At 50.5% G+C, this 64,178-nt stretch overlaps 5 protein-coding genes across 15 annotated transcripts in view; all 5 read right to left on the bottom strand.

Moving 5' to 3' along the window:
* Positions 1-4,035: 4,035 nt before the first annotated feature.
* On the bottom strand, positions 4,036-27,625 carry DDI2 (DNA damage inducible 1 homolog 2). Of its 8 annotated transcripts, none has more exons than XM_057433002.1 (11): positions 27,452-27,625; positions 22,924-23,053; positions 21,696-21,932; positions 19,361-19,487; positions 17,222-17,349; positions 16,528-16,656; positions 15,722-15,825; positions 14,678-14,867; positions 6,743-10,261; positions 5,529-5,619; positions 4,036-4,642 (listed from the first exon to the last, which is right to left on the bottom strand). In XM_057433002.1, exons 1-9 carry the CDS (start codon positions 27,587-27,589, stop codon positions 8,382-8,384), a joined length of 3,063 nt encoding a protein of 1,020 aa, XP_057288985.1. In that variant the 5' UTR covers positions 27,590-27,625; the 3' UTR covers positions 4,036-4,642; positions 5,529-5,619; positions 6,743-8,381. The 8 variants fall into 8 exon arrangements, with proteins under 8 accessions (XP_057288985.1, XP_057288986.1, XP_057288984.1 ...); XM_057433003.1 differs by having other exon boundaries at positions 7,211-10,261; XM_057433001.1 differs by having other exon boundaries at positions 4,036-5,619; positions 6,743-7,499; positions 8,371-10,261.
* Positions 27,626-28,487: 862 nt separating this feature from the next.
* On the bottom strand, positions 28,488-32,803 carry DDOST (dolichyl-diphosphooligosaccharide--protein glycosyltransferase non-catalytic subunit; the record flags this gene model as incomplete). Its single annotated transcript, XM_057433008.1, has 10 exons — positions 28,488-28,801; positions 28,884-28,990; positions 29,097-29,217; positions 29,319-29,466; positions 30,439-30,587; positions 30,992-31,085; positions 31,435-31,529; positions 31,872-31,975; positions 32,347-32,433; positions 32,677-32,803. Coding segments are annotated over 10 exons (1,182 nt in total), but the record flags the coding sequence as incomplete, so codon positions are not given.
* A 293-nt stretch (positions 32,804-33,096) lies between these two features.
* Positions 33,097-51,964, bottom strand: KIF17 (kinesin family member 17). Its single transcript, XM_057433026.1, has 15 exons — positions 51,739-51,964; positions 50,324-50,470; positions 49,828-49,929; positions 46,485-46,674; positions 43,646-43,819; positions 43,367-43,546; positions 42,195-42,292; positions 41,077-41,224; positions 39,952-40,040; positions 39,713-39,837; positions 35,602-35,833; positions 33,880-34,138; positions 33,631-33,698; positions 33,392-33,512; positions 33,097-33,242 (listed from the first exon to the last, which is right to left on the bottom strand). The coding sequence occupies exons 1-15, from the start codon at positions 51,925-51,927 to the stop codon at positions 33,097-33,099; spliced, it is 2,268 nt and encodes a 755-aa protein (XP_057289009.1). The 5' UTR covers positions 51,928-51,964.
* Positions 51,965-53,792: 1,828 nt separating this feature from the next.
* On the bottom strand, positions 53,793-58,987 carry SH2D5 (SH2 domain containing 5). Its single transcript, XM_057433021.1, has 9 exons — positions 58,107-58,987; positions 57,861-57,941; positions 57,671-57,745; positions 57,228-57,371; positions 56,934-57,134; positions 55,373-55,529; positions 55,171-55,273; positions 54,925-55,084; positions 53,793-54,118 (listed from the first exon to the last, which is right to left on the bottom strand). Exons 1-9 carry the CDS (start codon positions 58,188-58,190, stop codon positions 53,918-53,920), a joined length of 1,206 nt encoding a protein of 401 aa, XP_057289004.1. The 5' UTR covers positions 58,191-58,987; the 3' UTR covers positions 53,793-53,917.
* A 2,718-nt stretch (positions 58,988-61,705) lies between these two features.
* HP1BP3 (heterochromatin protein 1 binding protein 3) overlaps positions 61,706-64,178 on the bottom strand; it is a 21,351-nt gene continuing 18,878 nt past the window's right edge. For all 4 annotated transcript variants that reach the window (XM_057433011.1, XM_057433012.1, XM_057433009.1 and 1 more), the window contains 2 exons: positions 63,658-63,795; positions 61,706-62,927 (listed from right to left, as the gene is read on the bottom strand). In XM_057433011.1, the coding sequence (XP_057288994.1) occupies positions 62,642-62,927; positions 63,658-63,795 (424 nt within the window). In that variant the 3' untranslated portion in view covers positions 61,706-62,641. The remainder of the gene's footprint in view (positions 62,928-63,657; positions 63,796-64,178) is intronic.

Below are 64,178 nucleotides of genomic sequence, written 5' to 3'. Positions count from 1 at the left end.
ACGGGTTCAAACTGAAACAGGGGAAGTTTAGATTGGATATAAGGAAGAAGTTCTTTACTTTTAGGGTGCTGAGGCACTGGAATGGGTTGCCCAGGGAGGTTGTGAATGCTCCATCCCTGGCAGTGTTCAAGGCCAGGTTAGATGAAGCCTTGGGTGATATAGTTTACTGTGAGGTGTCCCTGCCCATTGCAGGGGGGTTGGAGCTGGATGATCCTAAGGTCCTTTCCAACACAAACCATTCTATGATTCTATGTACTTGGTGGGACAGCACCTTGGAGCCAGCAATGGGGTAGGTAAGTGTGGCTCAAGCCCAAACCGCCAACGGTGGGAAAAGGTCCTTAAAACCCCACTGAGCATCACCAGGCAGGAGGTGGTGCAGAGACTTAATGGAGGTGTTTTAGGAACTAAAATAAACTCACCTCCTCGCCCAATGTGAAATCCCCCAGTGGGGACTTGGGGCTGCAACTGACAATGGAACTGAAAGTAAAAGCAATTCAAACAGGAAGAGCTGTCAGGAATGTTCCCTGTGCCATTCCTCTGTAACTAACCTGTTGGAAGGGAAGGGCTGAGCAAGGACCTGGATGGAGAAAACACACCAGACCAAGCCTGCTCTCACCCTGCAGCTGCAGGAATGGCCCAGCCAGTTCAACAGCTTTGGAAAGCCTGGTTGGAACTCCCAGGGAAGGGATGAGCGCAGCTCCTTGGTGCCTGGGTTAAAACTGAACCAAACCATGCAAATCCTCTTTGCTCCTGTCCTCAGCAGCAGCTGGAGAAGTAGGAGCGTTGTGCTGAGCTGCCAGCAAGCATCAGGGCTTGTCTGGGCACCAAGGCAAGAAGGTAAAACTGCTGCTGAGCTGGGGGGGCAGGAAACATCCCCACTACATGAAACATTCAAGCCTCATCCCCAACAAGTTATTGGAGAGAAAAAGTCAGCCCCTTTTAGAGAAGCCCATCAGATCCAATGCATTGGTTTATTCTCCACTGGTGACTTTTAGGATTTAAAGCATGCTCAGGATATAAAGAAAAGCTGCACAGCACCAGCCAGCAGGTCGGTGCATCTGTTTGCATTCCCCATTGCTATGGAGGCACCAGATGCAGGGTATCCACCTCCATAATCCCAGACTTCCTGGTCTCCTACAGTTTTCCTGGATGTTTTGAATGCCCCAAGTAAAACAAGTTGTTTGCGATCCCTTAAAGCACCCACCACACAATTACAGATCGACATGGAAAATTCCCTGCTCCCAGCCTCCCTGGATAAGCACAGGAGGCACCATTCCACCCCCACCACGTGCTACTGCTTCCTATCTTCATCCCAAGAGATGTCTAAGTCTTCGCTCAGTATTTACAACTCAAAGTCAGCATGGAAGGTGACCCACAAAGAGAGGAGCCATCAAGGCACGAATGGATAGCAATGGACTCGGAGTCACTGGGGTGGATCTCATCCGCTGCAGCACTGTGTTACGTGCAAGATCCCATCCTCGTGAGATCCACACTTGACTGCGCAGTGCAGTGGTGCTGTCAGTGATCCAGAAGGAAATTAAAGAGGCACAAGGAACATTCTGGGAGGTAGCAGCACAGGTGTAGGCAGGAAAAATGAATAGCATTAGGAAAAAGCAAGGAAGAAACCATAGCCTTATCAGGCTAAGAAAGCAAAGGGACTGAGAACAGATTCCTTTGGCAGTTGCTGTTGTGAGGGATTTCAGCCACCAACCCCTTACCTTGTCTGCATGACTCAGTGCTTGTGTGGGCAACCATGACAGCACCCTGTAATTAGTAAACTTGGTTGTTAAAGGCACTTAGGTCATAGCGATTACTCCTCTGAGGGGCTCCTTCACCCCCAGAGAAAGAAGAGGCAGAGCAGATAATCGACGTAAGGCCAAGAGGGAACCAAAAGCCAGGCTGGCCAGGATTTTCCGAATCCCATTCTAGCGACAAACCTGCCCCCAAAAGTGGTTCATTTGGCAAAGCAGCACCAGGCACATGCTATGAACAAGAGAAGCAAGTGAGTGGCACTGAGGAATGTGTGAGTGATGGCTCAGTCACGTTTCTCCTGTTGACCATTCTCTCTCTGAAATACTCAGGTGCAGGAAGTCAAATGATACAACACTCACCTCTCTGCATCCGGCTCCTGCTCTTAACGCACCCTCTGTGCTCACCTGACTAACCAAAATCCTGTGTTTGTCATCACAGAATCACAGGATAGTTTGGGTTGGAAGGGACCTCAAAGCTCCTCCAGCTCCAACCCCTGCCACAGGCAGGGACCCCTTCCACTAGAGCAGCTTGCTCCAAGCCCCTGTGTCCAACCTGGCCTTGAACACTGCCAGGGATGGGGCAGCCACAGCTTCTCTGGGCACCCTGTGCCAGCACCTCAGCACCCTCACAGGGAAGAGCTTCTGCCTAAGAGCTCATCTCAGTCTCCCCTCTGGCAGGTTAAAGCCATTCCCCTTGGCCTGTCCCTACAGGCCCTTGTCCCAAGCCCCTCTCCAGCTTTCCTGCAGCCCCTTCAGGCACTGGAGCTGCTCTCAGGTCTCCCCTTCAGGAGCCTTCTCTTCTCCAGGCTGCCCCAGCCCAGCTCTCTCAGCCTGGCTCCAGAGCAGAGCTGCTCCAGCCCTCGCAGCATCTCCGTGGCCTCCTCTGGCCTCATTCCAAAAGCTCCATGTTCCTCTTGTGCTGGGGACTCTGGGGGTAGTCCCTTGCCCTACTCCTAAAGTGCCTACGAAAGACAACCAAGGGAAGCACAGCACCTTTCAGTAAACTTTACATTTATTACATAGGGGCTGAACCTCTCTTGGCCATGTGAGGGGCATTAAAAAAGTGCCAATGCCTCAATTCAGCCAGGCTGGAACAATCCCAAACGGGAACAGAACTGTGACAGTGGTTAATCTGCACTTACACACAGCACCAGAAGAAAACCGTCTTCACAGAATCATAGAACAGCTGGGGTTGGAAAGGACCTTAAGATCATCCAGTTCCAATTCCCCTGTCATGGGAAGGGACACCTCACACTAAACCATGTCATCCAGGGCTCCAAAGCAGAATGGACAAGGCCCAAGTGCTCCAAATAGTTTTTAAGGGGAAGCATGCAGTCCTTAGATCATTTCCCAGCAGAAGAAACCATCACCAACGTTTTGGACAACATATGAACAGGCTTGTAGCAGCACACACATTAAAGCCTTCCCTTTTCCCACCCCAAGACCAGAATCAAAACGTAGTTTTGCCCTCATAATTAATATCTGCCTTAATGACATAACTTAGCTGACACCAGCATCACGTGTAGAGCTCTGAGCACGTGAGGAGGAAGCCACTGTCCAAGAAGTGCTTTGTCACAGCGACTGATTCACAACCCCTCCCGTTTCTGAGGCTCTGCTCACACGGTACGAACACCAACTGCTCTTTGGACAGCAGAGATTTCAATATGGTTAAAACCTCAGTGCTTGCCTCGAGGAAAAATGCACGCTTTTCAAGAGCTGAGAAAGGAATTACTGCTCCATGAGACAAAGCCTGACTGCACACAAGTGACACAGGAAGATGCTCCCCTCTTCCAAAAGCTGTTCTATTACATGACACTTAAGAGAAAGGGACTTTAGAAGCAGTTATTTCTAACTGAAACTGGCACGAGCCTCTCAGACATATAAATGCCTTTTTTCTTTCTTCTTTGATGTCCCAAGAGCTTCCAGCTCCAGAAGAATTAACCCATCTCCTAATCTGGCTGGAAATGGGGTGTTTTGATAGGAAACACGAGGACTGCCTCGCTCATTCTTCCAGCAGACAAGGCTCTGGCCAAGTGCTGGTTTATGTTGTACTCCAATGCTTTTCCAAGTCCTGTCTGAAGGATTCAATTCAGCAGCCCATCCCCGCCAATGGGGAATACAGGAATTTCCCAGGCCTGGTCTCAGGCCCTGATTTCTACTCATTCTGTTCAAAATGGCAACATTTATGTTAAGGAACTTCTACTGGATTTGGAAAAGAAGCCAGAGAGGGATGGAAGCGCAGAGCTGCTGACCTCAGGAATACAGACAGACCGATCAAGCAACGTTATGATAAAGTGTTTATTCTTTTTTTTTAAATATCAAATGTTTTTACACATCCATTTTGTTGATAAACAGTCCCCCAATATTAAAAAAAAATAATCAAAATCAAAAAGAGAATCAAGTGTGTATTACTTTGGGCAGAACCACATCCCATTCTCTGCTGCCACAACCACTCCTCCTGCCAGCCTCCTGGGAGGACTGCTGCAGTGGTCAGCCCAGAAGAGTAAATGACACAAATGCAACCAGCTTTAGGATTCCTGAGTATTGATTCCCTCAAGCTCCTTAAGTGAGTCTGTAAAACTCTTAAGCTAAAAAGCATCAAAGAGTAACCCAAACTGCTACACATTTGGATCACGGACTAAGCCTTGTCTACACAGTGCAGGAAGAAATCTCTCGAATGCTTCAGAAGGGAATGATGTACCCCAAACCAACCCCACTTCCCAAGCTGACTTCTGAGAAAGGCAGGGATATACCTCTGGATTTCCCCTCTTTAAATTCATGTTAGAGTTCTGGGGAGCCATCCAGCAAGAAGTCCAAGTCTGGTGAAGAAACCTCTAGGATCTGTTCCTCCTCTAATTTGTAAATGGCATAGTGTGTTAAAGAAAACTTGCCTGGAAGTTAAGCATTCAGCAAGTACACTTAAATATTGCTACTTCTGAGGAAAGGGAATGCCAAGAGGGGAGACAGGAAGAAGGGAACATACTGAGGAGGTACAAGGTTAACAGTCCTGGAGACCAAGTGTCTACATAGGAAGTTTAACATACATAACAAGAAGGCAGAGATTGTCACAATAATGCAGCTCAGCTCTGTCCAGCAGCAGGTAAAACCATCACCAGGAAACATTTCCTCCCCTTGTCACCATTATCTGTGCCCAGAAACTTTCAGATGTGGGTGTTTCACTGAACATCACCTCTCAGCTCACCTAGAGCCTCAAGTACAGAAACACATTTAGCAAGAGGCTGAGCAAATTCCTTTGGCATCCTCAAGAACACATCCCAGAAACCCACAGCAAGAGACACGACCACAGTGGCTCCAGCAAACACCCAGAAACAAGCTCTGCAGACCCACTGGGGCATGCCACAGGCGCTGGCATCTTTAGGAAGCAGCCGCTTGAGTCTTGCTTTACTCTCTATAGATGGACTTGTAAATAGTTTTGCTAAGCTGATGTGACATTAATACATTGGAGCAGTGATTAATGAGGAGGGGGAAGAGGGGGAAGAGAGTGAAGAGAGGCCAGGATACATGGCTCATTGGAAACCTGAACAGCTTTTGGTGTTGCCTTGATCCCCTGCTCTAGCCAACAAGCTGTAGCAGCCTACATAGAGCTATTCCCACTTTGTGGGCCAGGGATCACTTGAGAGATTGCTAAAGGCTGAGCAAAAGATGTGTGCGTACAGCAGAGAGGACACACATGCACGTTAAAACAGAAGACAACTTTTAGACAATGTTCACTAAATACAAGTTCTATTACATTTTATTCTAACCTTAAATACTCACCACGGCCCCAATTTTCTCCAACGTAAATCTTGCTCCTAAAAACCTGATTCTCTAATTTAGCAGCACGTAGCCATTCACCCAAAGCAAGGCTCTGAAATGAAGAGATTTAAATCACCAGGCTTGGACTAACTTGATCAGAAGAGGTTTTACAAGTATTTCTCAGTTGGGGTCAGGCTGTTTCCAGCAGTCCAGAGAAAGCTACCCAGGAAATTCTAGCACTATTGATAAACGCTTCACTAACAGCTTTGGCAGAAGGGCAGATTTCAGAAATGATATTTGACAAAGAATAAATCTGAGCATTGAAGCAAATTGGCTGCTGCTCTAAAGCTTTTATAGCATAAATTCTGTATATGCAGTCTGAGTAAATGAGGCCATAAAACTAGAGCCTTTAACCAGCTTGGTGCTATGCAGCAGTACTTTGTCTAGCTATTAGCAATCGCTTCTAAAACCATGAAGTGTAAATACAAAAAGGGTATATACCACTGAACAGCCACTATCTGATGCTTCCAGAAGCTGGCTGCAGGCTAAGGGTGCAAATTCAGCTCTCATGCATCTGAGGGCTGACCTGCAGCTGGTGTCTGTGCACCAGATGGGGGTTTGCCCCTAGGACCACCTCACTGAGCCCCAGGGTGTCAATCAGGAGCAGATTCAGCTGGTTAGACTGAGGACGCTCTGATCTGAGAGCCTCATTCTTGTTGCTGCTTTTGACAAGTGAACCAGATGCAGATGGGGACGGGTCTAATATATCTTATTTCCTAAGGCTTCTAGAGGGACATCTGATGACACTGTACTCCCGCACCAGCCCAAGCGTTACCCTTTTCAGAGGGAGCTTTTGCTGATTTGAGGTGCTCTCTGCAAGGAGAATATGTAAAAAAAGATAATACTTCAGCAAGTGTAACACGTACCACCTGCCCAGTGAAGATGATAAAGCTGTGTTCTTGCCTCAGTAAGTCGTTTTGAACAGAGCCTCAAGTGAATTACTCAATGCTGCTCTGGCAAAGGGCTCCCAAACAGCAGAGCACTGCCTGCTGCCAGCATCACAAGGAGCAGGCTATAAGCTAAACGCATCTGGGAGCCCAAGGCCTACCTGGTACCTTCACAGTGCGTGCAAAAGCTCCATTTGACAGACAGGAATGCCTTAAAGCTGTTGGCTCCTCTTAAAGGACCTCCTGGCTGCCCAAACATCTACGAAAAACCTGACCACCACAGCTCACTGACACCACAGACCCCTGCGAGTTCACAGATGAAACCAAATTTGTGCTGGTTTTTCAATGCCACCCTGCACAAAAACAAGCCTCGCACACATGGAAGCAAATCTGCCAAGCAACAGGGAAAGCAAAACACCAGGAACACAGGCCAGAGACAATGATGACAACAAATGAAAGCCACGACAGAAACACGTGTCCAGCTGCTGCTGACCCATCACTTCAGGTGTAGCTCAAAGCAGAAGATTCCAGATGAACACTTGACACAAAGCCACTTTTGCCATCTGCAAGTGGGACCAAGTGAAAAGTTCCTACTTCAAATTTGGTACCATTTTTCAGCCACACTTTCCTTCCCCTTCCCCAGCCCCAACATGGTTGTGGGGCTTTGCAGAACATCACAGAGTAATTCATCCCCCCAAAAACAACATCTGGAAAGGGCTTCCTACAGCACAGCCTTGGTGAGTCCTCTTCACTCACCTGGGACAACCCAGAAGGCCACGATTGTTAATGCAGAAACCACATCAGTGCATTTGTTTCATAAACCCTATTGGGGAGTCCTCGCTCTCTGAAGAGGTATTAAATTAGTACCCACCAGCTGCTGCTGGTGCCCCACAGTTTGCATTTCCACAGCTGAGAGGCTGATCATCCCCAAACATCCAGATAAAACTAGTGCAAAGCAGATTTCTTCATCCTCCTGATCACCCCCTGCTTGGTGCATAGAGAATGCATCCACTGCAACAGTTCGTTCTTCCCCGGGCAGAGGGAGCTGTAACACATGGATGGTTTGTTATAATTTAATCATTTTGCCTTAAAGTGGTTAAGCTTCTTCTTTTGTCTGGGGGAAACACGGTTTGGGCAAGGCTAGAAAGAAAATGTAAACCACTCCTTTTCCATCCCCACCCCTACAATTAATACCAGCACATCTTCAAATAAGTTAAAACGTCTCTTTTAAGTTTTGGTAGCACCAAATTCTATCTCTTCCCTTCTTCTATCCCCATGTTGTAAACTTGAACACACTGGCCCAAGAGCAGAAAAGGGTTTGGCAAAACCAGGCATCAGCCTTCCCTGTGCACACCCAAAACCGCACGTATCCAACCCCTCCATGCCCTGTACTCCTCCTGCAAAGCACTACACGTCTGTGGGCATCTACAGACCTTTAGTAGCTGCAACAGTAGTTTCATGTGTCACAGATGTTGGGTTATGAAGCACAGGAGGGCTAAGCCAGATCCCAGAGTCCATTTGGACACGTGCTGCCGTGCCGGCGCCGCACCGAGCTCAGTGTGCAGCTCCTGTCCTGCACACAGGCACCCTCAATTCACTTCACAACCTGCTCTGCACCGGCCAGGGCAGGCACCTGAATGGCTTCTGCTTTTTATTCATAACATTGGAGCTTATTCTAAACTTGTACATTGAAACAATCCCATGAATTTTCATCCAGTATGCATCATTAAAAGCTATTCTGTCCACACAATGCTAGGACGCTTTTGTTCTTTTCAAAGGCCAAATCTAACGAGTGAAACAGAAGAGACAAGTTACTTTGGCTGCAAAGAATTAAAACCTGGCTCACATTCAGCTTGTACATCATGGTGTGTAATTTGGATATGTCCTTTAAAAGAAAAGACACCCCAGTCAGCTACCTCTTCCGTGGTTATGTAGGAACAACGATACTCTTAGCCAGCAAGATGAGAAGAGCAAGATCCGTGTTTCCATCTGCTTGTTGCAAAGCCTCAAGAGCTTCCCGCATGGTAAAACCAGCACCAAGGATCCGATCAACATCAGCTGCAGGGAAGGCAGGGAGGGGAGAAGCTCCCAAGGCAAGTCCAGTACAGGCCAATGGTGGGTTCTGCACTGGCTCCTCACACCCACCCAGGCACGGACCTTCTGGAGCACAACTGCTGCTCCTCCTGGGTGCTCCTGTGCACAGGCTCTGAGTATCTTGAGGTGCACCCTCATCCACAGTGGGTGCAGAGGAAACAGATGTCTTCTGCTCCAAAGTGGGACCAGCTGGACTCCGATGACCTCCTGCCAAAACCTCCTCCTGCTCAGAGCTCTGCTGCTGGTCAGATGTGGCTGCAGAATTCACCATGACCAAATCACTCTTACCTGAAACCTGAACCTCAGAAGCACCTTCTCCAAGAGCAGACTGTATGTGACCACCAGACCCAGCACTGATGTTTTTGATGCCACAATCACAAGGCTCCTTCCCCTCTGCTTTTCTACCTTCAGACCTCACCTCATAGGAGGAACAACTCTGTTCTGGATCCGAGCCTTTCTGCTTATCTTCAGAAAGCCCCTTCTGCTGTGCTGCTGGCCCTGTGTGAGCCATTTCCAGCTGAGAGACTTCTTCAGAGGCAAGGATTTTACATTCTCCTTTCCGACTGACAACCAAGAGTTTGTGAAGCTCTTTCAAGGCTGATGCAAGAGAGAAACATCGCTCTTCAGAAGTTCTTCCTGGATCCATGTCCAGTGGATGGATGCTGGAAGGGGAAGAGCTGCCTTCAGCCACCAGCTGGTTATACAACTCAGTATACTTTGCAGGAATCTCACCAGTGCTTTTAGACTGTGGAACGTCACCAATGGAACGCGGATCACTCAAGGAGGATACAGACTTCAGCGACTCCACTTCCATGGAAAAGGCATCTGAGTTCAGGTTGGATCCACTTCTGTTCCCAGCCTGCTGCTTCTGCTCACTTGTTGAACTCTGCGCTTCAGCTGCAGGCTGCTCAACCACATCTACTTCCATTAAGGCTTCCGTATGTGTACAGCTGAAGGAGGCTGACATTTGGATACTCCCCTTCCCACAGGAAAGACCTGGTTTCTCCAGTCCACCTCCTCTCACTTCCACAGGAGGATTTTCCATCTGGCTGGCTTCTTCCACAACAGGTTTCTCAACCTCGCCAACACGGCAAGGAGGTTCTGGGTCAGTTGTCTCAGCTTGCTCCTCCAGGTGTTCCTTCTCTGGTTCTTTGTGTGTCTGATGCACTATGGGAAGCTCATGCTTCCCCTCCTGTTCTGCAGACAGACATACATCTTGATTTTGCCCATGTTCAGAAGCAGTGTCAGCCAAACTATTTGCTTTTGTCACTACCAGAGGACGTTCCTGACCACGGTCTTGTTCTTCAGCTTTACATTCTTTTTGACTGTCTGCAGTGCGTGTTTCTTTGAGTGTCTTCTGTGAAAGGCAAGCTGGATTGCAACAGGGCACCTCCCCTGGCTGGGGAGACGGGCCATTATTTGCCAAGGAAACGTTACTGGAAAGATGTGATAATAGGGGAAGTTCTTCTTCTGGGGTTATCTGGCATTCAGTTGAAGACTCCAAAGACTTGACGGCTCTAGGCTCAATGGGCTCTGTGAGGCTGGATTCGGATGAGCAAACTGAAGCAGGGGCAGAGACAGAACGATCAAGTAATTGATTTGTGGGATTACAGATCTTGGAATTTAGTCCTGAAGACTGGACTGGATTTTGAAACCCATCAGAAGCTGGTAATGAGGGCATTTCCAGTGAGGTAGTTTCTTTGTCACTATTCTCTAATGGAAGACAGAAAGAAAGAAGTAGTCAGGGCACAGGAGAACTGTGTTTTCACTGTAGTAAAGAGAACTTATAAACCAGTGGCTGTAAATACCTGGTCTGTGGCCCATTCCAGCTGCAGTAAACACACACTACATGCATCAAGGCTTCTGACGTTCTGTTTGGATTAGGAAACAAACACACCAAACTTGTGTTAGCATTCAGAGCACACCACATGCATGGTTACAGTCCTGCGACCTCGCAGCTCCCCTCCCGAATGTCCATCCGGAGAGTGTGGAAGCAGCTTGAGCTCCTCCTGTTCACTGCTTCCAGGAGTTCTGCCTGGGAAATTCCTTGCGTCAAGTCAAAAATAACTCTGCTGAGAACCATTTTAAGGCTGTTCTGTACTATCTAAGCTGCAGAGTGGTCCGTGGGTGATACTACACATAGGATAAAATATACACAGCACAAGGCACATGTCTGGTTTGTTCTCCGTAAGACTGAAGATATTCAGGCAGCATGTTTCAGGGCTATGAGAACTGAGATGGCAACACAATCCCTGCGCTGTGCTCCCAGCAGTGCCAAAACACCAGCTTGCTGCAAAAGGGAAGCATAAAGATCCTAGGGTGAAAGGTAGAAACCCCAAAAAGAATTGCTGGCCAAGGCTGGCATGAGAGAAGCAAAGGAAGAGACAGCCTGAAGTCAAACCCAGCTCACTGCTTCCTTCTCCACCCTGAGAACAGATGGACTGCAGATCTCTATCAGGAGCACCAAACACTGGCTCTAGTTATCAGGAGAGATTAAATAAGAGAACTTATCTTGCTAATAGTCTAATCTTGCTAATATATCGGCTCTCACACGCTCAGTAATTCACCAACATGACCTTTGCAACAGCAGCACCTGTTCTTCCATTAAAGCCCTACTCTGTTCAGTGTCAGATATCCAGATTGTGCTGCATGATTTGTTTCCTTTAGTTTCCCTTCCCAGAGGCCTCCAAACTCAGTGTTTTACCTGAAGTCTTTCTCTTTCTGCACATACCCAGGTGTACTGGGGACAGCTAACCATTCCCAGGCACAGCTAAGAATTCCTTCAGGTCCACAACATGGAAGAAATCTGCCTTTCTCACTTCAGCTACTTGTTTCTTTTATTCTCTGTTAAACAGCAATGATGCTGCACTACCACACCCCGATCAATATGCTTTAGTATAAAGAACAGCAGCCGCTGCACACAGCAATCCCTTCTGCTGCCTGCACATCTGGTCTTAATGCAGCTACAACAACTCGGAGATGCTGGAGTATTAAAAAGCCAGAATTATCCTGCAGATCTGCAGACTGCTCAGCTTTCATCCGGGTGGCAAAGAGGCTTCAGACACAGGATACGGATGAACACCAGGGGGATCTGTTTCTGTCTCTAAGCAGCAGGATTACATTCACACTCTCTGCTCCCAAGGCAATCCTTCAGAGAGGAAGCAGAACTGTCTTTTGATTCAGTGGGTTGGTAATAAAGGGTCTGATCAGACACGAGGGAGTTGCTGTCATTTAGACAGCAGAAGTAGCTGGTAGCCTGCCAAGCACTCCTCCACATCAGCCTTCCGAGAGCCATTGTCAACCTGCTCCATGGGTATCTACAGGAGCTGAATCCCAGCCCTGTCAAGGGCATTGATCCAGCTAACACTGGGAACAAACTCTTCTCCACAAAGTGCACCAGCAGGAATAAATTCCTCCCTACATTAGGAAAAACCTGAGTTGCATTTGTGGTGACAGTGCCTTTCTTGTATCGAGCCTGTCAGGATGAAAAGCTGTGTAAGGGGTAAACTACTGAATACACTTCCTAAAGCTACTGCAGTTCTGCTGCCAGTTCTGTAAATCCTCCATTGTCACCGAGTCTCCCAGTGGCAGGGGAAACACTTCGTATAGGCAGAAAAGAGCAAGCTCTCAGAGATAAACAGACGTGGAGGATCTAGATCACAGTAAAACACAACGGGGCTCCACGACCACCTCAGCTGCCCTTCTGCAGGTGTTGAAGCGTGGGATTCAGGGGATGAAGTAAAGCTCAGGAATCACCCAGGTGCATTCAGAACAAGAACTTTAATAGCCCCCAGATGTATGCAGCAGTGTCTGTTGTACCATCTACCAGAAGGCAGCAAAAAGTCAAGCTGTTATGAAAGAACACAGGCCTTGTAGAGAGCCGAGCTTCCTTGGTGCTGCATTACATCCGCTCCTGCTTCACCTTCCTGTTCTTTCACTTGGATTTCCTGGTACCATCTGGCAGCAACTAATAGTTTGGGAAGAAAGGAAGAGGGTATATTCTGGCATCTTTGGATATAGCCAACAAATGCCTGTGGGCCAGAGGCCTGTAATACATCTAAGACTAAGAGTCAGTCTAAACAAGACCTATCTCAGTTTTGTGCACTGGTGTTCTACAAGCATTAAATGAATACCCAAAATGATTTCCTGTTCTCATACATCTCTAAGGCTCAGCAGCAGTGGTGAACTGTGGATTGATTAGTCTGAACAAAGCCACACGGCCTTTGGAACTGCAGCTGCATAAGCAGCTTTAACTCCTTTTAGGCACTTTTCATTTTAAAGCACTCAATTACAACACCTTTGTTGTAAAGGCTCATATTTTGGGATGAGGTTTGCTTTTTATTTGACCCTTTCAGTCAAGAACTAAGCCCAACCAACTACGATGTCTGCAAAATCTTCTCTGAAATAGAGATACTGCAAAAACCAACCCAGGCTTCACCAAGCTCAACATCTGAACAGGAAAAGCACTCATATTTACACCTGCACGTTTCCTCTGCAGGTTATGTGAGGAGACAGGAGCTCAAGCTGCTGAGTCTGACCTTTAGCGCTGCCAAAACCTGAGAGGGACAAGGTCAAATCTATGTTTGTGTTTCTCTCTATTTGCTGTGACTTAAGAAACCCACCAATTTGGCTTTAAAAGTCAAACTCCTAAACCATTTCTTGCTTATTCATTAAAGCCAGGCCTTCCTCTCAAGGTTTTTACATCTCTGGAGAACTTGTATTCTTAGCATGGAAGCAGACCAGTCAAAGGGACCAGTAAGTGCAGTCCTGAGCTCCCCTTGATGGAACAACTTCATTATTTGCATGAAAGTCACTACTTACTCTTTGGACTATCAAGCAGCAACTGGGAAGTGTTAAAGAAAAATGTCAGTGCATTACAACTGGTTATATATATATATATATACAATATGTATTTATATTATATATAATATGTCACATACAATCAATATATAAATGCATATTTATATATATTTAACCATATATATATATATATATATATGGTTAAATCTGGTTATCACACTTCAATTGTACATATGCACATGCTAGACTCTTCAAAAATTAGCAATAAAAATGTTGAAGAAATCAAATTTATCAGCTCAAACATGACCCAGCATGTTTTGCCTGTGTGTGGGAAGCAGAATCTCACTGTGTGCTTTCAGGGGGACAATCAGCAGTAAAACTTGAAAGTCTCTAGAAAGCACTTGCATGTAAAATGTTGTCTTTAAAGGTTTTGAAAAAGGCCCAAGGAATACACTTTGTGAGGTGTTCACAGCTTCATGGAACAAAAATAATGAAGCTTTCCTCTAGTCAGAAGCCTATGCTGGAGTGAAGGGAGGAATTAAACAGACACTTCAGGTCACAGCTTTCAGCTATTTTGGCATTTCCACTTTGCATTTTGCAGCTACCAAATTCTTCCATAGCCTAAAGTAGGGCTTCATTTGTGCAGCTCATGGATTCCAGAGGCACAAGGAACAGAACTATGGGGAGGGTGAAAATCCTCTTTGCAGATACACATCAGGATGTGACTTCAGCTGCTGCTTTTGAAATTCAGAGCACCAGCAGCCTCGGTAAGAGAAGCACTTCACCTTCCAAGGGCACAAGCACCACTCTAAGGAAAAATGCTGAAATAGTGCTAGTTCTAAGAATTGTCATCTTTGGTCCAGAAAATTGCTCTTACTGCTTCAGCTCCTCTATTTTTACATGCTGCAGCTATTAAGAGAGTACTTGTGGAAGCCCCCACAAAGCTGTCTTTACATGAGGCTGCTGAAATATCACCCAATTGAGCCACGTCCCTGCCTAGGCACTGCAACTGGTGCCAGAGACAATCATTTATCTCCACACCTCTGAAGGCCCAGAAACCAGAGCAGGTAGGAAGTTGCAAGGAGAGCACACATAAACAGCAAGCACCCCCAAATGCCTTCATGCAAATTTGCTGTACAGAAAGGGAGAGAGAAGTGTAGTTAGAGGCAATGAGCATGAATAAAGCCCCTTCCTCTCCACTGTTTACTCGCTGGTGCTGCATTAAACTGCATCTCCTAGGTGCTGAGAAGGGGGAACTGCTGAGTGACATCCTGCCACACAGCAAGGGAACTATGCACATCAGTATTTCAATGGGGCAGCTCCTGGTACCTGCTTCCTCTACGGATTTCTGTATTGCTTCTGCTAGTTCCTGGTCTGCGATCTCCTCTGGCCGGATGTCCTCCCGCCCGGCCCCATACGCCAACCGGGCACACTCCGGGAGCTCGCCCTCTGGGAGGAACGTGGTCTGTGAGCCTGTCGTGCCAATCACCAGTACATTCTTCTTGAGATCAATGGAGCACTGTGAAAGAGCATCAAGACATCAGGGGCCTGGGTAAGACCCAGCCCATTCCCGGAGAAAAAGGAGAAACAAGGTTAAACAATCCACTTCCAATGGGAAGAGCTCACAGCAGCCAATTGTGGGCCAAGAGCATCAGCTCTGAACAAAGGGGCTCTTATGACCTGCTTTGTGACAAATCATTCAGTTGGAAAGCTCTGAGCATCTTCAATCAGAGCAAAAAACTTGCCAGACGTGCTCCAGCTATCCACGATACATGAAGTATATGTAATGTACTTCATAACTGGATGGAAGATAATCCACCAGCAACTCTCCCCAGAAAAATCCTAATACATTCCCAGACAAGGAAAGCATTTCTGTTGCACTTAGCACTGAACTTGGAAGAAGCAGTAACTGCTTCAAAAGAGGTCAGGAACTGGAGCAGCTCTGCTCTGGAGCCAGGCTGAGAGAGCTGGGCTGGGGCAGCCTGGAGAAGAGAAGGCTCCTGAAGGGAAGACCTGAGAGCAGCTCCAGTGCCTGAAGGGGCTGCAGGAAAGCTGGAGAGGGGCTTGGGACAAGGGATTTAGGGACAGGCCAAGGGGAATGGCTTTAACCTGCCAGAGGGGAGACTGAGATGAGCTCTTAGGCAGAAGCTCTTCCCTGTGAGGGTGCTGAGGCGCTGGCACAGGGTGCCCAGAGAAGCTGTGGCTGCCCCATCCCTGGCAGTGTTCAAGGCCAGGTTGGACACAGGGGCTTGGAGCAAGCTGCTCTAGTGGAAGGGGTCCCTGCCTGTGGCAGGGGTTGGAGCTGGGTGAGCTTTAAGGTCCCTTCCAACACAAACCATTTTAGGATTTTATGTTTCTATGAGGTTCTGATACCTGATGCCTTTTAAGCATATCCAGTCCTAGAAGCATGTCCATGGGCTGCTCTTCAAGGATTGAGAAGGAGCACGCAAGGAAATCCCCTTCAATCTGGACCTGAGCTGAAATATAAGGAAGAGAGTTTACCTCCTTGCAATACCTACAGTGCAATAAATCTACTCTCAGCTCTTTGACCTCCTGGGCAAGGCCTGCTCCTGGCAAATCTGAAACCAGAGCTCTGACATAGCATTTTGGTCACTGCACATCCAGTCCTGTGCAAGCCTTAGGGACTACCAGGCCTGCCTTGGTCTCAAGAAGCTAGTTAAGAGCTGACTGCTGTAGACCCTTACTGCTCATCTAACCCTCCAAGCCTGAAGATCTGTACAGTGAAGACAATCATTTTTCAGACAATAAGGACAATCTTCTCTCATCCAGAAAAACTGCACAAAAGCACAGCCAATCTTCTCAAAGGAATACAACACACTCCACTGTACTGGAGCCCTCCTGAGCAAATCATACTGCCCAGCAGTCCCACCCCAAAGACATTAGCCGTGTTTTTGCACCCAGACTGAACGCATCCTCTCTCTGTCTGCAGGAGCTGAGGACTCCTGCACCTAAAAGCGTTAAGGTAATTCCATTAAAAAAGCATTAAACGAGACAAGCTTTCCCTGAGACAAGCAAACACTCTGCAGATGCACTTTTATTTTACTCTGTGGGACCTCCTAACAATTACAGCATTAAACCAGATCCTCTTGGCGCCAAGAGTGCGGGAAATGCAGTCACACTGCTGCTGAAGCTGCCCCGTGCAGAATGCCAGCACTTACCTAAGTGCACTCTGCCAATGATTTTCTGTGTCCCTACACCTTTAGCAATGCCAGCCCATCGCCGATCTACCAGCCTCATGATGTTGCACCTTTCAGCACAAGCTTGGCTCATGATGGTCATCTGGGCACCTACCAGCAACAGAATTGGTGTTAAAACCTGAGAGCTCAACACAGATGCAAATTCTCCCCTGGAAGGGCTTAAGATCTTGCACTCAGCAGCTGGGAAACCAACCTGCCTGCATCAGGCAACTGCACTGGGGTGTAAAAGTTTCCTGTGAATCCCACTATGTTGAATGGACTGTAATCACACAGCAGTGTTACTGTAGAGCTGGAATAACCCCAAGTACTTTCCCTTTAAGGCTGTGGCTGGGAAGCACTACATTAAAGGAACGTGTAATCCCCCCCATCTGTAAAATGAGATAAGGCAGACACGTGGCAGTGACCGTTCTGGCACTGAAGCCCAGAAATTCTCCCAGGAGCCTTGATCTGAGGGGCTCAAGCACTCGTGTGTGCTGCTTCTCTCAACAGTTTTGCCTTATGCAATGCCCAGGCTGCTCTCAGGCTTTAATTAGATGCTTCAGAATCTTCTAACACGGTGCTTTAGTATGGAATTTTTGGGCAATGATTCTGGAACAACTGCTGTCTCCTTCAGTGAGACAAAGGAGAGCAGAGAGGTGAATAAAAGCCAGTTCACCTGAGTCAACAAAGGCTTTCACTGGATGTCCGTTGACTTTGCAGTTAATGTACAGCATCACCACCTGCCCAAAGCTCTCTGGGGCCTCTTCCATTGCTATCGTCATATTTTCTTCAATGTTTTGTTGCCTGATTTTAATGGAGAAGAGAGAGAAGAATCAGACCTTCTGTCAGCTGAACCTTACAAGCATCCCTCTGACTTACAAACAGACCCAGAAATCCCACCCACTGCAGCTCACCTTACAAACAGCACACCCAGAGCACACCAGGGACTGCTTCATTAGCTACACACAGGCTTCCCAGATAAGGAGTTGCTATTAATGACCTTGGCTTAATCCAGAGCCATGGAGACTGCTCCTTCCAACACCCTGCCTAGCTCACACGACAGCTCCCGACAGCCTTCTGTTTGCTACAGAAACCCATCACCACAGAGTTAACCTGGAGAGCTTGTGAGCAAAAACCCTGTGTATTTATTACTCTAAAATAAAGCACTGAGGGCACACAATGACAACGTTGCCAGTAGCTACAATGCTGGAATCCCACACAGCAGCTGAACGTTCAAATCCTCCAACGTTTCCCTGGTATCTTCTCTTTACCCGGCACAGGAAGGGAGGGTGGTGAGCAAAACCGCAGTGAGAAACACCACCATGAGCATAAACCTCTGGTGCAATTTCAAGCCTATAGAAGAAACATGCTTCCAGAAGCCCACCACAGCCCAAGAAGTATCTTGGAAGTGATGGGCATCCACAGCAACTGTATCTGAAATAGCTTCATCTACCAAAAAGGGAAAAGGGCTTCCAATTTTGATGCCACTTCATTTTAACTCCTCAGTAGGGAAGGGGAAAACCTCAAGCTCCACTCTTATCCATCTTCTGTGCTGTGGTAAGCCTTCCCCCAAGAATGGGGAGATGAGGTTTCTTGGTGGTGAAGGATAAATAGTTAATGGCCCCCGATACCTGGTTCACTTGGGAGCTAAAGCACCCTACTGCCAGCATGCCCCACTTCATGTATTCATGCATCATATTGTCCTGTCTTCTATTATTTAGCTTACATTGGATACACAGTGGTTAATCTTCAGTTTGTTCTCTTGTCAAATCCATTACTCTGTTTTCTCTGTGCCTGACACTCCATCTAAGGTACACTCTGAAGGGCAGAAATGTGTCTCAAAACAAACAGGACACTTGCCACAGCCTCCTGTCAATCCTGGGCACAGCACATCTAATGAAGCAAAGAGTTCAAGGTGTGAAATCTGGGGACAGCTGCATGGCCTCGGGCACATCACCTTTATCTGTCCCCTCATCTATGGAAGCAGGAAAGCTTTCCTGTGCCTCAAGCAACGTTTTGCTATCTACAAATGTGTGTTTTCCTGCTTTGCTAAGCAAAGCATTTATCCAGCACCAACACCTTGTCAGCTGCAACACAAGAATGACTCTTACTGCAACTGAATTTTGACTATGGTCAACTCTGAGCCTGAACCAAAAGGGCATTTCTGAGCTGAGGAAAAAAGCATCCAACACGATCTGACTCAAGGATTTATCACTCAGTGTAAGAATCAAGCCCCAGCCCAATGCAATTACACTTGGAAGACAGCACGAGGGAGGGAGCGAGTGCTGATGAACAGAACATATTTCTACAGAACATCTCTTCTGACAGCAGCGATGTTCCGGGTCTGGAATTAGCCAGAGACACAAACCAATTAGCAGTACACAAAACCCAGTCTGGAAGGCAGCTGGGAGAAATGACGCCACGTTGCTGTGCAGAGAGATCAGCCTAGAGACTAGCACAAGCCCGAGGTTCAAAACACACCTGAGGCACCCAAGTACCACCTCGACAGAGGATCTCAGCTCTTGTTTCAAAGGGAACCAGCTTAGGCAGCTCTGGGACATCACATGCATGGACAGTGATACTGCTGCCTCATGATCCGTGCTCAGATAGATACCTCTGAAGGACGAGGTACACCCACATGTCCCTGAATCCCAAACTTCCCATGTGCAAAGGCGGCTCAGAGCATCGCCCTTCAAGCCAATGCATGTCTTAAGGCAGGATCTAAACACGCTCCATGCATCTTCCATGGAAAACACACCGTGGATGGAGGCACTGTGAAGACCTCCAAAGCCTGCAAGTGACTTTGGTTTCCTACCTTATGTCTTCTTCTATCTTGGCCTGTGCCTCAAGATCAAAAGGGTCAGCTGAATAGAGCCGGATCCTCTCCTGCTCCCGGCGAGCTCGGTCCTGCTGCTGCTCCAGCAACACCCTGGTGAATTTCTCTGCAGTACCAGGGAGACACAGAAATGCTCTTTACTGGAAACCGCTCTTAAAATCAAGGTCTGGCACAGCAAACTCTTCTTTCTATGCCAGCACACACTCAGGGCTAGAGTCAACAGCACATGCAAAAAAAAGGCTTCCTCTGCAGACAGCACTGATGGACCACAAAGGACCAAACCTGGGAACGCCCTAGGATAAAAACTGTCTGGACTCTTTCTCCTTGTGTCTGCTACCCAAACTCAGCACAATCAGACTCTATTTCCCTGCACATACATTTTTATATGGATGAAATATGGAGAAAAACACAAAGACAATATTTAAACCAAAGAGCTGCCATTAAACCACAAATTAATTTCTCTACTGCAGCAAGAATTGCCTACACAATATGCCAAAAATACCCAAACAGCTGCAAAACCAGCAGATAAATGAGACCCGAAGCACAAATCAGGACTAAGAATCTGCACAACTCAATTGAGAGGCTTAAGTGCATGTGCATTTTGAAACAGCTTCAGAGATAGATAGAAGGGAGGTTTCACAGCTCTCAGCAAGATGCCCATCCCCAAGAACAGCTTGCAAAATGTGCCACATTTTACACTCAGTATTCCCAGTAAAAGAGCAGCCTGTGCACCCAGCAAAAAACAAAGGCAAAATGAAGGCTAACAACAAAACATACTTTAAACCCAAGCAACACAGGCAAAGACCAGCATCCCCAGAGCTGAATACCTGCCACTGCAATCAAGAGGTCCTAGCTGGGACACCCACTTCCCAAAGTTTTAAGTGCATGTTTTAAGAACACAGTTTTTAGATCCCCACTTTCTGGATAGCCTCTGGCTGCTTTTTACGACTTGGATGTGAACATGTACATTCCCAAAAGGACTTGGCGATAAATGAGGTTCTGTAAACATAGAAGGTTGTGGGTTTGCTTCCAGAAACGCAGTTCCCATGAAGAAGGTCACTGGCTCAGAGACTGTTCAGGAAGGTATTAGGTGTATTTTCTTACTTGTTTGGGTTTTTATGTTTTAAATTAGGCTTCTGTATAGCAGGTACCTTCTACAGCACTTGCGGTACACATCTATGCATGTACTGGGGCATGAGAGCCAGAACTGGACTGGATCTGTGCCCAAACACTAACAGTAGCAGTAGAGAACAAGGCAAGCATGACCAGCTCAAACCCCGCCCTTCTAGCAGCTTGCTGTTGCCAGTTCTGGGCGTGTAGGGCTTAACCTCTCGTTTTCTGTGCCAGGAGCAGCACATCTTGACAAGGGGATGGAGAATCAACAGCACTACAGGCACAGCACTTGCAAGAAGAGCACAAGCGATGTGGTTTTAACTCTGACTGTAAACTAAAGTTAGAATTGGGAAATGAAACAGACCAAGAATATTCATGCAAGCTCCTTTCTAGCTTTATTTGACAGCGAGAAATCACAAGGATGTAACCTTGAAAGTGGGGAAGAAAATCTCCTGCTAGAAGATATTTCATTCTCTGCCCATGGCAAGGGGGGTGGAACTAGATGACCTTAAGGTCCTTTCCAACCCTAACTATCTGATGATTCATTTTCCCAGACTCAACAGGATTTATTTCCTATCTAACTGTCTTGCAGCAGTTCAGAAAGCACAACTGCTGATGCCCACACCACCACTCTGTTTAAATACTGAAAGGACATGAGAGCTCACACCTTTAATCACATGAAGGATGAAGGACCAACACAGACTCAACTGCAGAGGAAATCAAGGACATGATACTAGGCTTCAATTGCACCCAAATTAATCACAGTGTTCAAGGCCAGGTTGGACACAGGGGCTTGGAGCAAGCTGCTCTAGTGGAAGGGGTCCCTGCCTGTGGCAGGGGTTGGAGCTGGATGAGCTTTAAGGTCCCTTCCAACCCAAACCACTCTGGAATTATGACTCTTTGAAAAATCAGATGCTGAGCCACTTGTGATCACAGAAACTCGACTCATCTGTGCAGCTGATATTTCAAAGTAGGGGATTGAGGATATTAAAGCAGCCAAGCAGGAGAAATACACCCAACTCAGCAGAAAGGTCTTGATAAGAAAGGAACCCTGCTTTGAGTATTCCCAACTGGCACCTTTTATCAGTGCCAACAAGGAGTTGGCAGCAAACACCCCAGTGAAACACCCGCAGCTGCCTTTTGTTAGGAGGGAGCTCCAACAAGTTCCAAACCACCTCCCAAAGGTTAACCCCCACCTCACCGAGGTCTCCGCTCAGCAACGCCTCTGCCAAGGGCGGGTTCCGCTCCTTCAGCAGCGACAGCTCGTGGGGGTTTGCGAGCAGCATCTCCCGGAGCAGCGCAGGGTTGTCCAGCCCCTGGGGGAACGAGGGGGCATCGGGAGGCGACGGGCGCAGGCGCTGCGCTGGAGGCGGCTGCTGCTGCTGCTGTGTGGATGTGCCCGGAACGGCGATGCTGCTGAAGTCTATCCTGGGCAGACCTTGAGGGAGAAAGACGTCAGAGGTGTTGGTGCTTCACGTTCACACTGCGAAAACCGCTCTTAATGCTGCAGTATTAGACCAGATTCTGGAGGAGCAGTTTGGAAGCATGGCCACGCATGCAGGTTACTGGGTTAGGGATGCCAGCATGGCTTGACGTAACTCGTCCAGCCTTCTATCTGGCCCGTTTTCTTATCCCCTGAAACGCACTCAGTGAATCACAGACTCGTTACTTCCAGCTTCACCAACGTGAATTCCACACTGAGGGATTGCAAGGCTGAACCTCACGTCTCTCTAAGGCGCTTCTGAATCTCACGGATTAAAACAACCAGGGAAAAAAAGAGAAGTGGCATTTCTGCAGACCTGCATTGCAGGTACCCATCCTCCAGCTGAGGCAGGAGGATGAAGACCTCAAACAATGCTCCCATGCCCTTCTCAGCCAGCAGCACCTTCTTTTCCAGCCATGTTTTATGACACGGATTTCCTGGGAATGGCTGCGGAATGCAGGACAGAGGAGCAGAGCTCTGCTCAGAGGAGTCTGTGTAGCACAGTTGCATAACTGGGTTTGTTGAGATGCAGCTTCTCTGGGTATCTGTCATGTGTGGATTCAAAGAGTACATCAATGCAGCCTTTTAATGCACCTGAGCCGTGCAGACCACATATTACTGTGCCATTACACCAGGTGGTTGTATAAATATTCACAGGCCTTTACAAATCCTGCTGTTCTGAACCAGTTCCCTTCCTTGCTCTCTCTGCATTCCCCCAGGAGAACAGTAAAATGATATTTGCTTCCTTGGAAGAAAAAAATCCCATTAAAAACAAGCCCTCTGGGTAATTTTCAAAGCCTCCCACCTCACCCCTAACCACCCTCCCTTCCAAGGTGTTTTGCTTAGTGAATTGCTAAAGGAGACTGACAAGACATGGAACTGGTGTTTGAGAAACATGGAGATCTTTGCATGCTCCGAGCAAATGTTAGCACAAATCCTTTCTCACCTGGGAAGCGGATGGAGGGCCGCGGCTCTACGGCCTCCTTCTGTCGCAGGATCACCACATCCCCGTCTTTCAAGCCATAGGAGGCCAAAGATCTGTTGTTGTCAGTCAGCGGCCGCTCCGCATAGACTATCTGTTCATGGAGAGAGAGCAGTGGAAAACCCCAGCAGTGCAAAGCAGGGGAAGATAAAAACCAGCAAGAGGTTATTATCTTAGGAAAGGCTCCAGTAAATCCTCTGGCCCCACCTTGAGCTTCAGAAGGGAAGGTAAGCAGTGCTCACCACAGCCCTGCCCAAGCACCTCCACCTCAGGCACAGAAAGGCCTCAATGAGTGGTTGGACAAGGACACAGACTTGGTCTGTGGTTCCTCAAAACTCAGCATCTCAGAGAAGGGCTGGTCTCCTTTAATTAGAGGCCAACATTGTGAAAGAAGGTAAGCCTTGCCCTAGGCCTGTTCACCACACATTTCCAAACTCCAATCTCTAAGATCACAAGTCACAACCGTCTTCTACTGCTCTGTCAACACCTACTGACCAAGGACCAACTGCACACCCGCAGGCAGCACCAATCAGGGCAGACCCACGGATGATGCAGTCCAATAGCTACAATCTCTGCCTTCTCCCACAACAGCTCCCCAGAATAACCAGTTTTACAAGGCCCACAGTAATCAGCTCAGTGATTTCCAGTTTATTTCACTGATGTATCTCTACCTGGAGATGAGGGTTCAGCACCCAAACACCCCTCCTGAGACTGCAATCAGCCTGTGGTGGGGAAGTAACTTCTTTTGACTATAAAACACATTCACATCATTTTCTATTAAGATAATCTGCCTTAACAAGGGGTCCACAGATTAAACATAAAATCATATTGAGATCAAAATGAACAATCACCATGGGAACATTTCTATTCACGTTAGATCTGTGATACCTACAGATGCCCTGAATTACAGAGAAGCAAGAAAACAAAAAGATGTGATTTACAGGAACAGATGTTCCCAGAAATGGTATCTGCTAAACATTACAGTTCCTGTGCCTCTATTGGGGCACAATGAGACCTGGTTCAACAGCTCCTACCCCTAAGCAGGAGTCCAGAGTGAGAAGTGCTGGAGAACTCAGCCTAAACCCGTCGGGCATATGATTGAATTTCACATTTACCACCTTGTTTAGCAAGACTGGGTCTGGAAAAGGCTGGTTCAGCAACAATGGGTTTGCTGCAGGTCAGGACTGGCAGCAATGGGGAGCAGCTCTGCAGTCCTCACGTGGATGGGCCACAGCTCTGCCCGATGCTATCGCAAGCAGCAGAGCCAAAAAGAAGATCCAAAAAGCCCCCCAGTTACTACATGTCTTAATGTCTGGAAGATGCTCCTGACGTTCACTGCTTTACTCCACCAACTCAGAAACAACACAGAATCTTACTAGTGTGCAACAGCTGAGATCCACCGGCAGCAGCAGTGCCGAAGACAGAAAATGCAAAACCAACAAGAACCCCATACCAACAGCAATCAGAGCCATCAGCCTGAGAGAATCCTGCACAAGCTTCCTACCTCCTCATTAACAATACACCTCCCAGCCTCAGCAGTACTGCACTAGACTGGGTTCCTTCCAAAGCAAACACAGGTCTGTAAACAATATTCCTTCCTATTCTGATGGCTTGCAAGACATTACCAGCATAATTCAGGTTAGGCTGTGATGGGAAGAGTCCCAGCGCATCCTCACGCGTTACCAGACGCGCCCTGCCCAGCCTGACTCACTAACACCGCTGCCCGCAGGGAAAGCAAGAGTGGGATGAATCCCAGCTGCACGTGCAAGTCTGAAATGGCAGTTCACCTGCTCAGACACTCGGGAAGAGACAAGTTAATCAGTTTAAATGAGCTTTTGCCTCTGTCGCCTTCCTGGAATTGGATTTATGAACATTCGGCCTTAACACCTCAGACAATGAATTAAGTGCTCCGAGCTCACTCGACATCCATTAGCAGCCTGGCTTAGCAGCTTGTGACCCACTCTGCTCTGCTCTTAGAACAAGCTGATGTAATTTGGTGTGTTTGGATTGTCTCGTTTGCAGCACACTTTTGTTTGCTGGCCAGGCACTGGACATGGGCTCTTCTGGGGGTGGCCTGGGCCGGGATGCAGGTGCTAAGACCACACGATGGATGGATATGATACCACAGGGTAGAACATCCTTATGGAGCAAGGAACCCCAATCAAGAGCATGAGATACCACCAGCAACCACAGATCAATCCAAACGCAGAACCCATGAAATAACCCTATGCCCAGCCAAGGACAGGAGACACGTGGCATGTAAAGAAAGAGAAATGAAGGGTGCTGCAGAAGAACACGGTTCTGCCAAGAGCCTCCCCATCTCCCCTCCAGAAAAGCCACCACCTCGATGTGTGCAGGAAACCACAGTGAGCCAAATTAGTTCCCCTCTCCCAGCACAGCTCCTCTTATCACCACAGCCTGCCAGCAGCGGCCCTGTTATCTCATGCCACCCTGTGACCACAGCCCCTGCTCACCTCCACCCCAACTGCAGCACCCAGAATTAGTGTCACAAACCAGCAGAGAGTGAGAGTGGGATGAACCGTCCTCCACACACGAGAGGTTTACTCCACCCTGCACAACCCTGACTATGAAATTCATCCTCTCTTTAGTGATGATGTGACACCTTCAACATATGCCTTGGTTATGGGAAAATGGCAGCAAACTACATGGTTTGGTGAATGTAACACTGCCTGTTTGAGGACGATGGCTTGAGCACACAAAATCCTTCCACACAACTTGCGTTGCTGATAACTTGTGGTTTTATACCTTTCTCCTCAGTGAAGGTCACAGAATCCCAGCCTGGTTTGTGTTGGAAGGGACCTTAAAGCTCCTCCAGTTCCAACCCCTGCCACGGGCAGGGACCCCTTCCACTATTGCAGCTTGCTCCAAGCCCCTGTGTCCAACCTGGCCTTGAACACTGCCAGGGATGGGGCAGCCACAGCTTCTCTGGGCACCCTGTGCCAGCACCTCAGCACCCACAAAGGTCCTCAAAATACTTCACAAGCACTAGGCAGAAACAATAGAGAAAGTGAATACACAGCTAGACAACATGAGAATGAAGCAAGGGGATGCACAAACAGCAGATGGGTGAGCAGGAGGAGGCAGTGATGGCTACAAAAAGCCCAGTGCTGATGTCCGATACCTGCAGCTGATTTCAGTATGAAACTCCATTGGTTTCATTGCAACAGAGCAAAACCAAGCAAAATGAAAGTAGAAACGCCCACAAGTCCTTGTTATCCTGACCCAGAGCTGGCAGGTGATGGAGGCCAAAGTGAGGAGTTACACAGTGGTTGTCCCCATTGCTGGCCACAAATTCAACAGCGGCTGCAACACAGCCACAGGGGTTTGCTGGAGCATAGGGACAGGAACCTTTGTGTGAGGTGGTTCCTCTCTACCTACCTACCAAAACCCAGGAGTTTTTCCCCTAAAGGAAAATCCATTTCACCTTGATTTTGTACCCTGGCTTTGCAGAGGACATCCGCCTCACAACCAACCTCTCTGTCTAAAACCAAAGGCTCAAGGCAGGGATAAAGCAAAACACCGCGTCAGGAACCTGCTTGGTGAGGGAACACGTCCACCTCAAGGGCTGCTTCGGCACTTTTTCCATCGCTGACTAATATTTCCTTCACTGGAAAAACACTTCATTAACTCAGACTGGGAAAAGGCTTAGGAAGCAAAAGTCATCCCACAAAACTCCACTAACTCTGCCAGTGCCCCGGGAAGAGGGACATCGCCCTGTCCAGCAATGCCTCGACAAGAAACGGGTAGAAACGGGGGGGGAACAGCAGGACTGAGCCCAAAACATTGAGTAAAGCCCAGATGGATGGGCAGACGGACGGGCAGACGGACCAGAGCCGCCCCCACGCCGCAGCCTGGTGTTTCAGCATGCTGTGAGTAAGCCCCGAACTGGGGCTAGCAGGGGGATTTTGGGGGGAACCAGGCAGATGCTGTGCTCAGTCCCTGCACCTGCAAGGAAAGGTAAAGGAGATGAAAAGCCTCAGACTGCCCTTTCTGACCCGGCTGCGAGCAGGAATACGCTGATACAATAAATAAACCTCTTCCTGAGCATTTCGGGCTCGATCCCAGGCTCTGCCGCCCTCCCCACCCTTGATTCCGTCCCTCTCACTCCAAACTCTTCCCGACTTGCACACCGAATTCCTCCAACGCCTCAATAACAACACACATCCCTCTGTCCTCCCCGTCAGCTACGCCGCGGGAGGAGACGGAGCCTTCCCCAAAGGAAGACACCGCCGGACCGGAGCCCTCTCCTGAGGGGACGAGGAGGGCTTGGAGAGCAAAGGGAAGCGTCTCTCCCCAAACCCAAAAGGTGGGTGTGAGGAAACACACACCCACCCCCCCCAAACAACCCCGAACTCGGGATGCGGCGGGGCTGAGGCCCCAGCGGGGCCTGGCGCGGGGACACAGGTTGTGGCGAGACCCCAAGGGCGGGGGTAGGGGCAGCGCCGGCCTGAGGCGGCGGGCAGGGCCTGACCTGGCTCTCAGACGCCGGAATGCCGGACTCCAGCTCGCAGAGGGCGCGGAAGTTCTGCAGCTCGAAGTCGGCGTCCACCTGCAGGGAGAAGGTGAGCTCGCTGCGGTCGCGGCGCAGGCAGAACACGGTGAGCAGCATGGCCGCCCCGCCGACACCACCACCGGGCCCGCCGCCGCCGCCAACTGCTGCCGCCGCCGTCAAGCGCCGCCGTCGCAAAACGCCCCCCCCACCGGAGCTGTCAATCACGGCAGCTCGACCAATCAGTGAGCGCCGGGCGGGTTTGGGCTCCGCCCTCTGCCTGCGGCAGCACTGGGGGCCGTCCTAGCCCCCCAAAACTGCCCCAATCCCCCCATTCACCCCTTTCCTTCTGACCCCAGGCAGGGACGGAGGAAACCCCAGAGCCGTTTCCTTGTCTTTCACCTCGAAACACCCCAGGGGCACCCCAAAATAGCCCCATGGGTACCCCAAAACACCCCCGGGGGGGCCTGAAACAGCTGCTGCCTCCACCCCCCTCCCCATTCCACCCCTGTGCGCCTTCTTTCACCCTGTTCTTGGGATCGCATCTTCCGGCTGCTCCTTCCCTCCCACCCCCATCAATGTGCATTTTGGGGTGCCCCTGAACTCACCTCTTTGCTTATTGGGTACCAAGCGGCTCTGGGGGGGGCCCAGCCTTCCTCAGTGACACCCTTGCCCCCTACGTGCACTCCAGACTCCCCCTTTGCCTCTCAGCCCACTCCAGCCCTGGCACCATCTGACTGTTCCCTCACAGCCCACCCGAGGGACACCTGGAGCTGTAGATGTGGGCACGTGGTGAGAGCCCCACATGGTGAATTCACTCAGCTTCCACCCGGGGAGACAGGAACAAGACTTTATTTTGGAAAAGGGAGTTAATCTCAAACCAAACCCATTCCAACAGCAGCACAAGACAATGGTCACGAATCCATGAGGGAACAGTGCTGGAAGCATCGTGGCTCCAGGGCTGCAGACACTTTGGTGACAGATTCCCCCCCCCCCCCCCCCCCCCCAACACACCCCTCAATGTGATTTTCTTTACTATTAGTTCCTGCTCTGTGTAAAAATAAAGACCATAATGCAAATCCAGGGAGTGTCTGGCACCTACCAGTCCTCACACGGATACAACCGAAGGGCCTGAGTGCAGCCCAGTGCCAGGGAAGAGGCTCCTCTCCCTCCATGGGGAGCTCAGTCGGATTTCTCCTTCTCCTTCATGTGCAGGAAGACGATGCTGAACATGAAGAGACCGACCATCATGGAGAAGGCACCAGCATAGTACGGGTATGCGGAGGGGATGAACCGTTCGTACTGCGTGTGCTGGAGGGGACGCACGGACACCTGGGAGGGGACAGAGCAGCCCTTCGAGTCTAGCACCCCATAAACTCACCCCCCCTGGGTGATTAATCCCCCCTGGGCTCACCTGGGTGGAGGAGTAGAGGTGGGTGTAACCCAGGCGGTTATAATCCACTTTGAACTGAAACACGCCGTAGACGTCCGGCAGCTTGAAGCGCACGCTGTATTTGCCGCCTGGGATAGAGACAGTGGTGACATTAAGGTGATGGTGACACTGAGGTGACCACAGTGAGGGGTGGGATCGGGCCCCTAGCAGGGCTGGGGCACTGGGGGAACCTACCGTTCCTCTTCAGGAAGGTCCGCACGAAGGGATCGATGCGCACGAACTCCAGCTGAATGTCATCGCCATCAAAGGGGACCCACTTGCCATCAGAAAGCTTCTCGATGACAATGCTGTACTCCTGCAACAAACCCACAACAGGGGAAGTTCATGAGTGACGCCTGAAAACGAACCTCAGCCCATTATGAGCTCCTGTGTCCCCTCCCAGGCGAGCAGCCGTACCACGAGGTCGGTGACAGTGTAGGCACTGGGAGGTGCGAGTTCCCCCACACGGTGGTGGGACACGGCTCCGACGCGCAGCACTCCCTCTTCCTTGAACACCCAGCGGGACAGGGCAATGGCCAGCTCGTAATTACCCGTCTGTGAGTACCTGTGAATGGAGGAATGCTGGGAAAGCACAGCAGCCATGCCCTAAAACCACACCATGTGCCAAAACCTGCACCACTAATAGATCTGAAAGCAACACAAAGACATTTGGGGTGAAAGGAGAGAATAGCTTCCCAAAGCACTTTGCTCCAAGGCCAGAGGAGTGCATCACCCTGATCACACCTGGGGAAACCCCAAGCAAAATATGGGATGAAGAACAGCCCTGAGGACTCTGGGGTGTTGGGTGATGAGAAGCTTCCCCATGACCCAGCTTCAGTGTGTGCTTGAGCCCAGAACCACCCCAGTGTGTTGGGCTGCACCCCCAGAGTGTGAGCCTGTGCTGTGTGCTCTGGGGAGATCCCCCCTGCAGTCCTGATCCAGCTCTGAGGCAGCAGCACAAGAGGGACCTGGAGCTGCTGGAGCGAGGCCAGAGGAGGCCATGGAGATGCTGCGAGGGCTGGAGCAGCTCTGCTCTGGAGCCAGGCTGAGAGAGCTGGGCTGGGGCAGCCTGGAGAAGAGAAGGCTCCTGAAGGGGAGACCTGAGAGCAGCTCCAGTGCCTGAAGGGGCTGCAGGAAAGCTGGAGAGGGGCTTGGGACAAGGGATGTAGGGACAGGCCAAGGGGAATGGCTTTAACCTGCCAGAGGGGAGACTGAGATGAGCTCTTAGGCAGAAGCTCTTCCCTGTGAGGGTGCTGAGGCGCTGGCACAGGGTGCCCAGAGAAGCTGTGGCTGCCCCATCCCTGGCAGTGTTCAAGGCCAGGTTGGACACAGGGGCTTGGAGCAAGCTGCTCTAGTGGAAGGGGTTCCTGCCCGTGGCAGGGGTTGGAGCTGGAGGAGCTTTAAGGTCCCTTCCAACCCAAACCATTCCATGATTCTATATATTTAATTAAAGCTTTCCACCGTGAACATGAATATTTGCAGGATTTTCTTCATTAAACAGCTCCCCAAATACTCCTCAGCCAGGGAGCCAACTTACCTCTTGGAGCCAGGAGTAGCTTTCTGCACAGCAGAATTGAAGAAGGCATCACTAAAGAAATCCAAGGATCCACTGAAAACCACACGGGCGTTGTTTCGAGCCTGGAGTCCAGCAATCAGAAGCGTGTTCTTCCCCACTGCATGTGGGTACTGGAAAGAAACGTGTTTAGGAGGGAGTTTAGCCCATGTGGGGATGATTAAAGAATAGCTAATCTAGGTTTGTGGTGGGGTGAGACAGTAGCTGGTACAGCCTGTGATTAAGGAGAAACCAAGAAGCTTGGAATAACCCAGTGCTAGGGTTCACAGCTCCTGGAACAGGACATGGAGAGGCGATTTGGTCTAGGCAGGGTTTTCTTCCATTGCTTCCCTCACACTGGATATTTTGTCACCAACAGAAAGCCAAAAGGAAGATTCCCACCAGGGCATTGTCAGAAAGCAGACAACAGCCTGAGCCTTTCAAGGAGATGAAACACTCTGGTATGTTCCCAAGTGGCTGAAATCTGAGGGACTTAACTGTAGAAGCATAAAAGAAGAGAAGTAGTAACGGAACGTACCTGAGTAATGGGTTTATCTGGGAAGAAGGAGTAAGAGGTGGAAGAGCCGGTCAGGATATCCAGCACCAGCGGGTTGTCGGGATCAGCCACCATCCTTGCAGGGAGAGGCACAGTGAGCAGCACAAAGTCACTCTGGGAACCCCACAGAGGGACATGCAGCCTCCACCTCAGGTACCCAACTGCCCTCAGATGCAGCAAGGCAGAGCTTGCACACACACAGATATTAAGTATTTCCACAAGATATCGAGTCAAGCTTCAGTGATTTAAGAAACATTCCTAATTCAAGGACTGAGCTGCTCTGGAGAATTTATTATCATCTGAAACCAAGACATGGCTCTGTTAAGAGTCACAGCTGCTCACCCTAGGCTTACCTCGCAGTACATCCGTGTTTTCACTCTGCATCCCCAACCACCAGCACCTCCCCTCCCTCCCACTTGACTCACCCAACTCCTCGGAACAGGATGGGGTTCAGGGCTGCTCTCCCCACGATGGTGGGGGCCTTCAGGAGGTTTTCAGTGTCTGCAACTATGAGTGTGTGCTAGGAGAAACAGAAGAGAGAACAGTGTCACTGCAGTGCAGGGCAGGAAGGTTCATGTCAGGCTCTCATGGCTTCTCGTTGGATGGGGCTTGGAGGAACCTGCTGTAGTGGAAGGTGTCCCTGCCTATGCAGGGGATTGGAACTGGATGAGCTTTAAGGTCCCTTCCAACCCAAACCACACCATGATTCTATGATTATTTATGACTTTCCTGGGAGGAAGGTGGGAGAACAGAAAACAGGTGGAGGAAAAAAAAGAAAAGCAAGGACAGAAGATTCATCCCTAAACATTTATATAACAGTTCTAACTGAAAATACCCAAATCATCCTGGCAAACCGATGTACCTGGCCTGGGTCGGATATATCATAGTTGTGATGGTCGATGACAGCTGTCCTCTCCTCATCAAACTCAATCCCACACTCGCTGCCCAGCTCTCGCAGTGGGTCACCTGAAGGACAAAGCAGATTCTCCATTATGCAGCACATTCAGGACGTGATGACAGTCTCAGCAATCAAAATAAAGAGTAAATTCAGCTCAGAGCCATGCATTATTTTGCATTCCACAAGCCAAACCCTGAGGAGCAACACAACCTCCCTGTTGCTAAATCCCTGTTAAAATGGCAGTAAAAGCTGTTTATCACCCCCTTCCTCACAGTACAAATCTTCACAATGAGAAACTGTTTTCACCCCATTTTTGCTGCAGGAACTCACAGAAGGACAAATAAACTATTTGCTCACTGCAGACCATAAGCAGCAGAGGTGCTCATTATAAGAAGCGGCTGAAACACCCCAATTGGCTCTGGTGAATGGTTGTACTCACCGATGTCTGAGCTGGCGGCGACAAGGACACTGCCACCACCATCAATGAAGGCAGTGATGGTTTCTACATTGATGTTTCCACCAAAATCTGAAAGCACACACCGGAAATTCATAAGAAAGTTCTCAGAAATAACACCACAGCAGAATGAAACCACAGCAAAACAGAAATCATTTCCCTCATGGCTGAAAGAACCTCTGCTAAATGCCTTGGATGCATCAGCAGTTTGCTACTGACACAAAGAATAACATCCAAAGCATAAGATTGGATTAAAATTCACAGAACAGTTGGAAATCCCCTTCAAAACCGCTCCAAGAGCACTCTGGTATTTACCTTCTATGGAGGGTGAGAAGATGATCAAGTTGTCATACAGAAACTCTCCATATTTAATCAGGGACAGGCCAGCATCATCCGCCGTGCGAAAGGTGAGATCGAAGCCCCTGTCTGCAGCCACGACACAACATCCATCAGTTTAGTGTGTCACAACACTGACACATAAAGCAACAAAGCAGCATCAAGACCCTAAGGTTTATTTCCCCAATAAACAGCCCAGCGTGGCGGCGGTAGCGGTGCCCCGCATGGGAGGAGGCAGGAGCGACAGTAAAAGAGCTCGAATGGCGGTGTCAGGCTGGTTTATTGCAGCGGTGCAGGGTTCAGGGTGCGAGAGGCCGTGGCCACAGCGAGCTCACGCGTGTCCCGCACCCTCCTGTACAGCAACAGCGTTTTGGTGCAAAACCGCAGCGATTTGGCGTCTTAATGTCGGCAGTGGCGGGGTCGGAGGCGGTGGCCGCCGGAACCCTTCTTGCTCTTGGTGCTGGCGGTGGTGGGAGCGAAAACCAGGGCCTGGAGGCGAAAGGGTCGGGGCCGGGCACGCAGAGCCCCCTCGGGTCTCGGAGCTGCTGTGAGAGGAGGGAAGAGGCCTGAGGGGCATTGCCCTTGTGGGACACAGAAACGGCCCGGCCCTGCCCCTATTGAATCAAGGCAGCTGGGCCAAAAAGCTCTCCCTCAAAAGTGAAGTGAGGAAAGCAAAGGGGAAGTCCAGGATTACCTCGGGTTGGGGTCGGGTTGTGGTGCAGGATGACGCTGGTGCGCCGCGGTCGGAAGTAGTTGGAGGCAATGGTCTCGCTGTCACTCCTGTTGAGCACCAGCTTGTAGCGGTCTTCCTCCGTCTGGAGGTGGAAGACACGGTCATCAGCACCAAGCCCTGCACTGCACACGTGTTCTGTGGCTTGGGAATGGGGCAAAATGGTAAAACACGATGGGAAAGGAAGGAGGAATGTGCCATACCGCTGGCTCTCTGCTCTCAGCCAAGGGGCTGTCATGGGAAGGTCTGGACGGTGGCAGGGCTGGAACTACTGCAAGAGGAGACCGGTGTTAAAGGCTCAGCTAACGCTCTCCTGCTCACAGCACCACTCCCTGACCACAAGGCTCAGAGATTCCCAAAGCATCCATGTCTTACACAAACTTTCCAGACAGACTCTGTATATACAAGGGAGATTTCAGAACCCAGCAGCACCATCAGGACGCTCCTGTTACCTGCAGGCAAGTGGATTTTGTGGATGATGGGCTCTGGAATTTTCCAGCAGCCAGATTCCTCATCCCAGATGGATTCATGCTTGATCCTCTCCAGGTTGCTGTAGTTGCAGTCATGGCGGACGAGCAACTGCACCTGATCCAGCAGCTGTTGGCAGAGCATCAGGTCTCTCTCCAGGCGGCGGATGGTGCTCAGGTAATTGATCCTCTCCAGTTCAAACTCCAACTGCAGGTCTTTGATCTCGGTCTCAGCAGCTTGTAGCTGGGATGTAAAATAAGTCATTGGGGTTATAAAGTAGAGAGCACAGGCATTTGTCAGGTAGAGGGATGGAGACACACAAAAAGGCTTTAATATTTCAGATTTAAAAATTAGGATGAGATTTGGGTGGAGAGGTTATTCCACATTGGATTTAACAAAGATTTCTCAAGTTTCTCCACAGAGTCAAGTCTTTGAGTTCATAGAATCACAGAATAGTTAGGGTTGGAAAGGACCTTAAGATCATCCAGTTCCAACCCCCCTGCTGTGGGCACCTCACACTAAACCATGGCACCCAAGGCTTCGTCCAACCTGGCCTTGAACTCTGCCAGGGATGGAGCATTCACAACTTCCTTGGGCAACCTATTCCAGTGCCTCACCACCCTCACAGTAGAGAGCTCTTCCCTTGTATCTAACCTGAACTTCCCCTGTTTCAGTCTGAACCCATCACCCCTTGTCCTATCACTCCAGTCCCTGATGAAGAGTCCCTCTCCAGCATCCTTGAGCCCCCTTCAGACACTGGAAGCTGCTCTGAGGTCTCCACACAGCTTCTCTTCTCCAGGCTGCACAGCCCCAGTGTTCTCAGCCTGGTTTCCATACAGGGATAAGAAACCCTCAGAAGTTCCTAGCACTGATGAAAAAGGAAAATATTTCTTAGGAAATATTTCTTTGATTACCTACATACTGAAATAAAGCAAATTCTTAATTTGCAATTTAGCACTGCGCACACACACAAACATGGAGAGAGTTTGTCTGGAACTTCCTTGGATTCTGCCTCATCAGAGCAAACCTGGCAAGCTAAAATCTAAGAGCATTGCTTTTGTATTTACTTATTTGTATTTATTTATGTTTCATTCCCCCCACCCACGAGGCACTTCTGACAGGGTAATTTCTTCCTGCAATGAGCTGATGAGGAGGAAGCTGTGCAATAGATCGTGCATGTCAGCAGAGGGAGTTGCATCCTCTCATCACCAGACATCATAGTCATAGAATCACAAATTGGTTTGGGTTGGAAGGGACCTTAAAGCTCATCCAGCTCCAACCCCTGCCACGGGCAGGGACACCTTCCACTAGAGCAGCTTGCTCCAAGCCCCTGTGTCCAACCTGCCCTTGAACACTGCCAGGGATGGGGCAGCCACAGCTTCTCTGGGCACCCTGTGCCAGCACCTCAGCACCCTCACAAGGAAGAGCTTCTGCCTAGTTATCCTCCAGCAGTGCCACACACAGAGACCAGCCTTTAAAATGGGTGGGATTTGGGGTTTCACCAACCTAATTCACTGCCCTGAGGGCTGCTGCATCTGGGATTTCATAGCAACATGTGCAGACAGCCATATAGGGACTAACACATGTAGAATATTTGGTACAGCCAGCATCACTTCATAACATGCTGACCTAAAACAACTCCTTCACCTAAACAGAAAGTACACAGAGGACAAAAGAGATGAGAAGGACAGCGGGGGGCTGCTCACCCTTCTCTGCATCTTCTCCAGAAGCCTGCTCTTGGCTCGAACCTCCTCGTGGATGGAGTCATAGACGTTGAGCAGCACCCAGTCGCTGCTGTCCTCAGTCGCCTGCTGCAGCGCGGCCACCAGCTGCATGCGCCGCTCATCCGCGTATCTCTTCCGACGCTTGTGCTTCTCCTTGAGGTCCTTGTTTTTTGCCTGCTCCCCCCCTACTACCTGTTGCTCCAGCACCTGCAGCCTGGGAAAGGGAAACACTGCCCTCAGGAATGCGTGTCCTCACCTGAATGATGTTTGGGAAGCTGCAGTGCAGAAAATAGTGATGTCTGATGAGGTCTGCTGTCCTGAGTAGCCACGGCAGATCCCACTTTCATTTTGGTTTATGAGAAACTGAACATGACTGAGCTTCAGTGTGCGCTTGCAGCCCAGAAGCCACCTCTGAGCTGGGCTGCATCACCAACAGCTTGAGCAGGAGGCTGAAGTAGTTGATCCTGCCCCTCTACTGCACTCCGGAGAGATCCCAGTTACAGCACCGTGTGCAGTTCTGGTGTCCTCAACATAAACAGGACGTGGAGCACCTCCAGAATAAAGACAGGCTGAGAACACTGGTGCTGTTCAGCCTGGAGAAGAGAAGCTGCGTGGAGACCTCAGAGCAGCTTCCAGTGTCTGAAGGGGGCTGCAAGGATGCTGGAGAGGGACTCTTCATCAGGGACTGTAGCAATAGGACAAGGAATGATGGGTTCAAACTGAAACAGGGGAAGTTCAGGCTGGAGATAAGGCAGTTCTTTACTGTGAGGGTGCTGAGGCGCTGGCACAGGGTGCCCAGAGAAGCTGTGGCTGCCCCATCCCTGGCAGTGTTCAAAGCCAGGTTGGACACAGGGGCTTGGAGCAAGCTGCTCTAGTGGAAGGGGTCCTTCCCTGTGGTAGGGGTTGGAACTGGAGGAGCTTTAAGGTCCCTTCAGCCCAAGCCAGTCTGGGATTCTGATTCTATTAACAGTTTCTCTGGCCCCAAGGCAAAACACGTTACTCCAAGCACCTCTGCTGACAGTTATGTCTGGAAATTTGTATCTACATGCAGAGAATTCTTTTCAAAAATCTTGGTTCCTAAAATTTATATTTAAATTATTATTGAAATGCATACTGGTATGTTCTTGATTTTCAATTCTTCTTTCTTGTTTTCAAAGACCTAAAAGCAAGCCAAAATGGTTTTTGAGCACTCCCAGGGACGGTGACTCCAACCTTGCCCTGGGCAGCCTGTTCCAATGCCTGAGCACCCTCTGGGGAAGGAATTGTTCCTCAGCTCCATCTAAACCTGCCCTGGTGCAGCTTGAGGCCGTTTCCTCTTGTCCCATCCCTTGTTCCTTGGGAGCAGAGCCCAGCCCCTCCTGGCTCCATCCTCCTATCAGGCAGTTGTAGGGAGCGATCAGGTCCCCCCTGAGCCTTCTCTTCTTCATCTGAACCCCCCAGGTCCCTCAGCCCTTCCCCATCACACTTGTGCTCTAGGCCTTGCACCAGCTCCACTGCCCTTCTCTGGCCCTGCTCCAGCACCTCAGTGTCTCTCTTGTAGTGAGGGGCCCAGAGCTGCACACAGGATTCGAGGTGCAGTCTCACCAGTGCCCAGTGCAGGGGCACAATCCCTGCCCTGGCCCTGCTGCCGCACTGGTGCTGATCCCGGCCAGGATGCTGGGGGCTTCTTGGCTGCCTGGGCACAAGCTGCTCATGTTCAGCTCCATCAGTCAGCAACTCCAGGTCCTTTTCCATGAGCAGCTTTCCAGCCACTCTTCCCCAGGCCTGGAGCATTGTAGGGGGTTGTTGTGGCCCTTGTTGAACCTCATCCCATTGGCAACATCCCATGGATCCAGCCTGTCCAGATCCCTCTGCAGAGCCTCCTGCCCTCCAGCAGATCAATGCTCCCACCCATCCTGGTGTCATCTGCAAACTCACTGAGGGTGCACTCAATCCCCTCATCCAGATCATCAATGAAAATATTAAACAACACTGGCCCTACCACCGAGCCCTGAGGGACACCACTAGTGACTGGTCACCAACTAGATGTGACACCATTTACCACTCCGTGGGCTCTCCCAACCAGCCAGTTTTCAACCCAGCTGGCTGCCACAAACCCGTGTTTGAAATCAAATTCTTCTCATGTCCCTGAATGCTCTGACATGGAAATAAAGCCATACTCCAGAGCTGTTCTCTTTGTCTGCACAGGGACCTGAAGCAGAGCAGGCAGCTCAGCTTGGCCAGTGCAGTCCAATCAGACAAAAGCCCACTGCTGATCAAACCTCTTCTGATAGTAACCTCTTAATCGTCTTCAAACCACCCAAAAAGAGCTCACCCCACCAGAGGTAGCCTGCTATTGTACTTTACCGTGCTTGCCAAGTAGCCTTTAGTCTCTTTTGCTTAATACATGATTGAATCCTTGCTGAGTACCCGAGCTCTCCCAGCCAGCCTGATGTGCAATGCTTTTAACAGGCAGCTTTGCTAATCCCCACTCCTGCAGAACCAAACCCTCCTGCTTCATCTGCACAGAGCTCTGGTGTTAATAGCAGAATTAGAAAAGCATTTTCCACTTCTCTGTTACAAAAAAGAAAGCTTCCATAGAACTGTTAGAGTCACAACACCCTTTTCTTTGGAGAGCTCTCCACTGATAGACAGAATTGCCCTCAAATTACAGACACTGCTACTGGAGATTTCTTAATAGCTCCTTTTTTTTAGTTGGGAGAGCCCCAACAGGGTGAACTTGCACCACAGGAGCTCACGGTAAAGCTGAAAGACTGGTTAAACCCCACAGAACTGTTCAAACTCAAACTCTATCATCTACAATCTATCTTATGTTCAGTATTTCTAATTTAAATATAATTCCACACAATGGATTAAAGGAGAGCTATTAGCAGAATTTGCTTAAAGCATGTATTTCTGAATCAGCCCCAAACCCCCATGCTGTGTCAGTGTGCTGTGTTGTATTCTGGAAGGAGTTCTAAAGGAATTCTAAAGGAATTCTGTCAAGCTGCCTCTTGCCCAGAGGAAAACCTTCAAGACAGGATGCCCCCGAGATGGGCCAAGCATGAGTCTTAAGCCTCATCACAGTATCACAGTATCACAGTATGCTAGAGATTGGAAGGGACCTCAAAAGATCATCTAGTCCAATCCCCCTGCCGGAGCAGGAACACCTAGATAATGTTACACAGGAATGTGTCCAGGCGGGTTTTGAATGTCTCCAGGGAAGGAGACTCCACAACCTCCCTGGGCAGCCTGTTCCAGTGTTCCATCACCCTCACTGAGAAGAAGTTTCTTCTCAAGTTTAAGTGGAACCTCTTGTGTTCCAGTTTGTATCCATTACCCCTTGTCCTATCATTGTTTGCCACTGAGTAGAGTCTGGCTCCGTCCTCATGACACTCCCCCTTTATATATTTATATACACTAATAAGGTCACCCCTCAGTCTCCTCCAAACTATAGAGACCCAGCTCCTCTCATGCTTGAGAGGTGCCCCTAAAATGTGATTATTGGGAAATGTTGGTGTCAGTTGTGGCTGAGGTCTTGCAAACACTGCCATGTGCAGGAGTTAGAGACAGAAGTGACCCCCGTGACAAGACAGCATGGCAGAGAACATGCTCCCCTCCTTTTGCTTCCAGGCACAGCAAGCAGCGGAGCCTTACTTGTATTGGCATTGGAGAGCTCAAGAACTCTTTCCAAGAGGAAGAGGAGGCTGCCCCTAAACCTCTTTGGACACTTAAGTTCTGTCAGAGACCACCAAGACTCAACTCTGTAAACACCTCATAAATTACACCTGCAGAATGCCAGAGAAGGAAGAGACCTCCCTGCCTACCAGTTGAGGAAGGCTCAGCAGGAAAGCACACTTGTTTGCCTCCACAGCTGCTGACACAGACGTCTCCAGACCTTTTCTCTCATAATTCTGGCACTGGGCATCATGGAATGCTGCAGCTAACAGCTATTTTTCTGCCCAAATAGGACAAAGTTAATTTGGGGGTAAAGAACATGTATCTGCCTGGTTTTGTGAGATGAAGCTCAGTAGTTGTAACATGGGGGAAGAACAGGGCTGCCTCTCACCTGCATGCCCAGGAGGCAGTTAGCAGTGCTGCTGTAGTCACTGACCTGGCAAGAACCTGCTGCTGGTCCACAGGCAGGGCCATCCCCTCAGCAGTCACAGCCACCCCTGTGGCAGCACTCCTCCTGCTCACACCACCAGTGTCCTGGACAGCCTGAGGTGCTGCTGGGTCCTGAGGACAAGAGGAAACCAAAAGCCCCACCTCTGATAAGAGCGAGCACCAGAGCATTGGCATTACCCACTCAGGTTTATTCAACCTGGTGAGGAGAAGAAGCCTGAGGGGTACCTGGACTGATGCTAGTTCTTCACCTACTGCAGCAATAGTGTCTTTGGCCAAAGGTGGCTCATCAGGAGCAGTTTCAGTCCTTGCGGCAGCTGAAGAGTAAAAAAGGGAATACCCACAATGTCAGCAACAAGCACTGCAAAACTGAGCAGAAAACCTGGGAAAACATCACACAAAGTCTTCATCAAACACTAGGAACATTGTGTCTGGAAGGAAAAGGTCTGTTATGTACCTTCTTATGCTGGTCAGTAAAAGCCATCAGGGTTTTTATATACCCAGAGGACATATCAGGGTAGAAACACAGGGGCTGGGAGAACCTGGATCCTCATGGTTGCACACAAATAACAGCCTTGTATTTCAGAGGCTGGGAAGTGGAACATTTGTAATCAGATGCGGGGGGGGGGAACCTCTCACCTTAGAGAGTGATAGCATCAAAAATGAAGGATGTATGTTCAGGAATGAATACTGGGTGGTAAGTGCTGTACAAGCACATTGCAAAGCGTGCTCTGAGGCACTGCGGATGTGTAAATGGAAAGCAGAAATGGAGAGCTGGCAGCAGTTTATAGGTATGTGAGAGGAATATCCACCCTCCAGCAGAGTGACGGTGGTGATAATTCACCAGGAGACCAAGGGCTGCATCCCATTGACATGCAATGTAACAGACTGCAGCAGCCACCCTCAGCTTGGGTGTGTGAGTTGTGCAAAGCCAATGGGATCAGGACAGAGCAGCGCCTGCCAAGACCAGTCACCCCTGCAGCTCAAACCCCTGCTCCAGAGAAACCTGCCCTCAGGCAGAGGAAACTCACAGCTACATGGGCAAAAGAAATCACATTTCATGACCTCAAGGATTACCGGCAGGGTGAGGCTAGTCCTGACAGGGAAAAGAAGTCAGAGAAGTAGGGAAGAGGACAAAGCTGGGTCAGAGTCTTATGGAGAGCGGGAGTTACCATTCCTGCTATTGATAAGGGCAGGTTGAAAGCAGGGACTGCTGTAGCTGGGGGTGGCACTTGCTGCAGTAGCAATCGCTGCCACTTGAAAGTGGCTGGGCCAGATTTGACTTTGCAAAAGCAGCTCCTGCCTAAAGCAGGAGGGAACCCTCAGCCTGGCTCACACCCTCCACATGCACACCTGCTTCCTTCCGGAGGCTCTCCTCCAGAGCAGACAGCTTGAGATCATAGTGGGTCCTCAGGCTACTGATATCTTCCTCCAGGCGAGCACGGGATGCCTGCTCTGCTTCATAGCTGGCCTTTAGCTGGGCCAGTCTCTCGTTGTACTCCTGAAAGGCACAGCACACAGCTTGGGCACCATACACAAGGTCCCATTGAGGTCACACTCATGTTCATCCCAGTAAAACTTTCCCATCATAGATTCATTTGACTTTTTCTGTGATTTAAGGCACCACAGTAGTGATGGAAGGGGACTAATTAGCCCTAGAAACCACTGTGTTAGGCAGATGTGGTGACCTGGAAGGAGCTCTGTAAAGAGCAAGGAGCTAGTTTTATTTCCTTCTGGCCCCCAACTCCTCATTCTTCCTTCTGCACCATATCCCTTCTTTATCTTCACCCTTGTACTGTTCCTAACATCTTTGACTACTGCTTTCCTCCTTCCCATTTCTCCCTCCTCTAAGAAGAATCTAAGTTTCACTAAGTTTCACTTCAAAAATTCTTCTTGGGAATCCATTCTAATTCATCTCAGAGAGGTGGGAACAATGCTGAGAGAAAACAGCATTGTGAACAAGGCCTCCATCAGCACAAGTTCTGTCTATAGGAGAAAACCAAAATAGCATCACAGAATCCTAGAATGGTTTGGGTTGGAAGGAAACTCAAAGCTCATCCAGCTCCAACCCCTGCCATGGGCAGGGACCCCTTCCACTAGAGCAGCTTGCTCCAAGCCCCTGTGTCCAACCTGGCCTTGAACACTGCCAGGGATGGGGCAGCCACAGCTTCTCTGGGCACCCTGTGCCAGCGCCTCAGCACCCTCACAGGGAAGAGCTTGTGCCTAAGAGCTCATCTCAGTCTCCCCTCTGGCAGGTTAAAGCCATTCCCCTTGGCCTGTCCCTACAGGCCCTTGTCCAAAGCCCCTCTCCAGCTTTCTTGTCAGTCCCTTAGGAAGAAATATAGGAAGAAGTAGTATAGGAAATTCTGAAAAGGCTGAACCACACAGCCCCACACCATACTTGTAATGATTATTATAAAACTCCACAAGCCTTAGTCAAAGACACTACAGGATACCTCCTCCTGACTTACTTCTCTGATCAGCTGCTTCTCCGCTTCAAGATCTACCTGGGGTTTGAAGAGGGGAGGCGATTTCATTGCCAGGTGAGCAGTCTCAGCATGCAGAAGCCCTGCAAAGCAAAGCAGAACTAAAAATCACTCACAATTTCTGGGTGGGATTGTCTGTAGAATGTTGGAAACAGAACAAAGAACCTGGCTGCTGGCAAAGAACATCACAATCTGGGTGCTCCTTTAAACTGTGCTCATGTGCCAGCATCTGTGCTGCCAAAACACCCACTGCCCTGTGCCTCTGTAGGTGCAGGAGAGAAGGAGTCAGCACAGAGCAGAGCGGGAGAGGTGTAAGCTTTGGGTATATTAAAGTGAATATAAATCTAATCTCCTTCACAGAGTAATAGGAGAGTCTTTTCCAGGGCTATGCTAACAGGTTTGGAAGATAAGAGACAATGGCAAGGAGATGAAAGGTGCAAGGAGATTGCCTTTGTTCTTCACAGATGTTTCTGAAAGGTGGCAGAAAAGGGGAAAAAATAATCTTACAGTCTTCTTGCTCTGCTTGAAGTTGTGCTTTTTTTTGGGGGGGGTTATTCTCAAAAGGGGATCAGCTCCCTAAGAATGCTCTAATCACTTGGCTCCCACATTTGCTACTCCTATTTTATAGCAAGGAGCATCTCTGAGGCTGGGCTGAATCCTCAGCGGGAACACAGTGATGCTGTCTGTAAGCAGCGACTAAAACTCTTGTAGCACCAAAAATTCACAGTGTAGGAGAACAGGGGCTGAGTGCTAACTTTGGAAACACAGATACATATATATACACAGATACACAGTTAATAGAGAATTTTACATTGCTATTTCTTGTACAGCTCTTTTTTGCTCTGCCAGCTGAAATCTCTTCTCTTACTAACCAAATTCAATCCAGAATGAATGACCAAGGAGAATCAAGGATTTGAATCATGTCATCTTCTAACAGAATCAGTCATTATTGAAAATAGTGGATAATTGAGATGTTTTTTACCAGTGGAATGAGGTCGATTTGGCAACAGTGGAGGAAAAGTCCATTACCAGAATGAAGAACTCTTCCTCCAACAGGTAAGGGAAGGGTTGAGGTGAAATCCAGTGAGCATTTTAATGTAAACCCCTTTTTCCTGACAAAGATAAAACATCTCTGCAGCCACTAGGGGCTGTCCTACCTGCCAAGTTACTCACGCCCATCTGTTCAGCTAGAATGGCCTTCAGTTTCTTAATCTCCTCCTGATACTCCCTCAGCAGAGTATCCTTGGGGTCCTCATTGACACAGGGCTTGTTCTTGATGTTTTTGGCTCGATTAGCATAGAGCAATGTACTGAGGCTCTCATCATAGTTGTTCTCAGCTGGCGATAAGCACGCAACCATCAGAGTCCTGGTGTTCCCCCCAAGGGAGTCCTGCAGCAGCCTGGTCAGCTTGGAGTCTCGGTAGGGGACGTGCTTACACTTGCCATCAACCAGGGCTGAGATGACGTTGCCCAGAGCTGAGAGGGAGAGGTTGATTTTGATGGCCTCTTTGAGCCGCTCCCCCACAGCTCGAGTTTTTGACTGTCTCTCGCTTCCTGCCAGATCCACTAAACTGAGTTTTGCAGCCCTGAGGTGGTCCAGCCCTTGCTCATCTGCGAGAGAACAATTCCAGATTAGGCTCTTCTTAAGAGGAAGCATCTTACCATCTTTTAGTGCTTCCTTGAACAAGATCTTGCAGAGTAAAAATTCACACCCATTTTTACTCACCCAGCAAGTTCTGAACACACACACACACACACCCTTCACATATTTCTACAGTGTTTAGAATTCTACACAGGTAACAAGGTCAGACCATGAATGCAAGAAATTGGGACTGTGCTCAGCCCAAACCACCTGGATGAGGAGACGGATCTCAGTGAGTGAGGAGACAGGCCCAGTGAGCTGATGCCATTCCCATCATAATGTTTTAAGGCAAGAAAAGACATGAGCTGAAGTTACAGCTGGCTCCCCAGCTACTTAAGTGCACACCTTACAAGTATATCATGCTTCCTGCCTTGTATTTTGAGGCTGGAATTATGTGTTGACACAAATTCCCTGTGATGTGCGTCCAGTCGCTTTAGGAAGTCCTCAGTTTCACTGGCTAACTTAACTTGCCCAGCCTCATGCAGAGCAAAGAGTTGGACACACATTCCCAGATCCCAGACTACTGTTTTAAGCCCTGGACCACACTCTTGGGTGTCCATATCCCAACCATTCCTTAGATTGCTGCTTAAATTCAAGGAAAGAGCTCCCTTAGTCATCCAAGCAGAGAAAGCATCAAGGTTTTAACCAAGACCACCCTTTTCTGGACAGACTTTACAAATCCCAGCCGAATTGAGTCAGAGTTAAGATTTATGGCTGTGGACAATACCTAAACTTGAGCAATGAATAATCTGATGCATGAGGGAAAAAGTTCACAGGTAAACACCACCCCACCCCCCCCCCCAAAAAGACCCCTACATTTTATTGCCACAGAGTATTTCCCCGCTTACAGCAACAGAATGCTAACTGTGTGACCTAACATTTGCCACCAAACAAACTTGTTTCATTCCAGATCTTTCTGGTGTGTCAAGACATGAGAGGACAGGAAAAAAAACAGATGGAGCTGAAACAGAGCACCTCTCACTATCTCTTCTGAGTGGCCAATCACAAAAAGAGTTTCTGACCCTTTCCCTCCTTCCCCCAGTTTATGTTATCACTGAGAGGCAATTAAAAAGAAGGTTTGGTTCCTGCCCGTCCTTTGCCCATGGTGACTGTTTCAGTCTTGGAGCTCAGTGTGTTGGTTTCCATGGTGTGACAAGGTCCCCAGGCTCTTGCTAAATGTCTGCAGCAGCCTCAAAGTCTTGTCTCATACTCACACAGCCCACTGCACAAGCACTGGCTATCATCCTCATTAACAAATGAATCCTTAAGCACAAGGTAAAGGAATCAAACATCTGCTACTCTTAACTGCAGCAAAAATACTGATGGTAACTTGCACATCTCAAACATCTGCAGCCAGAGAGCCTGGTATTTGCCATCATTCCTGAATGTGGTACTTTAAAAATGAGTAATTTTAGTCCACATCACTGCAAAGAGATCCTTTAAAGCAGCAGCTCCCTCTAAATTACCATTTACTATAGGTTTAACTGGGAAATAGGTTTGAACTACTCTGTGCACCTCTTCAAGAAGCCTAAAGATGACAACAAAACCACCAATTTCATTAGCTGTTTCAACTAATGATGACACAAACAGAAGTTACAGGAGTTGTGCCTGACCCCACAACTTTCTCCTCAGATATTCCAGCTGTCTCCTATTTAACTGCCAAACCAGCAAGTTTCCCACCTGCCATCCTGTTCCATGTAACAAGTTTTCAAAGCTTTAAATCAGAGAAATTCAAGCTAGATTAGGAGCCCTGCACCAATCTGGGACACAAGAGTGTAAATGTTTCTTTTTCCTTGTTAGGATTAAAGTTGGGATTTTATGGACCCACATAGTGCAGGGATTAGCATCCACTGGCTGTGCTAATTGAGAAATTCTATCCCCCCCCTCCCATATTGTGGGTAGAGGAAAATGAGGTCTTGTCACCAACATCTGGAACCACAATTTAGGAAGACATTGTGTAACTTTCCCATGACTGAAACAGCTGAAGAAAACGAAGCCAAATTGTTTGCAGCCTTGGTGAGGTCAAGAGAGAATATAGGAGACTAAATCCTTTCTTAGTCCCAGAAAAAAAACCTTTTGATGTCTGTGTTCAGACCAAGCAAGGCAGCTTTATCAGCTAAAGAACTGTCAATGGAAATGAGATACTTGAGAAAAGAAAATTATTCACTAAAACATCATGAAGGGATTCTTTTATTCTGTCTTTAAAAGATAAGCCCTATGATTAAGCTCAGTGGAGGAACTGTTGCATGAAATGATATGACTTGCATTGCAAAGGAGGGCAGACCAGACAGGTAATGACGGAAGTTTCTCCAGTCACTGTATGGGCTGTGAGATTTAGCCCCCTTCACTGGAGAAAAAGGTTGAAGAAGATAAAGGAATGGAAAGAGAATTAAATCTGTTCCCAGTTTGAGTGTAAGACATTTCACTCCCAAGGGGGAATCGAGGAAAAGAAAAAGACTTTGGCTACTCAGCCATTTCACACTGTGAAGAATGTCCACACCAGGGCACAATTCTGATGTCTACCAGACCTCAGATCTTTTAGGCTCCCAGTTTAGCTGCAGGGTGTCTGGTCAGACCACACAGATTCTGTGCTCTGCCAGGCCCAGGCCTACCACAGCACATCCAGCTACCTACCTACGGTGCAGATCTCCATATTGACAGTGAAGATGGCGTGGGACCGGGATGAGTCCTTATTCATGAGGGTGTAACCCACTGCACGGTTGCCGCAGCCTTTCTCCATGAGCTGCTCACACTGTACCACACTGTGCACAGTGTGCAGAGAGAGCCCCTTCACATACACCCCCTTCTCTGGGTGCTCTTTCAGCTGGAAACAGAGGAAACACAAGACAGGTTAGAACAAGACATACTGAGACTGCAGGAAGTCATGCTGGGAACTGGAAGCTCGAGGGCTATGGGAGTTTTGCCTTTCAAGTTAAACAATGCCAAGGCAAAACAGTATCTGACTGCCACTAAAAAGCTGTAGTATTTCCGAAGAAGGAATAAAACCAGACAAAAATAAGGAACCTGTTTCATGGCTCTGCAGGGAAAAAGAATTAAAGTTTGCTGATTGATTCAGACATCTCCTGCCAGGCCATGAGAAACTCAGGTTCTCTGTGCTGAGCCGCCTTCTGCCTCCCCTGTTATTAAGCTGTGCATTTGAAAAGAGAACTGAAATGTTTTTCACCCATTACGCAAAGGCTCCAGTATCTCTTCACTCATAGGGAGCTTTTGTTAAAAGCAAAGCACAGATTCAGCAGTCACAGACACTGTCACTGGTGCTGTGCTGAACCCCTCCGCTCTGAGAGGGCGGCTTGATCCCTCTGACAAAACTCCCGAAGTCACACCCAGCACTCTCAGGATTTTTCTCCAGATAAGTTCATTCTTAAGATGCTCTAAAACGCTATTGAGGCACCCGGGTGGAAACAGAGCGGTAAATACCAAAGAGCAGCTTTTCAGCAATTATCAATCATGCAGAAGAAAAACTTCATCCTGCATGCAATAAATAACTAAATGTTCCAAATCTTGACTGACCCATCAAACCTACATAAAACTCCCAAAACAATTGAGATCCTGCACGCCCCCCTCCACACTCTGAATTTAAAGGAGCTGGATTCATTTTCAATAGCTACATTACACCCCACATCTGCTGAGTTCATAACCAAAAGTCTATTTTTATGGTGGCAGCTGCGATATGATTGTCATGACTCGGTGTCAGAGAGTGATAGATGCTACATTTGGCAGTGTGACTCCCAGAGAAGAGCCCCAGATACCTGAGTGATGCACTTGCCACAAAAAGCTATGTAAAACAGAGTGTTTGCTGTTAAAAACTCTGCACAGAACTGAGTGGAAGTGGCTGGAAACTAAACCAGGCAGGATTTTAGCCTTGTTTCAAAGTTGTGGCTGGCCAGAATGAGCCCAGATACAGAATCACAGTGTTCACACACTGTGACTTTTGCCTGTGCTATAGGAGAACCCTGTGGCTGGCCCAGCTGTATTTGAGGATGCTGCAGAGTCCCTGAGGAGCAGGCAACAGAGGACACGGCTGTTTCATTCCACCACAGATTAACAGGGGCATTTCCTTACAGAGCTCTGTAAAACTTACTCTTCACATGGTTTCATACCACAGGAGGTGACTGTGGGCTTCAGAATCATCAGTCATTGATGTTAAAAGGCAAGAGCAATCAGAAATGGAACTCTGGAGGAGAATTGTGAGACACAGGAAATCCCAAACACAACTACAGGCTGGGCAGAGACTGGATGGAGAGCAGCCCTGAGGAGAAGGATGGTGGTTGGTGAGAGGCTCCTCATGACCTGGCTTCAGTGGGGACTTGAGTCCAGAACTCCCCCGTGTGCTGGGCTGCACCCCCAGAGCGTGAGCAGCAGCTCAGGGAGGGGATCCTGCCCCTCTGCTGTGCTCTGGGGACACCCCTCTGCAGCCCTGATCCAGCTCTGGGGCAGCAGCACAAGAGGGACATGGAGCTGTTGGAGCGAGGCCAGAGGAGGCCATGGAGATGCTGCGAGGGCTGGAGCAGCTCTGCTCTGGAGCCAGGCTGAGAGAGCTGGGCTGGGGCTCCTGAAGGGGAGACCTTAGAGCAGCTCCAGTGCCTGAAGGGGCTGCAGGAAACCTGGAGAGGGGCTTTGGACAAGGGCCTGTAGGGACAGGCCAAGGAGAATGGCTTTAACCTGCCAGAGGGGAGATTGAGATGAGCTCTTAGGCAGAAGCTCTTCCCTGTGAGGGTGCTGAGGCGCTGGCACAGGGTGCCCAGAGAAGCTGTGGCTGCCCCATCCCTGGCAGTGTTCAAGGCCAGGCTGGACACAGGGGCTTGGAGCAAGCTGCTCTAGTGGAAGGGGTCCCTGCCTGTGGCAGGGGGTTGGAACTAGAGGAGCTTTGAAGTCATTCCCAACCCAAACCACTCGGTTATTCTCCGATTAATTCTATGATACAGTGACACAGAAGAAAGTACTGGGTCAGTCTGGCTTTTCTTTCTCCACAGGACACAAGTCCCCTAATTACTGGGTGGAGGCAGCAACAGGCAGCTGCTGTTACCAGTGGGATGGTGTTACCCTGGCAACTGCTCTGCCCAACTCCTGCCCTCCCAGTGCCAACTGCAGTCGTCATAGAAACTGGTGTCACTGCTGATGTGGAACAAGAGCTGGGAAACTGCAGCAAGCGCCTTCTGAACCATTCAGTCCCCTTCTCCCACCCTGCCTTCTACATGCACAGGCCGAGCACACTTGAGGGGTTTGCCTCCTTTAAAGCCATGGTAAAACAATAGATCTGCCCCGGAAGGTGGGTCTGTCACCATCTCCTGTGCAGAAGATGGTGCTAGTGCCTCGGGTTTCTTCACCCGGGCAGTCCTGCAGGGAAGGAAATTGGACAGGAGATCTGCAGCTCCCACCAGGAATGCATGCAGAAAGATCTGCAAAGCCACTAAGAAGGAAAAATCAGCCCCTGCTTGGGATTTCAGGACTGTTTTCCTTCCTGTGCTCCTGGAAACAGCCTGCCTTCCCCATATGTGCCCATGGGGAACAATGTCTGCTGCATCTCCTCAAAGAAGGATCAGCCTTTTTTGTTTTAGACAGATGAGATCATTCACAGCTACACTACATCAGATTTGTATGGCACAGAATCCTCCTGCTTTAGATACAGCTATGAGAGGAAGAGATTAGGAAGAAATTGCCCCATCAGTACTTTATTCCATCCTTGTCCAGTAATGACTTTCACACTAAGCTATCAGCCACTATCCAGTTGGACACATGGGACATGTCTGACCGGATCCTGTTCCTCCTGCCACTGAACCTTCACTAAAGTCCCTCAAAATCTCCTCTTGGCTTTCATATTCATCACTATGACTTCATAGTCTGGCATTCAGCTTCTGACAGAGCATATTATTGCACTTCTGTGAGACATTCATGATAACACTTATCTGAAGAAATTAAAGCACTTCCTAACTAAGACAAACTGACTCCGCCTCACCTCCAGCTTCTGCTTGGTATCAGCTCCTAGTAGGTCTCGTATGTCTTCATTGTAAATCTCCAGGTAGGAAACTCTCACTAAGAACTTGGTATTTTCAGCACACTGCACCAAAGAGGAAGGATTTTCAGGTGAGGTTCTCCAAATGGAGGCAAGCAGGCAGCCCACGTTGCCCCTCAGCTCCAGCTGGGTGCCTTCAGCACTTCATCGAATCTCTGCTGGCATTTCATTCCCAGGTGTAACCACTCCACACACTCACTATAGGGACTTTTGGTCCTTAAACAGCTCAAGTGGGAACCCATGAAGTCACAGAGATGAGGGTGCAGCTTATCTGACTATATAGGAGCCTCAGCTTTAGGAGAGGCAGCATACCCCAAAGCCTGGCCCCATTCTTGCTGCTGAGTGCAATCAGCACTTGCTCCTCAGGGTATGACACAAGAAACATCTTTCTAGCTATCATGCCATCTTACAACAGGACCTCTTTCATGTTGTTACCTACCTGCACACTCTCAAAAATGTGTTCAAATGCCCTGGGAATTATGCCTTTCTGTGCAGAAGGCTCCACAACTCCCTGCATGGTGAATGACTTCCCACTGCCAGTCTGGCCATAGGCAAATATGGTGCCATTGTAGCCTTCGGTGACACCCTGGAAATGGAGGACAATCAAACAGAAAAGCCATTATCTTCACCCTTTAGTAACTGGAAATGCACTGTCCAGATTCAATCCCACCTCAAAAAAGGTATTTTAGGGGAAAAGCTGGCAATAAACATCGAATAACTACTTGGTCTTCACATGTCATCAGAGTATAACAACTAAATAACACATTCTGCTAGCTTATAAATGGAAAACCTGCAGAAATGCAGGTGTTGAAAAGTGGAAGGGCAGTTGACAACACTTAGAATAGCAGAGTATTTTTGTCATAGGGCAGAAAAGTCTTGTGAAAACCAGAGACACAAATGGAATGCCAGAATAGGGTGGCCAAAGGGATGCTCTCTAGCTTAGAGCTGTTTTCTCTTGGAGAGCTGGCTGAAAGAAAGCCTCACCTTCACTTGTTCCTATTTCAGAGAAGCATGGGAGGAACCTTAGACATTTGGATTTCTTAAGGTTTAAATAAGAACCCCCCCAACTATTACTCTAATAACATACTGTTTCAGACCCTGCTTGTTCCCATGATCAGGAACTTCCATCTTAATACCATTAGCCATTTCATCCCTTCTCCTAACAAAATTGGATTCTCTGGGGGGATGTTGGGCTTTTTCCCCCTTAACCGGTTCCTTCCTCACCATGGCTGCTTGCCATGCAGCAAATGGATCCCCTCTCATTTTACTACTCTAAACCAGGCTGAGGTTGCCTGTCTTCAGTGAAAATATCCCTAAAGCCATCAGGACGATCGTTTATTCCCTTCTTCCCACATCACCTTCAACTGCAGTTTCTAGCCAGCCACCATCTCTAGGGACTGCTCAGGGGGTTCATCTTTCATATAAACATCCGCCTAAAACACTTTAATGTAATTCTGTCCTCAGTGCCCCTCTGGCTGCTGAAAAAGTTGTTTTCCTTCCCAATTTCCCAGCCCACTGCTGGGACGCTGTTTTGTCCACACGAGGGTTGCAGCTAAGCCTTTTGAAGCAGGAAACAGGGCTGTTTGTGTCCATAAATCATGCCAGCTGGGGGTCACCTATCAATGTGAAACTCCTCAGCCCATGTCCCAAGCTATGTGTTCATAGAATCGCAGAATCAACCAGATTGCAAAAGACCTTTAAGCTCATCAGTTCCAACTGTTCCTCAGCACTGCCAAGGCCTCATCTACCCGGTATGTGAACACTTCCAGGGACGGTGACTGCAGCACTGCCCTGGGCAGCCTGTTCCTGTTGCCTGTGTCCCTGTGTGCATGGCTTGCTTCAGGCACCACTCACCTCCACGAGCGGGTAGGCAATCTCATTGTAGATCTGCTCCGTGCTGTGCTCCTGGCAGTACGCCCCATCGAAGGTGAACTGCTTGGGGGGCTCACCGGCAGCAGCAGGGTTCTGGAGGAAGCACTGGCCCCGGGTGCTCTCCATGCTCACAACCGCCTTGCAGCCAAGAGCTCTCTCACGCACGTTCATGGGCCGGCAGCGCACGATCACCTTCACCGCCTCCGAGGCCATTCAAGTCCTGGCCCGGCTCAACCCCACACGCGCTCACTTGAGGGGCCTGGGAGGGCCTAACCCCGAGGCCTGCACCCCCGCGTGGGGGGCAGCGCTCACCAGGTACTGGGGGCACTGAGGGGATGGAGCCCCCCACAGCTCGGCATGGGGAAGGAGAGGCAAGGAGGGCTGGGCGAGAAGGGGAGGCTGCAGAGGAGGAAAGCTGGGGAGGGTGAAGGGGAGACTCGGAACTAGCCTGAAGGGCAACTATGGCAGGCGGGGGGGGGAGGCTTGGGGGGGGGCAGCCTGAGGTAACTGTGGGGAACCCCGACGGGGACTGGGCGAGGCAAAACCTGCGGTGAGCCTGGAAGCGTCAGGCGCCTGCAGGCGTCAGGAGGCAAAGCCTGAGGGAGCCGAGGGGAACCCGAGGCGGGCCGGGGCGTGCGGAAGGAGCCGGGCAGCGGAACCAGGCCCGGCTCTGAGGGGACGAGGCGGGAACGCGGCCGGACACAACGCGCATGCGCGCAGCGACCCCACGCGGTTGCCACAGCGACCGGGGGAGTTGGGGGGGGGAAGACGGCAGCGCGGCGCGAGGCCACGTGACTGCGGGCGCGCGTGCCCGTGCGCGTGCAAGCGCGGGGGGGGACGAGAGGGCAAATGCACGTGTGCAATGTGTGAGTGCAAGTGCAAGGGTGTCCGAGTGTGGCTGTAGCCATGTGTGAGCGTGCAAGAGCACAGGGGCCTGAGTGTGCAAGCACCTGGGAGTGCAAGTGCAAGGGTGTCCGAGTGCGGCTGTAGCCATGCGTGAGCGTGCAAGAGCACAGGGGCCTGAGTGTGCAAGCACCTGGGAGTGCAAGTGCAAGGGTGTCCGAGTGCGGCTGTAGCCATGCGTGAGCGTGCAAGAGCACAGGGGCCTGAGCGTACAAGCACCTGGGAGTGCAAGTGCAAGGGTGTCCGAGTGCGGCTGTAGCCATGCGTGAGCGTGCAAGAGCACAGGGACCTGAGCGTGCAAGCACCTGGGAGTGCAAGTGCACGGGTGTCTGAGTGCGGCTGTAGCAGTGGGTGAGCGTGCAAGTGCATGAGAGGGCAAGTGCATGGGTGTCTGAGTGCGGCTGTAGCAGTGGGTGAGCGTGCAAGCACCTGGGAGTGCAAGTGCAAGGGTGTCTGAGTGCGGCTGTAGCAATGCGTGAGCGTGCAAGAGCACAGGGACCTGAGCGTGCAAGTGCATGAGAGGGCAAATGTACAAGTGCAAGAGTGTCCGAGTGCGGCTGTAGCCATGCGTGAGCGTGGAAGAGCACAAGAGGGCAAATGCACGAGTGGAAGTGTGTGAGTGCAAGTGCATGGGTGTCTGAGTGCGGCTGTAGCAGTGGGTGAGCGTGCAAGAGCAAAGGGACCTGAGCGTGCAAGCACCTGGGAGTGCAAGTGCATGAGTGTCTGAGTGCGGCTGTAGCAGTGGGTGAGCGTGCAAGAGCAAAGGGGCCTGAGCGTGCAAGTGCATGAGAGGGCAAATGCACGACTGCAAGTGCACAGGTGTCCGAGTGCGGCTGTAGCCGTGTGTGAGCGTGGAAGAACACGAGAGGGCAATTGCACGAGTGGAAGTGCGTGAGTGCAAGTGCCCGGGTGTCTGAGTGCGGCTGTAGCCATGCGTGAGCGTGCAAGAGCACGAGGGCCTGAGCGTGCAAGCACAATCACACAGTGCAGGTGTGCGTGCAAGCGTGAGCGCATGGCGCAGTTCTGCCAGCGTGTGCGGGCACCAGGGCACACGTGCACGGGCCTGCAAGTGCCCGAGTGTGAGTTCACGGGGGTGCGTGAGCGCTCACCGCGGTGGGAAGAACAGACCCGCAGCACGACAGCCATTTATTGCCAGCGCACGCAGCCGCGGGAGGGGGCAGATAAGGCAGACGGCAGCGGTTTAAAGCTCAATGGGGATTGTCGGGGGGCCGGTGCCCTGGGGGGGGGGTGCCTGAGCTTAACCCCGCTCATGCTGCGCCCCGACGGGGCCGCTGGGGGCCCAGGCAGTGTCCCCCCAGGCGCTGGCCCCGCCACCGGGGTCCCGCTCCTCGTAGCCGGGGTTGCGGCGGCCAGGGGCCAGGCGACAGAAGCATCCGCCCGGTGCGGCGGAGTAGTGAGCCAGGAGCGCGGCCACGCTGGGGAACTCGGTGTTGGAGTGCTGCCGTGGGGGAGACCGGAGAGGTGAGACCCTGCGGTGCCCGTGCACTGTGCACCCCTGCACCAAATACCAGTGTCCCCAAATGCACCCGCAAACCCCACCAATGCATGAGGATCAAATACACCCATGCATCCACTGCACCCACATGCTATACTGATGTACCTGTGCACTGATGTACCCACGAATCAAAGGCACCCATGACCCGTGCACCCAGGAATGAAACACACACCAATGCATCTGTGTAGCACATAAACATGCATGGATGCACTTGCGCACCCATAAATCAATTGTATTTACACATCAAATCATGGAAGCACCCATGCACCCACACCCATTGGTACCCACGTGCCATGCACTGAGGCACCCATACACTGTTCCCCCTACTTATCAATGCACCCATACACCAATACAGCTGTGCACAGATGCATCAGATCCACTTACACAGTGAAGTAAACACACTAATGCACCCATGCAATAACGCACCGATGCATTAAATGTACTTACACAGTGATGCAAGCCCACAAATTCACCAGTGCATCCATGCACCAATGCACAGACACATCCAATGCACTAACTCTGGGCATTAAACACAAAACCACACCAATGCATCCATGCACTGATGCATTAAATTCCCTTACACAGTGAAATAAACCCACAAATGCACCAATGCGTCGAATGCACTTACACCAAAGTGCATCCATGCACAAACACATCAAACACCCTTACCGGGTGCAACTGTCGCACCCCTGCAACCCCAACACGAACACCCCAAGCACCCCCATGTGCTGGCCATGCACCGCCCTCACCTCCACACAGAACCTGCCCTGGTGCGTCCTGACGAGGCCGTAGGTGACGATGCCGCAGGGCGCCCGCACCCACAGGCACCAACGCTTGGCCAGCCCGGGCTCGGGGCGCAGCAGGAAGGCGCCGGGCACATCGCGCCGCAGCAGCACGATCCCGCTGTCCCTACGGATGGGACGAGGCGGAGGGTGGGTGTGAAGGGGAGGGATTGGGAAGGGATGGGGATGAGCGGGGGGGTCCTGCGCACCCACCTGGAGATGCCGGCGAAGCCCCACACGCTCTCAGCAAGGATGCTCTCGTTTTCAGGGAGGAAGGCGAAGCTCCTCGCCCCTTTGCTCTCCCATCCTGCTGGTGCTGTGGGAGCCCATTAATCCCCTCGTCACCCAGAACACCCCATGATGCTAGGGTTGTGTGTGCCCCCCGTGCCTCAGTTTCCCCCCCCCCGGCACTCACCAGTGTCACGGGGTGGCTGATGGAGCTGGCTCTCAGCCCCACAGTCCCGGTAAGCCCCCGAGCGCAGCACCTTGCTGCGGATGGCTTTCTTGCGCACCAGCACTGGGGAGCAGTAGGGGTTCCCAGGGCGCCAGGCTCTGCCCTCCGCCTGTCGGTCCTGGGGGGTGAAGGGGCTGTCAGAGGGGTGATGGAGGGGGGGGGGGTGTGTGTCTCGCAGTGTGAAACGTCACACGAAACTCCATGGAGAAAAACGCTGGACCAAAAACAGCACACCAGAAATGACACCCCGAAAATGACTCCTAACAGTGACACCTAAAAATGACACCCTGAAAATGACTTCTAAAAATAACACCCCAAAATGGGCATCCTGAAAATTACACCCTAAAAATGACACCCCGAAAATGACTCTTAACAATGACATCCTGAAAATGACTCCTAAAGATAACACCCCAAAAATGACACCCTGAAAATGATTCCTAACAATGACACCTTGAAAATTACTCCTAAAAATTACACCTCAAAAATGGCACCCCGAAAATGACGCCCTAAAAATTACTCCTAAAAATAACACTCCCAAAATGACATCTAAAAATGACACCCTGAAAGTGCTACACCAGAAATTGCACCCAAAAAATGTCACCTCAAAAGTGCTACACCAGAATTGACACCCCAAAAACTACACTTTAAAAATGACACCCTGAAAATGCCACACCAGAACTGTCACCCTAAAAAGATGCCGTGTGAGACCTCATGACCAAAAAACCCTATGCAAGGAATGCTGTGCTAAACACCACCACCACCAATGCTGTGCACAAGCCCACCTTGCAGGCCATGCTGAGCGAGAAAATGCCCTGCAAAAAGACACTGCACAAAAAAATGCTGCACAAGAAATGCCCTGCGATCACCCATGTAAGGAATGCCCTGCAGCAAAACACGCTGCGAAGAGCACCCCGCTGAAACCACTGCAATAAATCACCTGCAGAACTGCTCTGCAAAAATCACCGTGCCAAGAAAGCCGTGTAAGAAGATGCCGTGCAACAGATGCTCTGTCGGAGACGTCACACAAAGAGATGCTATGAAAAACACCCTGCAGAAGCACTGTGCAAAAACCTCCTGGTCCAAAACGCTGTGAGAAAAGGCCATGCAAGACAAAAACATGCAGAAGGCTGCCCCGCAAAAAGGCTGTTAGAAATGGGCTGTGCAGGGGGGGCTGTGTAAACACGTGCCGTGCAAGGACAGGTTGTGCAAAACGCTGTGTGTACCCCACTGTGCAAGGGGGACGTGTGAGGAGAGGCCCTGTGAACCACCACGAGAACCAGGCTGTGCATTAATGCGCCATGAAAGCTGCTGCGCGAGAGAAGGCTGCGCAGGAACCGAAGCAGACTGCAGCGTGACGAACGCCCCGCACAAAGTGCCGTGCACGTCTTGCCGTGACAGAAACTGCACAAAGAAAAGGCTGGGAGAGAAGAGCCACGCGAAGAGCAGGCAAAACCGTGCTAAAACCACGCCGTGGAGGGAAAGGCCCTGCAGACACCGCATGTGTGAGCCCCCCACCACCTACCCCTGCGCCCATGGAGCCGAGCGCGGGCAGGCGTCGGAAGGACACGAGAGCGTTGACGTTGCGCGACACCTCCTCGGGGTTGAGCGGCTCCCGCAGCACCCCCGGCCCCGTGGGCTCCCCGTCGGGCGCCTGCTCCTCGGGGTGAGCCAGGAGGTAGCAGAGCTGGAAGCAGCGGCAGAGCAGGAGATGCAGGGTCTGGACCTGCGGAGGCAGAAGATGCCGGGTGTTAACCCAATAGAAGCAAGAACGAGCTGTAACAAGAGGAGTTTATTTTGGGGGTGCCGGGACACTCACCTCACCCGGGAGCCCCACGAAGAGGTGGCAGAAGAGGGGGCTGCCGGGGCTGCGGGGGTTGCGGGCCACGAAGGCGAACTGGCGGTCGGCGCGTCGCCACGTGCTGTACAGGATCCGGCGCAGCGCGTGCGCCATCAGCAGCGTCTGTGGGGACAAGGACAAGGTGGGGGTCATTGAACCAAGCACCCCCCCCCCCCCCCCCCGGCACCCTGGGGTGCAAGTGATCCTGAGGGCACCGCTACGGCACTGCAGGTTGCAGCGCTATTTGTGAATGCAGAGCAGGCTCCCAAGAGGAAAGTGATGCTCAGAGAGGTGCAACCTCCCCGCAAAGCAGCTTTCCAGCATCACTGAGCTCCCCCAGCACCCATGACCCCCCCAGGACCCATGGGCTCCCCAGCACCCCCAAGTTCCCCCAACACCCCTGAGCACCTCAGCATCCCTACCTCACCATCAGCACTGTAGACTTTCACCCCCTGCAAGCTGAACCTCAGCACCACCAATCTCCTCCTGGGGCAGTCCTGGCCAGGAGAGACACAGCGCTGGGGGGGATCTGGGCTATGTCACCACAGGGTCCCCCCACTATTGGGGGTCCCCCTGTTTTCCCAGTGTGGGGAGCAGTGGTGGGTGCCCGACCTTCAGTGCCTGCAGCTGCTCCTCCAGCTGCCCTGCTCGCTGCTCCAGGTCCAAGTCCTCCACCACAAAGGAGCCCACGTACTGAGGGGAACCAAAACCAACCCATGTCAGCAACACACCCCCCCATGCTGCTGCAGTTGCTTCACCCCAGGGCAATCAGCCCACCCTGAGGGGATGGACTGGGGACAGACCCACTCCCAAACCCCATCTTGGGGTGTCCTGGCCCCCCTCCTGTGGGTAACTCACCTCTGCTGACTTGGTGATGCCCCGGGCTCGCTGCTGGGGGGCTGCAGGATCCGGCCCCCTCCCATTGGCCGCCTTCTTCTTCATGGCAGTGGGGTTTGGAGGGGGCGAAGGCTGGATCAGGATGGGGTTAAGCAGCTCCAGTGCTGCATCCGAGTTATTCGGAGCCAGCCAGGGTGGTGCAGGAGCTCTGTTCTGACCCCCCGGTCACAGTCCCTGCGAGAAGGGAGGGGACAGACACAACCTGCCCCCACTGTCCCCCCATTTCAGGCCCGATGAGCCTCAGGAGATGCTGCAGTCTCATACGGTGGCCCCCAATCCCCAGTGCAGGTGAGCCCGAGTCCTGGCCCTGACACAAGAGTCCCTCCACACCAACCCCAATAAAAAGGTCCCCAAATCCTGGTCCTAACCCTAACGGGAGGGCCCCTGCACCCCAAACCCAATGCAGGGGTCTCCATGTCCTCGTCCCAAGCAGCACGTTGGGGTCCCCACGTTCCAGCCCCCATGCAAGGGCCCCCTGTGACCCCAAGTGCGTGTAAGGTTCTGCACAGCGTGACCCCAACCCCAGCATGACGGTCCCTGTGTCCCCACACTGAATCAAGGATCCCAGCATCCTGACCCTAAGCACAATGTGAGGGTCCCATGTCCTGCCCCTGAGCACTGTGTGAAGGTCCCACATCCCAACCCTGTGCAGGATGCAGATGGTCCCCATGTCCTGACCCTAGCGTGATGTGAGGGTCCCCAGATCCCAACCCCAAAGGTGACACATATGGTCCCTGCATCCTGGTCCCAATTGAAACCAATGTGATCCTGAGCAAACAGTCCAGACCCCAAGCAAGGGGCATGCAGTCCCACAGCCCAAACTCCAGAGAGATTCTGGGGTCTCTCCCATTCCCCCCTCCCTCCAATCCCACTGGCCACCCAGCACCAAGACCCCATGGCTGTCCTTCAGGGGTGATCCCCAAAACACCAGCATGGGGGCAGCAGGTTTGGGGGGGCTTTTACAGCCAAGATGCCCACCCAAGGGTGCTCCCGGCCCCTCTCCAGCCACCCAAGGGGGTTTTGCCCTCTGCAGCCCTTGGACAGGCTGAGACCAGGCACAACTCGTGTCACTGAGACCGCACTGCAGCCTCCTGGGTGCAAGCACAGGGGAAAGGGGGGGGGAATCCGGCAGCCGAAAGGCATCCTAAGGGGGTGCGGGGTCCGTATGGTGCCCTCATCCCCTTTGCAAACTCAAGTTTGCCCCTCTCCTTCGGGCACAATCTGGGGGGTCTCTCCCCTCTCCCCCCAGCCAATCCGCAGGCAGGCAGCCCCCAAGCCCCGCCCCCTTTTTCCCACTCTTCATTTCTCAATGAGCCCCCAACCCACCCTGGTGGACCCCAGGGGAGGGATGTGGTCCCCATCGGGAGGGATGCTGACCCCCAGATTTAGTGGTGGTGATGGGGGGTGACACCCAAACCCCGAGCATCCCCAGAGCCCCCCATCCCCTGTGCCCCCTTCCCCGGCTCACGGGCTCTGTCGGATGGCTCCGGAGAAACGCAGGCAGGAAAATCCCCTTGGCTCCAGCTCTCGGCCTCCGCCGGTTCTTTCCCTTCTTCCCTGTGGCTCCTCGGCAGCTCCCTCCGTGGCGCAGGGATGCTCGACCCGTTGGCGTCAGGCCCTCGCCGCCAGCCAGGCCCCGGTGAGCCCGAGCCCGCAGCGGGCACGGGGCAGGCAGCGAACTCCCATTTCCTGCCTCCGATCTGCCCACGATGAATCACTGCAATTTTACCTCCCCGGCTCTCTCCGTCTCTTGGAAGCAGCAGCAGCAGCGCTCGGGCTCTTCGGAAGACGCGGCTGCATTGGATTCCTTTCCCTCTCTCCTGTTTTCTCTCCTCTCCTCCTGCGTGCCCAGCCAGAAGTGATTTCTAACCCCACCACGCACACACGTGGTCGCTGCTCGCCTCCCCCTGCCCTGATGCTCAGACCCTTTTCACCCCGGTTGCTGAATTCCCATGGGAATTTTGCTCACCACGGTCTGCTCGTGCTGGGAATAAAGAGGGATGGCTCTGACCTCACTGCAAACGCAGAGCCTCAGGTGCCCCAAATCCTCCAGCTGCCTGAGGGCAAAGCTGTTCCCAGCCTCAGGGATGTGCTTGGCTCCTGGAAAGGGAAAGCAACAGTCTGGGGAGCAGACGGGGTCTGACGCCTCAGGGTGCACCCCAAAATCCCCTTCTCGCTCCCTGAGGATGCGAAAGGGCTCCAAAGAGCAGTGTTCCAACCTTGGGCCGCCGCCAGCGCTGGCTGCTTGGAGATGCTGTGAGATGCCCCAGCAGAACTCGCAGAGAAACAACGGAAAAATGGAACAAGGAGGACAGATGGGGCTGAGGAATAACATATCGGAGCCCAGGCTGGCCAGGAAGCGGAGATGGAGAAGAGCTCCACCGGCAACGCTGCCACGGGATGATGATTTTCCTGTTCAATCCCACTTGCTGCTCTCAGGAGACAAGGATTGGTCCTTGGGATTAAACACAACCAGAGCCACAGCTCTTGTTTTGGCTCAGTGCACAGAAACCACTTAATTAGCAATTAAAACCCCAGCCAAAGAGTTTGGGGGTGACCAAGGGAGCCGATGGCTGTTTTCAGCACAGGGCTCTAATTCAAGGTGCCTCGCAGCAAAACTGAGCCACAGCCACGTGTGGAACATCAGTGTTATCCAGACCAGTGTTTTGCCCATGGGGTGGTCGGTGTGGGAATGCTGGGATGAGGGAGGTCACAAACTGCCCTACAGCTGGGGCAGGGCTCAGTGCCCCTGTAAATACGTGTCCTTGAGTGAAGCAGTTCCTCAAACTTGGTTCCTTGAAGTGTCAAACCCCTGTACAAGCAGCCCTTAGAGCGAGCCATGAACTAATGCTTCCTATTGCTTTGCATCCCTGTGGATCACTCTTTGACCAGGGCTTTCACCCTCCCAGTTTCCATAACTTATTTTTTTAACCTCCCCATGTCTGCACCCTTGCTATGGGGCTGACAACAATTGAGGCCATTTCTGACATGGTTTTCTAACCTCCCTGTTGTCCAAGACAGCACACAGGGACAGCAACTAAAAAGAATAAACTCAATAGGGTTGTTTTCTCTTTTGTTTTGCATTTGATTTTTAGAGGTACTGCCGCTCCCCTCTCAGCATGGAACATGCCAAGCTCTTTCCCAAAGCACGGTGAATGAAACTGTCAGGTCACATTGGAATCACCAGTGCACAAGGACGAGGTAGAGAGTGCTCTGACTGCAGGTGCTGCTCTGTTGAGCAGGGGATGATTTCAGCTGGTCTTTTCCTGTCCCCACTGGCCACTGATGGGGGGCAGAGGGAGAAGACAAGCAGGAAGAGGTTCAAACAGAGCTTTCTACTTGCTCACCTTTGCCTCCAGAGAAACCAGGGAAGAGAAAGGTCACAAGTCAGTTGAGCTACAGTGCTCAGGCTAAAGCAGCCCCACTCTTTCACGCTGGCAAAGTGCATTTAACAAAGATTTGCCTCCGCAGCAATCCATGCTGATGGTAATTCCCTCCTCTCTGCAGTTCCAGGAGGAGGAAGCTGTGGCGAGGAAGAGAAAGGACACACAGAGCAGGCCTGGAATCTAGTTTCATTTTATTTTAGCAAACGGCATGTTCTTCACTTATCAACATCTCTACATTAGCAATTGTATAGCTCTCCCACTGTTCTTTAAAAAAGGGTAAACAAGAGGTGACCAAACTCAGGCTCTTCATCTCTTAAAAACATTGGAAACTTGGATTTCAAGAAGACTTTTATATGTTTTGGTTTTAAGGTAACAGATGTGGCATGGAAACACTAATTCAAATCACCCGCCTAACCGAGAACTACCCCTTCTGGAGCCCCTCTGGCATCAGACGATCAGTGGATGCTGCAGGAGGTGATTACTGAAGCTCTGACTCACCATCAAACAAACCCTGCTGGTCTGAAGGAGCCAAATGTGCCACCTCCTCAGCCTGCCCCTCTACCAGCCGAGCAGAAAGCAGCACCTCCAGGACTCAGTGCAAGTGCTGTATATACACTGCTTCTTCACAGAAGCGATAAGGACCTCGTAATGCAGGGGATATAGGGAGGACTCTTTTGCCCTTGTACCTTCTCTTTAAGAATCACATTCCCCCAGTCATCCTGTTCCTGCTGGCTGAAGATATAAAGATCTTCTTTGAAGAACGTTTAAAAGCCAAGCCCCCCCGCCCTCCCCAGCCCCCAACCCAGAGGAACACCAGAAAATGTACAGGTTGTATATGCCCTAGAAGAAGTCCTACCATTATTGCAGAAACGACAGATGACTTGTTCCAGGGGAGGGGCAGGCACGAGGCCCGGCATTGAGCTCTAACAACTCCTCGGGTAGCTTTGATTTAAGTTGCAGCTTTTCCCCCCCCATCATTCAAGAAAACAAAAATAATAAAACCCCATTAAAAGAAGTGTTGAAGCATCAGAACTAAAATACAAACGCATGTTCGACTTAGAAAACAAGACTGTGGATTTGACCATGGCATTCCCTGACACTCCAAAGGTTTTACTTTTTTGCCCGGAGAGATTTCCTCATGGTGGATTTGCCCTTGGCAGAGGGTTTCACCTCCTTCCTCCCACTGGCTGCTGGTTTCTTAGAAGAGCTGCCACCAGAGGGTTTCTTGATGGCTGAGGCTGCTGGTTTGGCTTTCTTAGCAGGGGTTTTAACCTTTGGGGGGGGCTTTGCTTTGCCCCGGCTGGCGGCGGGGGTTTTCCTTGGTTTGGGTTTGGACTCTCTTCGCTTCATCGGAGGGGCCCTGCTCCGTGATTTTGGGGGTGGCCTCTTCTGCATCCTGTCAGAGAGAGACAGCACAAGAGCTCAGTGGAGGCACAAATGGTACCCAGAGCAGAGCTGCTGCCATCGTCAATCTGCATCTTGTCATCCTCCTTTACCATGGGTATTGCTTTATGCAGCAGTACATTTCATTAGCTAAATCTCAAAGAGCAACAGCTCCTCTGGCAGATCTTGCCATGCTCAGCACTTCTCAATGCCCACAGGGCTCTGCCAGAGAGGTTTCCACCTCCTTCGTTAGGGATATGAACATACAAATAATGAATCAAAGTCGATTGTCAGAACAGTTCAGAGACCTGACCACTCTCCTCTCTAAATGCAGTTGTATTACTTAACCAACACCACTTATGTTAAATCCGCATTCTGAGGAAGGCTGGCTTTGTACAGGACTGCAATACTACTATTGTAGGGAAAACATTTCCTAAGGAAACAATAAATACTGAAAGTCCCCTGTGAAATGTCACACTTCTGTGAAGCACAAAAAGCGACTTCAGAAGACTACAGGCAATACAAAGAATAAATACAGGCTCTCCTCTCATCTGGAGGAAAAAAAGAGGTGAGCTTCAAACTATGGAATAGGGGAGATCAGTATCTCTGGAGCAAAGCATTATCAGAAACTTCTTCCAACACCTCTGAGTAACAGCCCTGTGGATAAATAACCACACCGGGAGACAAACCAAGAGTCACTTGTATCATCTGAACAAGCCCATTCCTCTCTCCTGCGGCCATACCTCTTCTTTGGTGGCGGCTCTTCCTCCTCAGACTCTTCCTCTTCAGATTCTTCTTCCTCCTCAGATTCCTCCTCTTCTTCCTCATCAGATTCCTCAGAGTCCTCATCCTGCTGCTTCTCTGGATAGAGCACATCTGGGCTACAAGAGGATTCATGTCAGAGTGTGACTTGCTATTAAGGATAAGACTCCAGCAAGCCTTTGGTAACCCTAGCAGAGACTTTTCCAATCACTATGTTGCCATTTGGCTCTTTCTGGGACACTAAGTCACCATCTCTGGGCTCCACGTGGCCCAGCACAATATACACTCCCAGCAGAAGAAAGGCTGTTTCAGTCTCACAACAGCTAATCTAGGTCATCTTCCCTCCTCCCACCTCTCCTCTACGTCAGCATTAAGAAACAGCTGGGTCCTACTCATTGTGAGCATCCTTGCATTAACACCACCACGCTACCTGCTCACGTGAACTTGTTTTAGCACAGCAACACTTAAAAAGCCTCCATCCTGCAATAAAAGCACCATGACA

The sequence above is a fragment of the Pezoporus wallicus genome, unplaced genomic scaffold (genome assembly GCF_028554395.1).
Source record: "Pezoporus wallicus isolate ANWC-B61680 ecotype Strahan unplaced genomic scaffold, APGP_CSIRO_Pwel_v1 contig_13882, whole genome shotgun sequence".
Taxonomy (NCBI): Eukaryota; Metazoa; Chordata; class Aves; order Psittaciformes; family Psittacidae; genus Pezoporus; species Pezoporus wallicus.
Note: the sequence above shows the minus strand (reverse complement) of the source record. Positions and strands in the feature narration are given on the sequence as shown.

Excerpts from the sequence above, each read along its gene's own strand:
- DDI2 (XM_057432999.1), bottom strand. The coding sequence starts at position 27,589 with ATGCTGCTCACCGTGTTCTGCCTGCGCCGCGACCGCAGCGAGCTCACC. Across the intron at positions 21,933-22,923 it reads GCCCTCCATCCGCTTCCCAG|GTCTGCCCAGGATAGACTTC; the intron begins GTGAGAAAGGAT and ends TTCTCCCTCAAG. Across the intron at positions 17,350-19,360 it reads AAGATAGAAGAAGACATAAG|GCAACAAAACATTGAAGAAA; the intron begins GTAGGAAACCAA and ends CATTAAAATCAG.
- KIF17 (XM_057433026.1), bottom strand. The coding sequence starts at position 51,927 with ATGAACGTGCGTGAGAGAGCTCTTGGCTGCAAGGCGGTTGTGAGCATG. Across the intron at positions 43,547-43,645 it reads AGCCCTGGTTGATGGCAAGT|CTGAGAACAACTATGATGAG; the intron begins GTAAGCACGTCC and ends GCTTATCGCCAG. Across the intron at positions 33,243-33,391 it reads CAACCCGACCCCAACCCGAG|CAGCTCCGAGACCCGAGGGG; the intron begins GTAATCCTGGAC and ends CTCCTCTCACAG.
- SH2D5 (XM_057433021.1), bottom strand. The coding sequence starts at position 58,190 with ATGAAGAAGAAGGCGGCCAATGGGAGGGGGCCGGATCCTGCAGCCCCC. Across the intron at positions 57,942-58,106 it reads GCATCACCAAGTCAGCAGAG|TACGTGGGCTCCTTTGTGGT; the intron begins GTGAGTTACCCA and ends GGTTCCCCTCAG. Across the intron at positions 57,746-57,860 it reads AGCAGCTGCAGGCACTGAAG|GACTGCCCCAGGAGGAGATT; the intron begins GTCGGGCACCCA and ends TCTCCTGGCCAG.